At 41.8% G+C, this 72,089-nt stretch overlaps 3 protein-coding genes across 3 annotated transcripts in view; 1 reads left to right on the top strand and 2 right to left on the bottom strand.

The window, feature by feature from the left end:
• Window positions 1-380, bottom strand: part of cdkn1d (cyclin-dependent kinase inhibitor 1D) — a 12,781-nt gene extending 12,401 nt beyond the window's left edge. The window contains exon 1 of the mRNA XM_072673228.1: window positions 162-380. The gene's annotated coding sequence lies outside the window, so the exon portion shown is untranslated. The remainder of the gene's footprint in view (window positions 1-161) is intronic.
• Window positions 381-16,314: 15,934 nt separating this feature from the next.
• Window positions 16,315-21,222, top strand: LOC140550167 (suppressor APC domain-containing protein 1). The gene is made up of 4 exons (XM_072674005.1): window positions 16,315-16,401; window positions 17,486-17,635; window positions 19,654-19,809; window positions 20,954-21,222. The coding sequence occupies exons 1-4, from the start codon at window positions 16,315-16,317 to the stop codon at window positions 21,041-21,043; spliced, it is 483 nt and encodes a 160-aa protein (XP_072530106.1). The 3' UTR covers window positions 21,044-21,222.
• A 14,057-nt stretch (window positions 21,223-35,279) lies between these two features.
• On the bottom strand, window positions 35,280-37,505 carry LOC140550169 (achaete-scute homolog 4-like). The gene is made up of 2 exons (XM_072674007.1): window positions 37,451-37,505; window positions 35,280-35,809 (listed from the first exon to the last, which is right to left on the bottom strand). Exons 1-2 carry the CDS (start codon window positions 37,503-37,505, stop codon window positions 35,280-35,282), a joined length of 585 nt encoding a protein of 194 aa, XP_072530108.1.
• Window positions 37,506-72,089: the final 34,584 nt, after the last annotated feature.

Raw genomic sequence — 72,089 nt, forward strand, 5'->3', positions numbered from 1 at the left:
GCTCCTCTGTGTTTATTTACCTGTTTTGGTTGAGACTGCGTGCTCGCGCGCGCGCGCGCTTTAGACCAAGCGCGTGTCTTATCAGTGGAGGAGATACGAGGTAAACAGACAGAGTGAATCTTCTCAGAGGTGAAAAGGCCGGGAGAAAAGCCATCACTTACCTCCTCAGAGTGTTTGTGCTGTAGTTTGGGCTGAGTCTGAGCTGCGGGGCTGGACACTGGCTGGACACTGGCTGGACACTGGCGGCGCTGTGGCTCTCCCTCCGCTGATCTGCAGAAAACTAGGTCAAATATGTTGGCAAACGGTCCCCATTTCCTCTGTGTGTGTGTGTGTGTGTCTCTCTCTCTCTCTGTCTCTCTCTCTCTGTCTCTCTCTCTGTCTCTCTCTCTCTCTCTCTCTCTGTCTCTCTCTCTCTCTCTCTCTCTCTCTCTGCTCTGCTGAATGTGACACAGTTTCTCGTGTTTTGCTCGCGTCACGTTTCTTGCTGGCTCTTCGCCAAACGACCCGAGTCACGTTGACATGCAACGTGACTCCGAGAACCCACCAAGAAGGAAAACAGAGAGGTGGGGGTGGTGGAGAGGGGTAGGGCACTCTGGTGCTAGACATGGCTTTTTATTCAGTCTATGAAGCTATGAGAGAGAGAGAGAGAGAGAGAGAGAGAGAGATGAGGTAGGTGGGTGGTGTTGGGGGTAAAGTTGAGCTGGGGTGAGGTGGGGTGGGTGGTGTTGGGGTGAGGTTGAGCTGGGGTGGTGTTAGGGGTAAAGTTGAGCTGGGGTGGTGTTGGGGGTAAAGTTGAGCTGGGGTGAGGTGAGTGGGTGGTGGTGGGGTGAAGTTGAGGTGGGTGGTGTTTGGGATGAAGTTGAGCTGGAATGAGGTGGGTGGGTGGTGTTGGAGTGAAGTTGAGCTGGGGTGAGGTGGGTGGATGTTGTTGGAGTGAAGTTGAGGTGGGGGTGTTTGGGGTGAAGTTGAGCTGGAGTGAGGTGGGTGGGTGGTGTTGGAGTGAAGTTGAGCTGGAGTGAGGTGGGTGGGTGGTGTTGGAGTGAAGTTGAGCTGGAATGAGGTGGGTGGGTGGTGTTAGGGGTAAAGTTGTGCTGGAATGAGGTGGGTGGGTGGTGGTGGGGTGACGTTGAGGTGGAATGAGGTGGGTGGGTGGTGTTGGGGTAAAGTTGAGCCGGGGTGAGGTGGGTGGTGTTGGAGTAAAGTTGAGCTGGAATGAGGTGGGTGGGTGGTGTTGGAGTGAAGTTGAGCTGGGGTGAAGTGGGTGGTGTTGGAGTAAAGTTGAGCTGGAATGAGGTGGGTGGGTGGTGTTGGGGTAAAGTTGAGCTGGGGTGAGGTGGGTGGTGTTGGAGTAAAGTTGAGCTGGAATGAGGTGGGTGGGTGGTGTTGGAGTGAAGTTGAGCTGGGGTGAGGTGTGTGGGTGGTGTTAGGGGTAAAGTTGAGCTGGGGTGAGGTGGGTGGGTGGTGTTGGAGTAGAGTTGAGCTGGGGTGAGGTGTGTGGGTGGTGTTGGAGTGAAGTTGAGGTGGGTGGTGCTTTGGGTTAGGTTGAGCTGGAGTGAGGTGGGTAGGTGGTTTGGGGGGTAAAGTTGAGCTGGAATGAGGTGGGTGGGTGGTGTTGGAGTGAAGTTGAGCTGGAATGAGGTGGGTGGGTGGTGTTAGGGGTAAAGTTGTGCTGGAATGAGGTGGGTGGGTGGTGGTGGGGTGACGTTGAGGTGGAATGAGGTGGGTGGGTGGTGTTGGGGTAAAGTTGAGCTGGGGTGAGGTGGGTGGTGTTGGAGTAAAGTTGAGCTGGAATGAGGTGGGTGGGTGGTGTTGGAGTGAAGTTGAGCTGGGGTGATGTGGGTGGGTGGTGTTGGAGTGAAGTTGAGCTGGGGTGAGGTGGGTGGGTGGTGTTGGGGGTAAAGTTGAGCTGGGGTGAGGTGGGTGGGTGGTGTTCGAGTGAAGTTGAGGTGGGTGGTGTTGGGGGTAAAGTTGAGCTGGGGTGAGGTGGGTGGGTGGTGTTAGGGGTAAAGTTGAGCTGGGGTGAGGTGGGTGGGTGGTGTTGGAGTAGAGTTGAGCTGGGGTGAGGTGTGTGGGTGGTGTTGGAGTGAAGTTGAGGTGGGTGGTGCTTTGGGTTAGGTTGAGCTGGAGTGAGGTGGGTAGGTGGTTTGGGGGGTAAAGTTGAGCTGGGGTGAGGTGGGTGGGTGGTGTTGGGGTGACGTTGAGGTGGGTGGATTTAGGGGTGAAATTGAGCTGGGGTGAGGTGGGTAGGTGGGTGGGTGGTTTTGGGGGTGAGGGTGTGGTGGGTGGGGGTTCTTGTGTTTCACTTGGAATACAGGTTTCCTGTCTGAGTGTTGTGGGCGGGGCTGAGCTGAACCTGCAGCATGAGAAGGATCATCCAGGTGTTTAAACCACAGACTCCTAACAGAGCTGAGCCCCCAAAACATCCAGGTAGAAAAATTATATTTAAAGGCTTAAACCATTTCCCCAGATAAATATTCACAGATTTAAGTAATCATTCCCTCAACTTAATACACTGTTCCTTCAATTTAATAAATCATTAATATTAATAAATAATACATTCATTTAAAGAAACATTCCTTAAGTTTTTTTTGCCTAATTTTAATCAATTATTCTCCTGGTGTAATAATTCCCTTATTTAATTAATCAGTCCCTTGGTTTAATAAATGGTTCCCTCACTTTAATAACTAATTCCCTCAACTAAATAATTCCCTCCATTTAATAAATCATTATTAATAAATTATCCCCTTAATAAAAAAAACCCATCCCTTCAGTTTAAATATTTCCCCTTAATTTAATAAATAATTGCTTAAATTTAATAAATCATTCTATCAATTTAATAAATAATTATCTCAGTTTAATAAATAATTCCTTAAATGTAATAAATAATTTCCTCATTTTAATTAATAGCTCCCTATTCTTTTTTATTTAATAAATAATTCCTTTAATTTAAATAAAGTTTCCTCAATTTTAATAAATCATTCCCTCAATTTGATTAATTATTCTATCAATTTAATAACTTGTTTCCTTAGTTTAATAAATTATTCCCTCAATTTAATAAACAGTTCCCGTGTACTTTGAGTTTAGTAAATGATTTCCTCCAATTAATAAATTGTACCCTCACTTTAAATGAATAATTCCTTCAATTTAGTAATTAATTCCCTTCATTTAATAAATTGTTCCCTTAGTTTAGTCAATTGTTCCTTAAATTTAATAAAAAAAAGTTTCTCCACTTAATAAATCATTCCTTTATTCATTTTATTAAATTTATAAAACTAAGGGGATGGCTTAAGTCCAGATTTTTCCACCTTGATATTTTAGGGGCTCCGTACAACTTTATAATTTGTGTAACTTTTGATTTTAATAATTAATAAAGTTCTTGATCTAAGATCTAACAGGATCTAACAGCCGTTGCCCAGTGATAAGCAAAGAGAAATTTATATAATTAAACTGTGACCTTACTGTTGAGGAACACAGCCTCATTAAATTTAAACTATGTGTAATTATATAGTAAACATATCTCGTTATCAGCTGTATTGATTATTATTATTGTTATTATATCACTATAATGAGAGTTATCATAGTAATCCTCTCAGTCTGGTCCAGTTTAGTGCAGGCTGTGAAGGCCTTAAAAGCTATTACACTTTGTGACGTTATTGTTGATATTGCTTATTACTGATTGTGTTTTAGTAATTACTGCATAATTACACATAGTCTTCAATTAAGGATCTGTTTGATCTTGTATATTTTGTTATTTTCTTTTCAGGCTTTTTTACACTGTAAGTCTGAAGGTGCATCAGTTGCAATGAGCCACCAGGTCAACATGCCCAATGCCACAAATCGGCTAGAGGTTTGGGCAGTGGAGCTGTGTTCTCTAGACTGTTTTTCTAGACTTTACTTTAACTCTTGTGGTGGAATACAATCAAATGTAGTGTAATCTAGATTTTGGAACTAGTAGAGACTCTTATTGCTCCCAATAAAACTTGATTAAGTCAAGTCAAGTCAAGTGGGGTTTTATTGTCATTTCAGCTACATACAGAGTACACAAGTGCAACACAGTACAACACAGTGCAGACAGAGAATAATAAATAATTAGGGGTAGTGTGCAAATTATGCAGTGTGCAATAAATATTGACTCCAGTGAGGTAGAATTAGTGCAAAATGCTTCCCATACCATCAGTTCAGTCTCTGGAGTTGAGAAGTCTGATGGCTTGGGGGAAGAAGCTGTTGCAGAGTCTGGTCGTGTTGGACCGGCTGCTGCGGTACCTTCTTCCTGATATCAGGAGGGAGAACAGACCGTGTGAAGGAAGAAACACTAGATGAGAACGTGTCTACAAACTTTTGGACACATAGTTTGAGTTCTAAAATGTCAAAGCCAGAGATCGTATTGTGTTGGCTACACACACAAGGCTAGTTTATTCTCTGGAGGGTTTAGTGTAACTGTATATCGAGGCCTTCTGGACAGCAGAGATGTCCTGAGGAGATACAGGTCTTGTTCACAGTGCTGATGGAATCACAGTGTTATTGGTGGCTTAGAAAGCTGCAGGAACTAGCCTGGAGTTGACAGCCTCGTGACCTTGGCTCTTGCAGCACTGCAGTCTGAGATAAGGTGTACTGTCTGAGCCGCAGTACACGTGTGTCTGAGCTCACTTTCTGGAAATGGGTCTAGATAAAGCAGTGATTTGATCAGGCCGAGCTGCTGCTTATCAGTCTGTGTAGTGTAAAGGAGCTACCTGTAAAGAAGCTTCGTCAGCATCATTTCCGGGCTTTAACTTTGTCTGATACACACCTGAAGCCTGCATGTTTTGTGTACAGGTGTGTTTTCTGCATGCTGACAGGACAGGTCAACTTAAATAGACGAAATTGGAACTTGGACATTTTTACACAACAGAAAACAGAACTGATGTAAAATATGATGTAAAGTATCAAGAAACAATTTTGGAAAAATATATTAGTATGAAAGCAAGCAAACAAATAAAATCCACAAATATAGAGCATGAATAATGAATAATGTAGCTTTATATGGTATGAAACAATAATTAAACTAAAGGAAAATAAAGAAAATAAACAGGCATCAAAAACCTCTGAAAAACAACCATTAAACAGTAGAAAAGTGCATTTTCTATGGTTGCTATGGGATCCCAAGTGGTTGCTATTGGATGCCTGTTGGTTGCTAAGGCATTGCAAAGTGGTTCCTAAGGTGTTGCTATGGTATAGGTGTTGGCTGCTAAGGTGTTGCTAAGTGGTTGCTAAGGTGTTGCTATGGTGAAGGTGTGTGGTAAAATGTGGGGTGCCAAAATGTGCAATAATTTTATTAAAAAAAAAAAAAGAAGTTTACAGACACATTTCAATGCATTCCTATGGGAGAGTTTTGGCCACAATGTGTTTTTATTCAGATGCTTACTGTACGAATCTGCATAAAAGCTAGAATCACAAACATACTACTATTTTAAAAATATTATTAATAATTACATTTTAAATAAAGGTTTCTTTAAAAGTCTTTATTAAAAGATAACGTCCATCTGCCCATCTTCTTCTTTCTGGATCATGGTGGGTCCTGCCCGGAATCAGTGAGCGCATGGCAGGAATATCATGGCATTATAGCAAGGCATCAGTCCATCGCACACTCATGCACTCACAGTTAGGGGCAATCTGACATAGCTAATTTACCTACCATGTGTTTCTGGGAGGTATAAGGAAGTGGAAGCACCTGGAGGAAACCCGGGAACAACAAGACCCCTGGAGCTGTGTGGCACACACACTACCTGCTGCTCCACACATTTGAGCTTATGTCTATATGTCCAAATGTTTGTGGACACCCCTTCTAATAAATGCATTCAGCTACTTTGAGCTACACCCGTTGCTGACACAGATGTGCAAACACACACACAGCTTTCCTAGTCCCTGTAGAAAAATACTGCCAATAGAATAGGACTCTCTGGAGCAGATAAATATAAACCCATTGGCACCATGCTGCTGCCTAATGCCAGGCATGGGCTGTAGAGGGGTATAAAGCCCCCCAGCATTGAGCTGTGGAGCAGTGGAAGAACTGTGTTCTCTGGAATGATGGATGGTGGGGCTCCATCCAGTGCTTTTGGGATAACTTGGATAGTTGAGGATGGTGTGGTGGGGTGGTGATTATCATCCAACATCCTGACCTCACTAACGCTCTTGTCACTGATGCAATCAAATCCTCACTGCAGTGCTCCTCCAAAATCTCGTAGGAAGTCTTCTTCCCTGAACAGTAGATACAGTTACTCCAACAAAAGTAAGATCAGCTGTTTTTAATTGCCTTGATTTCAGAAGACACAATGAATGAGCAGGTGTCCCAATACTTTTGTCCATATAGTGTATGTTAATCGCAGTGCATTGTACAGTTGCAATGGAAATGATTCAGCCCACACTGCAAATTAGGTTCATTAGGATAATTACAAACTATCATCTGTCTGCAACGAATCTCTCCACATGCAGCACAGAATACCACTTTTAATAACGACCACAGTTTCAGACGAGCTGCTTTAGTAGTTAGTAAAGCTCCCATAGACGTTTTGGGATTCTGTTCTGTGGAGCAATGAAACAAAACCGGACCTTTTTGGGCCAATGAATCAGTGTTATGTCTGGCTGTGAAGATCACCCTGCCCACAGTGAAGCATGGCGGTGGCTCGGTGGTGCTCTGGGGCTGCTTTGCTTCCTTTGGAAACCTGCAGAGTGTGGAGGGAGGGCAAGATGGATTCAATCAAGTATTAAGAGAAAACATCAGGCCTGCTGTGAGGAAGCTGAAGCTTGGGCATCACTGGACCTTGCAACAGGACAATGATCCTGAGAATACCTCAAAGTCCACCAAGGCTTGGTTTTAGAAGAAGTCCTGGAAGATTCTGGAGTGGCCGTCACAGTCGCCTGAATTGAACCCCATAGTAAATCTTTGGTGGGGTTGGAAGAAGGTGGTTGCAGCAGCAAACCCAAGGCTATTAGTGAACTGGAGGACACTGCTCATGAGGAATGGGTTTCTCAAAAGTTTCCGCTGCCAGTAAGGCTGTGCATCACATTTGCAGCAGGTCAGAACAGCAGAAGGGTTCTACTAAGTCCTAAAGAGGCTCGTCATGAAGAGGTTGAGTAATTCTGACACTGCAGTCGTCATTAAAAGTGGTATTCTGTTCTGCACTTGTTCTATTAGTTATGTTGAGATATTTAAATTAGTCTGGTTTGATTGGTTTATTGCAGACAGCTGAAGGTTTGTAATGAGGGTTGATTCATTGCAGATACAACTGCAATCAAAGGGGGCATCTGCAAATCAGCCATAGTTAATGCATGCATTTCTCAGTGTGTAATGATTGAAGGCCTGTGGCTTTCCTCCCTTCAAACTCCACTACAGGCTTTCATCCAGACTGAGCCGCTAATCAAAAAGCTGAAGTTGTGGAACCTATATAGCCGTATTGCCACACAGTTGTAACTGAAGTCTCCAATTTGCGGTAGTGGTATTTCAGTGACTGGCGTCTAGCTCGCAGGACGTGTCGTGGGGCTGCTGGAACTGCTTTTACACCTCAGTGAGGGGCGGTTCACATGCCTGACCGCAGCGAGAAGGAGAAGGGTTTGTGCTGGTGGAGGAAGTTTTCTGTCTGTGAGGAAGGGCAGTGATGTCAAGAAGAAGAAGACGAAGGAGAAGAAGGACCCAGGTGCACTGGTGCAGAAACACACACACACAGACACACACCACCCTCAACCCTCACACATACACACACTCTACTGCACGTGTGCACGCAATGTAGGCTTGTTTGTTAAATGACAACATGCTAAACCAAATATCTACGGCTCCAATAAAAAATGCACTGTCCAAAAGTTTGTGGACACTAATTAATGCGTTCTAATAAATGCATTCAGCTACTTTATGTTGCACCCACTGCTGACCCAAATGTGCAAATGCACACACACAGCTTGTCTAGTCCCTGCAGAGCCATAATTCATAAATATTGATATTATTATTTATTATTAAAACAGACCCAATGCTTTGTAGGTCAATACGTCAGCTGTGAATGAACATCCCCTGTGCCTGGTTGTTTATTGTGGTGGTCACATCTGGGTTTGACCGTTACTAACCTCTCTGGTTTTACAGGCTCCCCCTGCCCTCAGTCATGGGGCTTAAGAACCGAATTACACAACAAGTCAAGTCAGCTACAGTACAGAACAAGTATAACAGTTAGTTCCAACCAAGCAATCTGATTGGTTGAAAAGCGTTCAGGCTATGCTGTAATATCTGATAATACTGTTGTTCTCACCATGCCTGTATCATTCTGCTTTTCTCTAAACTGGTGGGACTACTTTTTTGGCGTAAGAAAACGCTTTCAAAAATGCAGATTTCTGGAAATATTCAGGATTTCTTTGTTGTTCTTTACAAAATAAAAATATTAGGACATTCGAAGTCAAACAAGCCCTTGAGGACAGCAGGTTATACGCTATACAGACAAAAGTATTGGGACACATTCCCATTAAATCAAGGGTATTAAAAAGAGTTTATCCTTATCTATTTCATAAGAGTAACTGTCTCTACTGCCGAGGGAACAAGGCTTGCTACTACGATTTTGAAGGAGAATTGCTGTGAGGATTTGATTGCATTTAGCGACAAGAGAATGAATGAGGTCCGGGTGTTGGATGATCACCACCCCACCTCATCATCCCCAACTCCCAATCCCAAAAGTACAAGTAGGTAGTCCACGTCTGGTATTAGGCAACATGGTGCCAATAGGTTCATGTTTATCTGCTCCAGAGAGTCCTTATATTCTATTGGCAGACCTTCTCTACAGGGACTAGACAAGCTGTGTGTGCATTTGCACAACTTAAAGTGGCCAAATACATTCATTAGAAGGGGTGTCCACAAACATTTGGACACACTTTGTGTGATTTTAATGTTGCCTCTGTTGCTCTCTGCCAAACGTGAGAAGCTCTGGCCATGACCTTTCATAAAAGGCCTGGCGTAAGGGCAGTCCCACAGGACACTTGGGGCCTGAGGAGAGCCTGCAGTAGGAAGAAAACAAATTCTTCCATTGGTGGAGGCACAGGTGGGGGGATACGGAGGGTCCGGTTACAGCGCAGCTGGGTATTGTCAGCCCGGCATTGAGAGGGTAAGAGCTAGAGCCCCTGAGTAAATGAGTTTAGATGAAATGAACCTGAGGGAGTAGGAGGGGTTTGGTTGTAGGAGGGCAAGAGGGGTATGACTGTTTGTTTTTTGGGGGGGATGTAGAGGAGGGGGCTTTAGGGTAAACAGAGGAGGGGGTATTTTTCTCCTTCAGTCGTTAGCCTTCTCTCTGAGAGAAAGAGAGCGAGAGTGAGCTTGTGTATGCTGGGACGGCCAAGACTGTAAACTGATCTCTTGTTTTGTCGTTTGTGTGTGAGGGTCTCGCTGTACTGCTGTGTAAATGAACCCGTGAGCAAAACCTAAATAACTGTGCTCCAGCATTTTCCTGCTGATCTTCTTTTTGGGATCTCAGAGAACTCAGCTATGCTTAGATTCTCTAAATGTGTCGAGGACTCTAAATAAAGCACAAAAATGACTTGATCACACACACGCATGTGAACACACACTGGTCTTAGCAGCCCGGCTCTCTCTTGCTTAATTAAAGCTCATGTTTACTCTATTAGTTGTAGTTTTAGTTGCGGTTGTAGTAGACGCAGTAGTAGTAATTGTGGTTGTAGTAGTAGTATGTGTAGTAGTAGTAGTTTTTGTAGTAGTAGTAGTAGTGGTAGGTGAAGTTGTTGTAACTGTTGTAGTAGTGGAAACTTACGTAGAGGTAGTATGTGCAGTAGTAGGTGTAGTATTTTTTATTGTAGCAGTAGTATTAATAGTAGTAGTAGTTACAGTAGTAATAGTAGCAGTAGTAGAAATAGTATTAATAGTAGTAGTAGTTACAGTAGTAATAGTAGCAGTAGTAGAAATAGTATTAATAGTAGTAGTAGTTACAGTAGTAATATTAGTAGCAATAGTAGCAGTAGTAATATTAGTAGCAATAGTAGTAGCAGTGCCAGTAGTAGTTACAGTAGTAGCAGTAGTAGTATTAATAGTAGTAGTAGTTACAGTAGTAATAGTAGTAGTGGTAGTAGTATTAATAGTAGTAGCAGTAGCAGTAGTAACAGCAGTAGTAGTAGCAGTAGTAGCAACAGTAGTAGTATTAGTAGTAGTTTTAATAGTAGTAGTAGTGATAACAGTAGTAATAACAGTAGTAATAACAGTAGTAGTAACAGTAGTAGTAGTAGTAGTAGTGATAACAGTAGTAATAACAGTAGTAATAACAGTAGTAGTAACAGTAGTAGTATTAGTAGTAGTATTAATAGTAGTAGTAGTGATAACAGTAGTAATAACAGTAGTAGCAACAGTAGTAATAACAGTAGTAGTAACAGTAGTAGCAACAGTAGTAATAACAGTAGTAATAACAGTAGTAGTTACCGTAGTAATATTAGTAGTTATTGTAGATCAGATTATGAAGGTGGGAGTAGCAGTTTTATCAAAACGCATTTCTTTACAAGAACAAGAACTTTACAACTTTACAAGACTACTACGTCAAGACCCAGATCCTAACCTACAGTCTCAGTGAAAAGATGTGGCTGGATGGTGACTGGTGTTGTTGTAGAGGGGCTTCATGGCCAGCAGAACAGAGATTGGGGGGCCACCAGATGTATAAGGTTGGGGGAGCAGTGTGGAGTTGTGTGGAGCTTTGGGGGTCTGTGGTCTACATGGTGCATGGGCCTGGGGCTTCCACACATTCTCCTCTGTCTTCTCTCCCTGTGCACTCATCCCCTTTAAGAGTCACACTGAGGAAACATCAGGATCCCCCAGCAAGTTCAGAAGAAAACAACCCACTGGAGATTAAATCGATGATTTGATTAAAACCAATCAGCAAAACAAAACAGTTTAAAGAAGGAAAGAATGAAAAAATTTGGACCTTTGTCTTTTTAACATATTTAATTAAGTGGAAATTTAATCTTCATATGGAGCAATATTGAGTGATGGAGGTCGTTTAACTAAGCACATCCCAGACAGCAGTCAGTCATTAAACAGATGTTAAAGCAATTAAATCACAAACTGTTGAACTGTCAGCATTAACTTCATTGAATCAATGCTCCAGTTGAAATTGCCTGAGGGAGCTGGCGTGTCCTCTATCACATGATCTGCCGGTCAGCTATAAGTCAGTGCATATTCAGTGTGGGTGCTGCCAGGATTAGGAACCAGCAGCTTTCATCAATACTTACCTGTCGATCCAACACAGCACTGATATCACACTTTCAACCTCAATTAAAATGATAATTCTGATCAGAAATCAATGATGTATCAGTGATCACCTGCTAAGATACCCCCACATTTACCCCTCCTTTAAATGTGTAGAATCAGACTCAGCTGCAGAACATCAGCTGCAGATGATCAGAACATGGTTGGAGAGGATTATTCTGGAGGAATCTGGAGTCTGATTTAAACCTGAGTCTGCTCTGGATTGATGGTTGAAGTGAGCGGTGAAGAAGATCACCATCATGGCCAGATCCAGAGAGCTCTCTGAGGCCTTCAGAAAGAAAGTTGGAGATGCAGAGTCTGGGAAGGGGGTTAAAAAGATCTTAGAACAGTTAGAAATCTCTCATTATTGTGTTCAAATGCACATCAAATATCCAGATGTTTAATAATAATAATAATAATAATAATAATAATAAAACGGGGTGTGCTAATTTTTCACATGACTGTATGTTTATTTTGGGGTATGAATGGCTGGTGGCATCTTTAGGCTACTTGTGGTCAGAACGGAGCGCACCTATATGTACTTATGAAGAGCTGTGTGTGTATGTGTGTGTGTGTGTGTGCTGTATGTGGGCTGATGTAAAGGCGTGCGCGTGTTTCCGTTGTGAATGCATCTTTTTTTCTCCTTCTTCTTTTTGGTATACAGAATTTCTGTTTTGCGTGAGTTGGGCAGGAAGTTGGGGCCCCCTTTGAGTCTCAGAGTATGTGTGTTTGTATGTCATCTGAAGGGGTAGTGTTTTCAGAGAGTAAAGCATGCATAACTACACTACATTCAAGTGGAATACAGTGTAGAGTGTTTTGTGTATATATATATATATACACACATACACATATATACTGAAATATATATATATATATAATGTATACATTTTTAGAGCACAATATATTAATTATTATATTTAGTATACTTCATTTATGCTAAGAATGTGCCATATATACATATATGCAATATATATATATATATATATATATATATATATATATATATATATATATATATATATATATGTCTAATGCATTTTATCTGATTGTGAGAGAGGCCCTAAACAGAGGTAAGGCAGTAGAGCCGTGTGCTGTACTGTAATTGGTGTACAGTTATTATCCCAGAATGCAGCTAAACAAACTTAACCAGCTCACTAAAGCTATTTGCCCCAAAAGCCATCTGCTGTTTTGCTGCTGTGTGTACTCAATTACATTTCAGTAATTACATTAGTAATCTAGTAATTCCATGAACTACATGTTTTTTTGTTTTGTTTGTGTAGCAGTTTATTTTATGTATATTTAATATCATTTTGCCATGCTGGTGACATGGCATATCTGATCACCCCTCCTGCTTTTTAATCTAGACCACAAAGATCTCAACACCAGTCTAACACACATCAGTTCCTGTGCTAATATATGCTGGATGGATGAAGAAGTTCCACAGCAGTCAGCTTTGAGCTGCTATTATTTTTGGTGCTAATATTTTACTTTAAGTTTTTTTTATTTAATTAACCAAAACAGGGCTTTTACCAGACTGTGGGATTTAGGCTATTCTACGCACACCACTGCTTAAGAGCATAATGAAAGAATTTAATATAAGAGAGCCAGTATTAAAAAAACATGACTGTCTTGGTGTGTATGTGTGTGTGTATGTGTGTGTATATATATATATATATATATATATATATATATATATATATATATATATATGTTGAGAGGAGGGGTCACATGATCATATTTCACAAAACATCACAATCAACACCCTGGACCCACTTTAAAAACCCTACACCGCCCTCTGGTGGTGGGTTCTGATCAACAAGGGTTTTACTTTTAACCCCTCTGAACCCTAAAGGATTTGTAAACAGACACTGTATGTCCAAATATTTGTGGACACCCCTTCTAATGAATGCATTCAGCTACTTTGAAGAACAATGCCAGGTGTGGGCTAGAGGGGTATATATAAAGCCCCCCAGCATTGAGCTGTGGAGCAGTGGAAGAGCTGTGTTCTCTGGAATGATGGATGGTGGAGCTCCATCCAGTACATTTGTGATCACCACTTAACATCCTGACTTTACTAATGCTCTTGATGCTAAATGCAATCCAATCCTCACAGCAGTCTAGTAGAAAGTCTTCCTCTCTGGACAGTAGAGACAGTTACTCCAGCAAAAGCAGGATAAACTCTTTTTATACCCTTGATTTCAGAAGAAATGACGAACAAGCAGGTGTCCAAATACTTTTAACTGGATTTGTCTGTTCAATGTGATAACTTTTTGTGGAAAACACAAAACTAAGATCGAGCCCAGGGCTGAGAACCGGAGTTGGGCCGCTCTGGATGGGCCTTGTTTAGTTTCTAAACAGTTACATCCCTGCAGTTTGACAGTTGCTTCCCCTGCAGGCTTGAGGCCTACTGTTGAAGCAGAGCTCTCAATGTGTTTGTTCAGGCATTTGTGACTGCGCCTAAAACAGCCCACCCCTCTTCCATCAGTGTTATTATTTCAGTCCAGGTTGAGTCACATTCCATTACAAGTTGGGACAGAAATAGGCAAGAAAGAGTGCCAGTATAGAGTGAGAGAGAGAGAGAGAGAGAGAGAGAGAGAGAGAGAGAGGGTGTGAGACTGTCTGCGTCATGCTGTCACACTGTACACTGCGTTACTATCTAGTGCCTGGAGATGTTTTGGAGAGTAGCGTTGTCTGAAATCAAGAACTAACTGTTAAGGTTAACTGATGCTACTGAGCTAAAGTTAGCTACAGGACAAGTTAGCTACATGCTTAATGTGAAATGCACTACATCAGTGACCTAGAGCATATGTCTGGCCACTGGCCTCTCTAGTTCTGACAGTATAAAAGTACATTAATAATACTTATGTGATAAGCATTAAGCATTTTCCATAAGGGTGTATTATAATGGAATAGCTTAATGTGGCTTAACATGCTAAAATAACAGTCTAGGAATGTCTAATTTGTCTTACATGCTGTGTTACTGGTGGTGCTGGAGCTTATATAGTAAATATTGATAAATGCAAATGTATTTTAACCAGGATTATATAAAAAAATGAACATATTTCTCACATATCTGCACATATCTCCAAAAAGAATGTGCAAGAGCTGCTGTGCATCCCTGGAACAGCTGGACTTTACAATAATCTTGCCATGTCCTTTGAGAACACACCGGTCACTCCATCTACCCAATCACATCTACATCTATGCTATTTATCTGACCCTCGAGGTTACTTGTATTACCAAGGTGGACCAATGTAGCGTTCAGAGTCTTGCCCATGGACTCTTATTAGTGTAGCGCAGGATAGTCACCCAGCACAAAGCCTTAGTGTTCTCCATCGTTCTCACCTCACCTTCCTCTCTAGAGGGTCGCCCAGTTGCTCCTTCAGTCTCTCATCACTTCAGGATCTGATTACTGCAGCTCTCTTCTGGCTGGTCTTCCTTTGCGCAACATCAGGCCCTGGCAACTTATCCAGAATGCAGCGGCACGGGTCGGGTCGTCTTCAACGTTCCTAAACTCAGCCATGTTCAGCTCCTCCACTGCTCCGTTCTCTCTTCACTGGCTTCCTGTAGCAGCTGCCCAGGTCATCAGATTCAAAACCCTGATGCTGGTCTACAAAGCCAAGACTGGAACAGCAGCCCCTCTGTGCTTGATGGCGATGGTCAAAAGCTGATCTGCACCAAGAGCCCTTCCAGCTTCAAGTACGGCTCGGCTCGACCCGCCATCCTTTAAGATCCACTGAAGACGAGCGTCCAGACTTTTTTCTGTCCTGTACTGAAGTGGTGGAATGAACTTCCCCTGGGTGTCTGAACAGCAGAGTCCAACGCCCGCTGTCCTCAAACCCAGACTGAAGACCCTCCTCTTCTGAGAGTACTCAGGCGAAGAGAAGAGTACTATGGTCTCCATATTGACTTGTGTTTAGTAGAGTCTAAGATTAGAGAATCTTTCAATTATTAGTCTATTTAAACTAGCTGAGGTTTTTCTTGGGTAAACAGCAAAGCACTTTTTCCTCAAGGATCTCACACTTTACACAGTGTGTAAATACTGGATACTACTTCAGGGCACACGTGGTTTTCAGTGTAAATACAGCAGTATTTAATATCCTGCTAAAACCTGGTTGAGGTACCAGGACTGTCCGTGCACTGTTTACTCTCAGTGGCCTCAGGCGTTTTTGACATGGTAAATATGAATAAGCCTTCTTCTTGTCAAAGTTGGGAATATGGACGTAGTAGTACATGTATTGATCTTGAACCGTCCTTAAAATTTGATTTCAAATAAAAAGCAATACATCGTCCTCCTTACAGTATCAGCATATATCACAAAACCACAGGATTGTAACCCCTGTAATCGTGATACAGACCATATCTGGCATGTCTGGAAATAGGCCTGACTCAGACTTCCCTATAGGGGCTTATATAAGCCGTGATCCAATGAGCTAGATAGTGAGATCCATAATATACTGTGTAGCGCATGCTGCCCGAGGCAGAGTGAGTGGGTAACCCTCCACTGTTCAGTTTAACAGTGCTCATTCAAATGTGACTATCGTGCACTAGCCACCTTCACTAAAAGGGGCTAGTGCACTACAGAAGCCCTTGAATTGAGACACAGCCAGTCTCTTTTTCTTACTTTTGAAGCATGTTACTGAAAACTACCAAGCTGTTTTATCATTTTCACACTCTCCTCTCATCCCATCTCTAGCCTGCCCCCTCCACAGACCGCCACCCCCCCTTTCCTGTTTTTGCCCCCAATGCTGGCCCGCTCTCATGGGGTCAATAAAGCGCCCGTCACTCTGACATGTGGAATTCTCCGACAGCTTTTCGCTCCAGGCTGCCTGAGCCTCATCCACTCCCAGCTTGTCACTCCCTCCACCATAAACCAAACACACACACACACACACACACACACACACACACTCAGACACACACTCTGAGCTGCTCTTCCTGTCACACAGCTCTTTCACTCCCTCGATCTCTCTATCTATCTCTCTCTCTCCGGTTGCCTCTTCTGTTCTCTGTGCTCCTGCATACTGAGTGTGTGTGGAAGTGTGTGTTAAGTGTGTGTCCTCATGGCGTGTGATGGCTCCTACACTGTGGTTATCGTCCCCCTACAGAACAGTCTGTACAGCCTGGACGCGCTGCGGTTCTTCCATTGGGTGAGACGCTGGGTTTACTGTGTGTGTGTGTGTGTGTGTGTGTGTGAGATATAGTGCATATGAGTAAGGCAGAGTGTATTCAAAACTGAAGAAGTTGGTGATTGCCCGTTGTAAGTATGCTCTGATTTAGTGGGTTTTTGGTCTGTAGTCTAAGTGCAGGGAAACTCTACAGGGTACCGTATGATAGGAAAGTGGCTGAGGTTGATATAAGGTTATTACATTTTTGGCTATTTCTGGAATATGTCAGTTAAGTCTGTCCTAAAACCACTGAAAAACTCAGAATCTGCTCCAGGGAGTTCATTCATTTGTGACCATCATGCCCATTCATGCCCACAAGCCTTCAAATGGGTTCCTCAACGATCCAATGAAGATATACAACCATGACAGCTCAAAGAACCGGTCTTTCTCTGGTCATGCAGTTCTTGTCTATGCAAACAATGGTTCTGTATACACTATATGTACAAATGTTTGTAGACACCCCCTCTAATGAATGCATTCAGCTGCTTCAGAATGTAGAGAAATATGAATAGGATCTCGGATAAACAGCAACCTATTGGCACCATGCTGCCCTAATGCCAGGCGTGGGCTAGAGGGGTATATACAGTATAAAGCCCCCCAGCATTGAGGAGCTGTGGAGCAGTGGAAGAACTGTGTTCTCTGGAATGCTGGTTTGTACCCCATCCAGTACTTTTGGGATGAGTTGGGAATGATGAGATAGGATGGTGATCATCATCCAACATCCTGACCTCACTAACGCTCTTGCCACTGAATACAATCAAATCCTCACAGCAATGTTGCTTCCTAAATCTAGTAGAAATCCCTATTCTGTATTCCCTATCCTGGAGAGTAGAGACAGTTACTCCAACAAAAACAGGAGAAACTCTTTTTAATAGCCTTGATTTCAGAAGAAACAATGAATGATGTGAATGGATGAAGGTGTCCCAATACTTTTGTCCATATAATGTAGCATCAAAATGTTTGTAATATTACACTATTGTAACAAGTCAAAGAACCCTGTTTTCTAGGGGGCTCCAAGTGGTCCTGCAGACTAAGAACCCATTGGGTTTTGGTGTTTCTCTGCCAGCTAAAGCGACTGAGGGCTCTGGAGCGGGAGAAGGACAGCCTATGGATGGGCCTGCAGGTTCTGGAACAGACTCGGCTCTGGTATCAGCATCAGCTGGAGACCGTCTCAGACAGGCATACCAGGATTGGCACAAGAGACCAAGATGAGGAGGTTGGTTCTCTACAGTTACTGTTATTAGAAACTTCAAGCCAAGCCAAACATCCTATATACTCACTTATCCCACTTACCCTAGTTAGGGTCCAAATATGTCCAAAAGTTTGTAGACACCCGATCTATCAGAGCTTGTTTTAAATTCACAGGAAATAATATGGAGTTTGTCCACATTGCTGTATTTGCAGCCTCTACTCTTCTGCAAAAAGGCCTTACGCTTGATTTTGGAACATGGCTGTGAGGGTTTGATGGCATTCGGCCATGAGAGTATTCGTGAGGTCAGGTCCTGATAATGGATGAGATCAGAAATGCCACTCAGGCTTGTCCCAGAGGTATTGGCTGGCCAGGCCTGTCCCGGACGGCACTGGGCATGGTGACTTTAGACTGGTGCGTGGTTGCTCCAGAGCCTCCAGAGCCTGTGCCAGGAATCGGTGCACCTTAGTAACTTAATTCGCTCATTAAAAGTAGTGTCCAGATACTTTTGCATCTATATTGTACTTGGGATCTAGTTTGCTACTTCAAGTTCACACTGTAGCTTTAAGCTAACAGGGCTATGCTAGTAACGGGAGGTTAAAAATAATACTGTGTGTCCTGCCCTTTGATTTAATAAGACACCTGTCGTAAGTTACACCTGGATTGCAGCATTTCTCCGTGAACACATCTTGGATCACACCTGTGTTTATGCTGGATGCTAAGCAACCACACTGACGCTGTATTGCGTGTGTGAATCTGGGTGGTATCATTGTCATAAAAAGGAGTATCGTCGCTCTCACGCAGGAACCTCGTATCTTCAAAAGGACAACTCTACCGGAGAATTAAATTATGTCCAAAAGTAAAAAACAATAGTTATATATATGGACACACTACGTGGACAAAAGTATTGGGACACCTGCTCATTCACTGTTTCTTCCAAAGTCAAGGGTATTAAAATGAGTCTCTTGCTTTTGCTGGAGTAACTGAAGAAGGCTTCCTACTAGATTCTGGAGGAGAACTGCTGTGAGGATTTGATTGCGTTCGGTGCCAAGAGCTATACTCAGGTCAGGATGCTAAATGATGATCAATACTCTATCTCGTCCCCAAGTCACCCAACTCATTCCAAAAGTACTGGATGGGGCTCCACCATCCATCATTCCAGAGAACACAGTTCTTCCACTGCTCCACAGCTCAATACTGGGGGCTTTATTACCCTCTATAGCCCACGCCTGGCATTAGGCAGCATGGTGCCAATAGGTTCATGATGTTTATCTGCTCCAGAGAGTCCTATTCTATTGCCAGTGCTTCTTCTCTACAGGGACTAGACAAGCTGTGTGCATTCCGTAAAAGGGGTGTCCACAAACATTTGGACATATATTGTAACACTGATGAAGTTAGAATAGATCTTTTTGGCTGCAGTGAGCAAAGAACATCTCTCCAACTGTTAAGCATGAAGGTGGGTCAGTCATGCTTAGGGCTTGTATTGCAGCCAGTGTTCGAGGAACATTTCACAGGTCGGTATTTTGACCAAGGTGCCCCAAAACTTCTAAAACTTACCAAATAACTGACCAATAAATGTTAGAGCTATTCTTATTTTTTTTTCTTTTGCATTTAACTGACATTTATTTATTTATAAATAAATAAATAATTAAATGAATATTCAGAATTTGAATATTTTTAGATTTTTTTTAAAAATGGAGAATTCTAGAAATATTAAAATTCAGAATATTCATTTTATTATTTATTTATTTATTTAGATCTATTCTTAGATTTATTTTTTATTTATTTTGCATTTAACTGACATTTATGTATTTATTTATAAATAAATAAATAATAAAATGAATATTCAGAATTTTTTTTAAATGGAGAATTCTAGAAATATTCAAATTCTGAATATTCATTTTATTATCGCTTCTTTTGTGCTGATAAAGTGAATTTTTAATAATTTTGGAATCATCTATGGCTTCATTCTTCAAGTTTCCCATGTCCTACTTATTATTTCAGCCTTCACCCTGTATATGTGTGTGTGTGGGGTGTATGTGTAGGAGGGCTGGTCGCGTGCTCTTCGTTCCCGGGTGCAGCGTGTGAATGGCAGTCTGGGCAGTCTGCTGAATGATGCGGGTGTGTGGAGTAGTTTTGCTCCTGATGAGAGAGGGGGCTCAGACTGGGATCTCCGCTGGAACAATGCCACACTCACACAGGTGAGGACACACAGCATACTAGACACTGCAGGACATACCCCCACTGACCAGAAGCTCAGCAGAGCTTTGGGAATTAGGTGTACTGAGCTTTAAGTAAAACGTCCAGACTCAAAGAAGACTACGGATCCTTTCCGGCCTTGACGGGCCATCGCTACATGCAGCAGTTATCAGCTCTGTCCTTGGAGTTCCACTGCCCTGTATGTTGCTCAGCAGGAGGATCGCGAGGATCGATTCCTGGCTCATGCTGCTTCGTCATCAGCAGCCGGAGCCTGAGAAGGCACAACTGGCCATGCTCTCTCCGGGTGGGTAGGTGGTGCTCTCTCCCCTCATTACTCCCACTGTCATGCTGGCTGGCACAGGCTGGTGCAGTCTGTTGGCTGATGTATCAGAGCTAGGGAGTCGTGAATTTCCTCCGAGCAGGCTGCATTGGCAGCATTTGGAAAAGAGGTGGAGACATCACATGTTTTAGAGGAGACATGTGCTTGTCCTCATTCTCCTGAGATCGGGAGCGATGGGGGAGTCCTAGTGAGTGGCTACATGAGTGGCCTCACCCCACAACTTGTAACCTGCTGCTAATGTCTTGGTCCCACAGGATACCTTGTCCCAGAGGGACTCACCCTGCCCACTGCAGCCTCAGCTTTCTGTTCTTGGCTGAAAAAAGAGGAACCTGGCTTAGCCTTCTGCTCGCCACAATAGTACAGAGTGGTTGTCTGGGTTACTGTAGCCTTTCTGTCAGCTCCAACCAGTCTCTGCTGACCTCTCATCGTCAAGGTGTTTCTTTCTCACCGTCTCTCACCATCTCCATGATTTTATACACACATGTGCTCTAGGGGGAAGTGAGCACACACGCACCCGGAGCAGCGGGCAGCCAATCTTCAGCGCCCGGGGAGCAGCTAAGGGGTTAAGTGCCTTACTCAAGGGCACTTCAGCCATGGATTGAGGGAGGAGACAGCCTCCAACCCCTCATCCCATATTCTTACCTACCTGCTGGTAGGATTCAAACCAGTGACCTTCTGGTCTCAAGCCCACTTCTCTAACCATTAGACTGCCTCTAGGATCTCAGTTTCTAATACAGTGCTTGGTGATTGGATATTGATATGGTCCTAATGTGTGTGTGATACCTCGTCTCTGTTTTCACATGCAGGAGGTGAGCAAAAGGAATCGTCAGATCTCGCTGTTGGAGCTTCAGAAAGAGAGTCTTACTCCAGATCCCTGTGACATGTACTATGTCTGACTGAGACGTTCCAATACACACACACACACACACACACTGACATATCAATATTCCATCAGTACTCCATACTGTAATTTATCTAAAGCCTGAGATTCCACTTAAAAGTCTTACTTTGATTTACACTATATGTCCAAAAGTATATGGACACTCCTTCAAATGAATGCTTTCAACTACTTTGAATGGGTGCAAGTTGCACATGCAGCTTGCCTAGTCCCTAGAGAAGTACTGCCAGTAGAATAGGACTCTTCCCTGGCCAGCAGACGGGTTAACATTTTAAATACCCTTGATTTCTGAAGAAACAATGAATGAACAAGTGTCCAAATACTTTTGTCTGTATTGTGTACAGGCACATAATAGGATTCTAGCCTGTTCCCACTAGCTAGTGGACAGCGATGCACTTCTGTATAAGAGATTGTGCCAGAAATGTAAATGTAAATGTACAATTCTACTGATCCTGAATGTGCAAATGCACGTAAACATGCAGGGGCCACAGGTTTGCATATAAACAAAATATAGGAACTTTTTTTGTAAATATGTTTTAAAAACTGTACATAAGAGGGATTTATCATATTGTAATATTATAGTTGGACTTGTTGGGGACTTGGTATCACTTTAGCACAAATGTGATACTTTTTGGAAGCTTCCTTACCTTACTACACTAAGAAACGACATGCTAAAGCTCTTAGTTGAGTCTGTGGACGCTGCAGCTGTACAGAAGTAGACAGACGAAGAAGGCCCACGTGGGGCCTAAAAACTTAGGCTGCAACTGATCAGTTCACCACTAGAGAGCAGTAGAGGACAACATGAAAAAAAGCTGTAATGCCATGCCATTTGGAGTAGGTTGGCATAACTATGTACAGTGTGGGCCTACATTTTGCTATGTCCATACACACTGCTGCAAAACTCCACCGATTAAAGAGTGTATCACTGTTTACATTGTGACGATCATTTATGAGCACATACTACCCTATTTCCTGCAAGAACCAACTGTACTGTTGCAATACAGTATAAACATTTATATTTGTGCTTGTGTGTGTTTTTAACTACAGTACTTTTTATCTGGGCTGCTATTGTTATATAAACCAGCCAAAACATTAATAATTAACATTAATAAACGCCTAATATTGTGCATGCCCCCCTCGTGCCGCCAAAACAGATCTGACCCATCATAGCATGGACTCCACGAGACCTCTGAAGGCGTCCTGCTGTGGTATCTGTGGCACCAAGACTAACTAACGTTAGCAGCAGATTTTAATACGTCCTGTAAGTTGTGAGGTGGGCGGAGCCTCCATCGGTTCTGCGGTTCTCCCGCTGGTAAAACAGAGCGTTTCAGTGAGAGTTTTATAAAGGGTCAGATATTATGGTCTGATTTCAGGTTCCACTATAAAATAGCTCCACACTGCAGAACCTCAACTCCTTTATTTACCTTCTGAGAACGTCCGCACTGCTGCTGCAGCCGGCTGGGCGATAATGTCCATTAATAAAGCATTGAGGACACCAGAGGGCACCAAAACAAAGATTCGGAACTGGATCAGGATTAAAATAGCCCATACCCGATCCAACAAAATATGCCTGGATTGGCCCTGATCCTAAACCACTGGATTGAATCAGGACATCCCTAGTATGTACAGTCCACTGCATACCAGGAACACCTCACAACACCTGCCTGATCTGTTCTGACCCGGTCGTCTAGAACATCACAGTTTGGTTCTTGTCAAAGTGACAAGATACTCAGATACTTAAGCTTGATTATTTTTCCTGCTTTTCAAGAACACCTTCAAGAACTGACTGACTAATATGTTAAGATCCCACCTCTTGACAGATGCCAGATAATGTAACCAGATAATCAATCATGTCAGTGGTTTTAATGTTATGGCTGACTGGTGTATGGTTAGAAAAGGTGTGAATGTCACATCCATAAACACAGTAAAATGAACAAACCATTTATCCTACAGCAGTTTAGCCTGCCTTTTCATACTGAAGGAGTGACGAGGAGGGTTGTCTGGTTAAGGCCATGTGGTTTGGCCACAACTATACAATGACAGCCCATCCTTACATGTTTTTACAGAGCTTTTCAGGTCCAGTTAGGTGAGTTAGTTCAGAAAAAGAGCAGAACTGTGAATCACAGTTCTGGAACAAAGTTCCAGCAGTGGAGCTTCTGGTGTATTCTGGGCTTTTCCTGCACTGCCCACTTCTCATTTGTGTTTGCTGACGGAGGGAAGCCTGTCACAACACGCTACAGTTCCTACCCTGGTGGTCCCCCATTGATCTCAGTGCAGTTGATAAGAACTATCTTCACATCACATCTTGTGAGCACACACACACACACTTTCCTCTGTAAAAAACATAAACACACTTAGGCTAGCGATGGCCTGTGGCACTGCCATTCTTGTGCAGATACACTGAGACTAAACATGACTTCACCCTGCAGCATGTGGCTACAAGCTGCCGAGACAAAGTCACAGCTCATCAGTGGTAAAGCTCCAGTCAGGGAACATGCACCTTTAAATGGAGCCCTGCGGGGCTTATTAGGAACGACTTGTACCTAAGAGGCCGTATTATTAGAAACATCCACCACCTTTGTAGGTTTAGATGGTTCTCCTGTTGCTGCTGTTCTCAACACAACAGTGACACCAACATGGTGGAGGTCAATGTCACTGCTGGGAGGAGAACAACAACAAAATCCATCCAAATGTTTGTGGACACCCTTTCTACCCCTTTAGCTTGCACCTATCTTGTCTAGCCCCTGTAGAGAAGCACTGCCAATAGAATAGGACTCTCTGGAGCAGATAAACAGCATGAACCTATTGGCACCATGCTGCTGCCTAATGCCAGGCGTGGGCTATAGAGGGGTATAAAGCCCCCCAGCATTAAAGCTGTGAAAGAACTGTCTTCTGTGGAATGATGGATGGTGGAGCTTCAAACAATACTTTTGGGATGCGTTGGGGGGTTAAGGATGAGGTGGGGTGGAGATCATCATCCAACATTCTGACCTCACTAACGCTCTTGTCGCTGAATGCAATCAAATCCTCACAGAATTGCTCCTCCAAAATCTAGTAGAAAGCCTCTTCTCGGTACAGTAGAGACAGTTACTCCAACAAAATCAGGAGAAACTCTTTTAATACCCTTGATTTCAGAATATACGATGAATGAGCAGATGTCTCAATACTTTTGTCCATGTAGTGTATCTGCTGAACTGGCATATGGATCCCCACTAGGGTCAGTGATGGGACCAGGAGAGGTCAAAACCTGGGCCCCATCTGGGTTGCACACTGCATTTGGGGCCTAGATGGGACCAATGTGAGATTAAGGTGGGCAGTAATGATGGGGCCTATTTGGGAAGCCTCAACTAGGTCCCACTCAGAGCCTATGCCCACCTGAGTGTGTTGGCTGGGATATCTCCCTGTCCACCTTACCTTCTCTTATAGTATGAATCGGGACACCACTACCTGAAGGTCATTCATTTAAGTTCTGGTAAAATTGAAGCGTCAGTTAGAAGCATAGTCCCATCTTTTCCATTGGTGTGAAATCCCTGTCTACCTTTAAATGTCCCATAGGGAAGTGCCACTATGTCCTTTTGGTGTGACTGTGTGAGACTTAGGACTTAAATCTTTTAACTGGAGACCAAGGTCAAGTTCTTCAACACTTTATACACTTCAGTCGACTAATAATAAAATAGACTGGACACAGAATCAATGACCACATTTTCTAACAGCCTTATTTGATTAGTAATAGCACAGCGATGACCCAAAGTGCCTAAAAGGACTTTTATTATAGAAACTTTGCCTTGAACTGTACATATAGTGAACAGAACTGTAATGCTCCTTTGAAACCTGAACAAATTGATTTGGGATCAGGGCAGAATCAGGTATTTCTTAATAGATCAAGTATCTGCTTCTAAAGCCTGATCCGCTGCCGATCCTTGGTTTTGTTGTAGCAGATCGCCATCAGACGCCCTTTAGGAGCCATTTCTCAGCATTCTCAGCTGCTTCCTGCAGCAGTGAGGACCTCTGAAACTACCCTAAACATTCCTCATATGTGACCTTACTACAGTGAACAAATGAAAAAATAGCATTATTTGAACTGGTAAGCATGGCCACGCTAGCAGTTACTCAAACTTTCCGTTCCACCTTAAATGATGCAGCTGTTGAAATGTACACAGTAATAACTGCTACTATTTAAGATGGAATGGAGAGTTAGCATTAGAGGCCTTGTTTTGGCACATCTACACACACTAGAGAAGCTAATCATAGTTCATTAATTCTTACCCATGAGTAATCGACTAACATCAACAGCTATCAGTTCAAAGCACGTACCTCTATCTATCTATCTATCTATATATATATATATATATATATATATATATATATACGCAAATAGATTTCACAGCAGTGTTTTAATTTATTATTAAAATATTGTGAGTGAGAGTATTGAGAGTGAGATATTAAACACACTATTATATTAAAAACAATATTATTAAAAACAGTAATAAAATAATCGCTACTTAATAAAATGACTTAAGTCTGATTATTATATAAGAAAAAAGTATATATACACACACGCACATATATATATTACATTTTATATTGTTAATTTTAATTGTGTTTTTATTTTTTATATGTATATATATTTAATTTAATTTTATATATAATATATATATATATTATATATATAATATTATATATATATATTATAATATATATAATATTATATTTATATATATATATATATATTTTATTATTATTTTTTATATTTCATTTTATTATATATATATATATATAAAATATATGATAAAATGTTTCGATTTTCCTGGTATTTACTAGTGTTAGCTAATTGACAGCACGTCTTACTTACATTGTGGGGCTGTATTATTTACAGAAACACTAAAATCAGATCAGATCAGATCAATATCAGACGACAGTCAGCATTAGGGCACTCGGATCGGAACTAGATTTGGACATCCCTACAAATTAGCCTAGACTTTAGAATGTCCCCCTATTTTAACGTGTTACCAAAAAATAACCAAGAGCCACTCAGCATCCCTGCATGTACAAATGCACTCCATTGCCCAACAGTCCCTATAGCCACCCATTCAGCCGGCTGCAAATTAGCCCACCTTTTCACACTGAAGTGACAGCAGAGTGCAGCACAGTGACTGGAGCAAGGAGAATGATTGAACTTTGCTCTGCTCCTGGCTGTCGGGAAGGACATCATTACAGCCTTTCAAAGGATCCGCACATCTGAAGGGGGACGTGAACAAAGCGTCCTGCACATAAAAGTAACCAACATGGCCTGTTTATTATCAAGGGATTATTCCAAGAATTCCGTCTGCTATACTTCGTTTACTATACACCGATCAGCCACATTACATACATTAGTACCACTGATTATCTGTCCATGGGTGGATCTACATATTAGGCAGCAGGTAAACAGTGATCAGGTCTTGAAGATGATGTTCAGAAGAAATGGACGAGCATAGGAATCTGAGACACTTTGACAAGAAGAACCAAACTGTGAGGTTCTAGACAATGACTGGATCATCAGAACATCTCCAAAACATCAGGCATCAGGTCTTGTGGGTTTTTTTGGTATGCAGTATCTACTAAAAGTGCTCCAAGGAAGGACAACCGGTGAACCAGTGACAGGGTCATGGGCACCTAAGGCTCACTGATGCTCATGGAGGCCCCGCCCACCTCACACTTACAGGACTTCTTAAAGGATCTGCTGCTAATGCTAGTTAGTTCTTGGTGCCACAGATACCACAGCAGGACGCCATCAGAGGTCTTGTGGAGTCCATGCCTCGAATGGTCAGATCTGTTGTGGTGGCACAAAGGGGATCTACTCAATATTAGGCAGCTGGTGCTAATGTTATGGCTGATTGGCGTATAAATACAATCCAACGAACACGAGGCCTTTAAACATTGATACGAGAGAAAGAGCAAACAGCATTCAGCCAGAGTTACGGCCTGCAGTAGCTCTGGTGATGAACGTCTTTGCGCTCATTGTTTATTAATCCACTTCATCCATTTGCATAAATGATTGTAAGTCGTGTGATTGCAAATGAGATACACAATTATTTCTTGTGATCTTATTTGCAGGGCGTTAATTACCCTTGATTTAATTTCGCCACAAATTAAAGACATTTTCATTTCCTATTATTCTTTTTCATTCATGAGCATTCGTTCTGCTGTGGCTCCAGCGTCGAACCCACCGTTTGACATAATTGCTGTTTACTCTATTACTGTTTATCATGAGCAGACTGAATTTTATGGATGTTCTTAATATACAGCGAGCGGCATGTACCCAACTAAGAGTCTTTCAGTTCTTGGTTGGGGGATTTTTGGCCCGTCTTGCAGACACTGTACTTTTAGAGGCCTTTCCAATGATTTTTGATGATGAAGCAATGGCAAAACCTTCAGCTTTTAGTTAATTGTCATTGATTTTGAGGTGCGTTTGGGACCAGTATCCTGCTGTTGAAGCTCTTCAGCTTTTTAAAAGATGGTGTGATGTCTACTTCTAGAATTTGCTCGTTTTACTGGATCCATTCTCCCCTCTACCATTGAAACGCTTACAGTGCCACTGGCTGCAACACAACCTAAACCACCATCGATCCATCCACCACCGTCAAAGGTTCAGTTCCTAGAGAGCATCCCATCTTTTCATTAAGTTCTGCACCCTTTTTTTCAGACATATCGTTGCTCATTGCATCCAGAAAGTTAAATGCATTAAATGCATCACTTCACAGGACTTCTTGAACACTTGTGAATTTGGATGGGTGGTGAGAATACTATACTGGACAGGTTTGCTTCTAAAGACTTATGTTGGTCATGTTGATGCAGCAGTCGCTGCACAGTAGAACAGTGCACCACCAGTCCAGAGTCTAAATCTTCCGGAAGGTATTTTGCAGTCAATCAGGAGCTTTGATTTACCTTTCTACCTTCTTAAAAGGACAAGATCTTAGATAAACCTGTGGAGGAACTCCAAGAAGGTGCTTTAAGGAACCTTCAAGAAAAGGCTTGCAAAGTGCCTTTGTAAAAATCGCTAAAGTTTAAAGAAGATCCTCATCGTTGGATCCAAATACAGTAGCCCACAGGTCCTCTAGGAATCTTACTTAAAAGGAGTTCTGTAAAGAACAAGATTTCATAGCGAGAAATCCCAAAAGTTCTGACAGCTACTTCTGAGAGCATTGATGAAGGTTGGAGTTCTTGAAGGAACCTAGAGGTTCTTGAAGGAATTACTGTGTAGCAATTCTTTTAGCAGTTCTCTCTGGAAGTTTTCTTGCCTTTGAAGACCTCAACTTGACCGCTACCATTACTGCTAACAGTCATTTCTTAAATACATTATGATCTAAAGAAATGACCTTCTTACAGTCGTCTCCTGATCTGTGGGCCTCAGTTATTTTAATGTATAGAGTGCTAGGCAGCTGCTTAGAAGAGCTCATGACTGCTGATTGATTGTTGGGACAAGGTGTGAGGAGAGTATGAGGTAGTAGTATGTCATATAGAGAGATGTATAGTAAGGAAGTAGAAGTACTCCACTACTGTACTTAAGTACTAAAGGACTGAATCTGTATCTACTGGAGGATTATTATTCTCCTACTTCCACTTTTACTTTACTTCACTGCATATTCTGGATAAGTTTAATACTTTTACTCCGTTACATTGTTTACATGCTGCATCGTTACTCATTACATTTAAAATAAAAACGCTACAAATAATTTTAAACCCACATTTTCACCTCTAGAGCACTAGATGGCGCTGTCACCGGGTTCGATTAAGCCGCCTCAACACTGGTCAGACCAGGCGATGGAGCCGTGAGCGAGCATGCTGCCGTTCTTCCTCTCTCTCACTCCGCTGCTGCAGTGAGGACACTAACACTAGAGCTCTGTTAGTTTATCTCCAGATGAAAGAAGAAGAAGAACCACCAGAAGAACCTCCTCCATCTTCACCTCCTGCAAATACTCGTATGTGCCGAACGGCCTAAGATCTTTCAGCGGTAGTTGAGTTTACAGAGAGTGAAGCTCAGGGGTTTGAGCTGCTCTCCTCTCTGGTTTTACAGATGAAGCTCTTGTATGTGGCGGGTCGAGTCAGGTCTGCTCAGCTCTCTCTCTCTTTTGGGCGAGAGAGTTTGTTTAGAGAGTGAACTGAAGACTCGTGTTCATGAGCTCTGTCTTCTACAGTCCTGTCCTTCTCCAACAGCCAGAGGAACTGAGACAGGCCTTAAGTCTGAGCATCTGAAATCAGATAAACACTGATACCCAAACTTTTGACTGCTTTCTGTAAGAACTACAGAACAGTACTGTACTTTTACTTTCAGTACTTAAGTAGTGAATTTTAGAATACTAAACTACTTGTAGTACTTAAGTACCAAAAGTTTGAGTACTTTAGTACTTCTACTTCAGTACGGAGCTTAAAGACACTTCTACTTCTACTAAAGTCACGTCTTTGATAGAGCACCTGTACTTTTACTCAAGTCTCAGTCTCTAGTACTTCATTCATCTCTGGTAGTATAGATATAAGTGTGAAAGCTGAGTACACTCACATTCTCAGAACCGGTCGGTTTTTGAGTATGGTCACGATGGACACTATTATCTCACAACCTGCAGTGATAGCTGTTGGTATAGGAACACTTTAGTTCCTGTTAGTACGAAATGGGTTAGTGTGCTCATATACCTGCCAGTCCTGCACTATTGAGATTAGCATATGGCCGATACCATATGCAATTGGGACACAGCCTAGAGTATTTATCAGGCTTCTGCTCACCTAACTATTCACACTAACAGCGATTCTGGCCGCTTGCATGCTACTGTAAGTATCTGGGTGTCTATAGTGCTCTTTGCTCTGTGAAAAAGACCCCCTGATTTATTGATGTCTCTTTCAGTTTGCAGTTGAAAACTGCCTCACCTTGTAGCTCTCATGCATGCGTGGTGTTCCATGAATTTACTCTGCGAAAAGAAACCACGGTTATAGATCTGCTACTGAGGAATTCGGAGGCTGATAAACATCTTTGCGGGTGCGTATAGGCATCCTAATGCAGGCTTTAATGTGCGTAACTCCCGGCAGCCTGCCACTGAACCATCAAGGCCAGGGTACCAGCAACTTAGGCTAATTACCGCCTCTTATTCGCAAGGACGCCGTAAACACCTTTTGTTGGACCTGTCATGCTCCTGTGATGGTGAAAATCGTTCTTCCGTCTCTCTACGGTTCACTTGGCCTGCACTCTGCTGGTGCACCCTCCTCTCCTCCCATGATCCCCCAGTCGGCCTGGGTGTTTAGCGGATTGGGTGTTAAGATTGGCAATAGGAAATGCAAACCACTTCCATGCAGGTTTGCTAAAGCGTGAAGGATAAATAGGGAATGGGCTTGTTTTTTTTTTGTTTCACCACTTCCTCTCCATGCTTAATAATAAGCATTTCAGGAGCTATTAACCAGGCCCTTCTTTGAAGAGCACTTACTGGAGAATGAGGAAGAGATGGTGAATGTGATACAGGCTGATCAAAAATGTTGCAGAGAAGGTCTACTGCCAGATCTTTGCTTTAATCAAAATGTTGCACCTAGCTACGAAAGATGCTTGAATGATGCCCCTATATCACACTGAAATCCCAGACCGACACATCCCAGGGTGTATTTTGGGTCATGCACTATGCTGGTATGGCAATACTAGAAGTTTGACTATCAAAATGGATTTATCTTAATACTTAATCTCCAAGGCTGAGGCCTTTAAATCGTGGAGTTTGTTTATTCGTGAGTTTGCTTCGGTACGTTCAGCTTATTTAGATTTATGATCCGTCCAAACTCACTGACACACATTAATCAGTGAGTTGACAACATCTCTAACGTAAAGTTGCATCATCCAAAGTTCCTGAAGGTCACTGGAGGCTAAAAAAAACAACCCGCCCCCCAAAAAACCCACAAAAACACTCAACCCTGTTATTTACAACCCCGTAACGCTGTTTTTTTTTAATAGTTTGGACAGTCTGCTGTTGCAATACTAATCATTTTTTAGTAGTTAAGTTACTAAACCTCCCATTTTCCTTCTTATTTTTGCATTTTCACACCTACAGTTGGTCCGCTCTGGTCCGAATCAGTTAGCGAGTTTGTAAACTTGGAGCGTTTCCTCCTTTGTTTGGTTTGTTTTCACACAGGGAAAAATCCAAACTCACCAAATTGTGTCTAGACGAACCATGTGAGAACGCTCCCTCTGCTTATTGGTCAGGCCTGTCTGGGCCAGGGTCCTGTGTTCTGGACTAGTGCTGTAGATTTCTGTGCAGTTTAATGAGCTGGCGTCTGCTCATTGCTGTGGTAAGTATTGTATCTGGGCCGTGTGCAGGGTTAGCACCTGGCTACGGGAGCCGTTTAGCTCAAACTTGCGGAGTACTCCTGAAAGTTGGGTCGGCTGGAGGTCACTCCACAAACTAGCCGCTCCAGGGTCTGTTTGGGACCGGACTGAGACTTGAGTTTTGATCTGCATCCAAGTGTGATTACCGGATTCACACCTGCCCAAACGAATCACGCCAAGGGTGAAAACCGTCTGATTTAACTGGACTAAAAAGTGCGGGTGTGAAAATACCCTTAGAAACGTCAATAACCCTTGTACTGGAACGTTCACTTATGGCTGCAATGACGCTTGGATTGCTCAGTGCTCAGGTACCCTGTGCCAGTACAGGAAACGAAATTGCATTGATCTTTTCCTTTAAGACTGAGCTGCCATATATTAGTGGTGTTAGATCGGGTCAGGATTAGGAACACACATAGATAGATAACTGCCAATATTTCCTAGCACACCTGCTCCCAGGAATGGAGTAGCCTATTCTCTGAGAACTGACTGTACAGCGCAAACTTCTTGAGTACACCTGATAGTTGGGTCGCATTGAGGTCAGATCACGCTCTCAGAAAGAAAAAGCTCCAGGGTTTGTTTGGGACCGGACTGAGACCACCTCTTCTTCGGGGTCTGAGTGCATCCGAGTGCAATTACTGTATTCACACCTGCCCAAACACCTGCTCCCAGGAATAGAGTGGCCTACATCATATATAACTGACTGTACAGCTGGAACTTCTACACAAGTAAAGAAAAATTTTAATAGCTTCACATATGTACAAAAACACCCAAGAACATGATGCAGTAGAAGACTCTGGTGTTCCTGACATTAATAAGGGCACTCATGTTGAGGTCTGGAGTGGCTTTGTGACTTTGATAAGAGACTGATTGGGAATTACTAGGCCTGAAAGCCTAACATGGTCTACATCAGTACTGCAGTTGCTACATTTACACCTTTTCTCTGTAAGATTTACTAGTTGGCATCTGGGTTCATATTGTTTGCATATATTGTACTAATTTCCAAAAGATCCAGTGTCCACATCCAGATCTAATATTTAAACAAAGATTCCCAATTAGTTTTTCAGCTTTTTTTTTTTAAATCTTCCCCCTAATCCCTAGGTAGAAGTGAGTGGAGATACTAGGGTTTAAAAGACTTCTATAGAAGCTGAAGTATCAACTGAAGCTTTTTACTCCAGTAAAAGTGTAAAAGTACTGGTTTCAGAACCACTTCAAGTAGAAAAGTAAAAGTAATGGAAGGAAAACAAAGACTGAAAGCTTAGGCAGGGGTCTATAGTGCTCTACCCCCCCCCCCCTCCCCAAAACCCCATTTCTCTAAAAGTCATAATGAGGAGAATGATCTATTAAAATGTTGATGTTAAAAATGTTGGGCTGCACTAGGCTCCTGTTTCAGCTGCAGATCTGCCCATTGAAAATGAAGCATTTCAGTAATATCAGCTCTATTAAAGGAGCGTCTCTGTGCTCTACTGAGCATCAACATGAGCTTCATGGAGGAAAATATGAGGAGTCGTTGTCTAGAAGTTTTGTAAAGCTGCAGAAAGTCAGACTTCAGAGGCGTGTGATCAATAAGCTTTATTGGAATGTAAATGTGGGGCTCAGTCGGGACGTTTCACTGCAGCTCTCTTGAGTCTCTGCCACGGACACAGTCTTCATACTAGACTACAGACGTCTGCTGTGAGCTCGCTGGAGAGTGACGGGACGTGTGCAGGTGTGATGGATCTCTTATAAACCAATAGGGAGTCAGAATGGTGTCTGTTTATACTTCTCATCCAATCAGGATCAGACTCACACTTTCCGGATGGAGAGATTTATCTGGAGAGGGTTGCTATTGATGACGAGCCTGAATGAAAACAAACGGAGTAAGGAGGCTGTTTTTAAAATGTAAGCAGTAGAAAGTTCAGATAATTGGGTGAAAATATAAGAAGAAGAAGTAAAAAGTCTGAAAAATAATAAAATAATTAATCCAGTAAAGTTTAGATAGAATTTCTACTTAAGTAAGATACCGAAGTATTTGACACCTCTGAGTTCTTGGTCCCCTTAATTGCCAGACCTGATCTGATAGACTTAACGTTGTGTGTTTTTCCATTTTTCACCAACAACCTCAGTAAATAATATATATAAAAAAGCTAATCCTGTCTTAATGGAACGTCGATGCCGGTAATAATTACACACGTCAGTAATAATTACCGGAGACAGCAGTGATTTAATCCTGTGTGAATAGAGCTTTGGGTAAGAGCTCATTAATTGAGTTCATGAGCAGCAGAACAAACAAAGCACCACAACCTTTTCCACCCTCATCGCAACAATTTCACCTTTATTCACCAGCCTTGAGTTTTTTTCAGGAATTCACTCAAGACCTTGTCTCCTGTCTGGGTTTTTGATTGGGGATTAAATGATCACGCAACCAAGTGAGCCTAAACTAATACAGCTCTAATGTCTTCCCAAGCTGCAGCGTTAAAAGATCTTGCCCTGCTTAGGTCCTGTTTAATGACACAGGAATCTATTTATGAAATGTTTTACAATTTATCGTAATAAGTGACACAGGAGACATGATACATATAACACTTTCTTTTATTTTATTGCAGTCCCAGTTGCACTCACATGCTGCAGAAAAATAAATTGCATGTTAGGAAATTGTTTTTTTGAATTGTGTGGACATCACATTTGTCTTGCTTATGCCAAAAAGGCTGATTTTGCACCCTCAGAGGTCCAGTCTAACAGTATAAATATGAAACACTTTATCAGAAACTCCTTGCAGGTCCACTTTGCTGTTTTGAACAGCCACTGAATGGACACTACCTGACCACAGAAACATCCGCAATCTATTCAGCCTACTTGCTGTGTTGGCAAAATAACATGATTTTAATGAAATGTAGTAAACATGGTCTCTATGGCATAAAACACAATATTTGCCCCTGTGACTTAAAGATTCAAGGTTCGCAGGTTCGAAAGCCATCAGCAGCCTGAGCCAGAGAGAGCACAACTGGCCTTGCTCTTTCTGGGTGGGTAAATCGGGGCTCCCTTTCTTTCCCCTCATCGCTTCCGTGTGATGATAGCCGGCATGGGTGTCTGCTATCCTTTGCATCAGAGCTGGGTATCCGGTGAGGTTTCATCGGCAGCTTTTCGAAAAGAGGTGGTGGCTGGTTGCGCATGTGCCAGAAGAGGCATCGGTCAGTCCTCAGCGTTCCAGTATCGGGGAATCAGCGATCTAATATTGGGAGGGAAATTAGTACAACTACTGCTGTCTTTCATTACATAAAAAAATACATAATTCTAATCATAAGTGTGGGCTCTGCAAAAGTTTGGACACATTAGTCATGGCCAAGGATCAGATATTACAGGGCATTTTCACAACTGTCTGTATGGACACCGATGTTCTTGTGGCAGCTTTGGCGATTTCTGGCCTTTCTAGGTGATGTGCCGAATTCTGCCTATCGACCAGAATTCTACTTTCTTCGAGTGCATTATTAATAAATAAGGGTTACTCTACAGTGACAGTAGATACAGGAATCGCTAGCACAATCTGTTGTGCCCATACTGCTACACGCCGGGGAATCCGCCTCAACTTTGTAGGATAGATTCTACAAAATATCAGCAAATACTGGATGCAAATGTCAAACAATCTGAAAAAGGCTAAATCTGAAAGGTGGATGGCTTCTACAACCGGACAATGAGCTAAAACACCTCCAGATCCACTACATCCTATTTTGGAACAGCCTAAACAGTCCTAAACTGACCCAAACATCATAGACTTTCAACAAGCTGACCCAAGGATGCTGCCCCCTTCTGCCCCTGTTAGCACGCTCAGTCCCTGTGGTTAACAGTGCATAAGCCCGACTCATTATAGAGCATACTACTATCATTACTAGGCCACTTCCACCCTCTACACGGCATTGTCCGTTCAGTAGCACGCTTCCCCATGGTCACTCAGGCTGTGTTTGGACTCCCCATCACTGCTGCAGTCTGAAAGCTGTGGGCTGACCACAGTCCCTCTCTCGCTCCCAGATGAAATCTTCGCAATGGCTTCAGGCAAACGGAGCTCCAGCAGGTTCTGCAGGTGTTTGATGTAGCTGATGGCGGCTCGTAGCGTCTCCACCTTGCTGAGTCTTTTATCCTCGAACTCTTGGGGCAGGTGCTCTCGGAGTCTGGCATATCCCTCGTTCACACACCTCACCCTCTGCCTCTCGCGTTCATTGCGCTTGCGAATGAAGGCCGGCTCGAAGGAGTAGTCGTACATGGCCAGGTGGCCGGGGAAGGGCAGGTAGGTGAAGCGTCCGTTGTACCTGTGGCTGTAGGCTGGCTCTAGGTACGTCTGCTCGAAGTGGAGAGGTAGGTTTAAAGTGTCTCTGAACGGGGAGCACTGGTGGTCCATCGCTAAGCTGAATGCTAAAGGGCGCGTGTAGGAGCCTGGCGAGTGGTCAGCAGCCATTTCTCTGGAATACACGTGCAGAGAGACATTGGACTCGATGAAATTAAGACGGAAAGGGAAATTTCACTGATTTTTTATAATTAATACATAACTCAATGGTTGAGATGTAAATAATTGTGTGTGTTTGGTGTGTAATGGTTCAATGTAGAGAAAATTAGCAGTGTCGGCAATGAGTCAGTGATAGTAAATGCAACCAGGGGTCATGCGATCTCTACAAGAGAACTTTATTTGCTACCAAAATGACCAGGGAGACCTGCATCCTTTCTGAGTTTTATATTTACAGTCATGTGAAGAAGGTAAAATGGTGGTTAATCAAAAAAAAAAAGACCTATATACCTAAAACTATAATAAAAAAATATTTAATAATAAAAAACATGTTACCATTTTATGTAATAATGTTGTGGCGTGAAGTTTTTAGAGGCATTAAACATGAAAAGTTGAGAATCATTGAGAATCAAACATTTTAGAATAATATTTTATATTATATATATTTTTATGTTTTAATATTTACCACATTTACCACCATTTGGACACACCTGCTTGAATGTGTGATGATTATTATCTTAAAGCATTTGATCCAAATGCTAGGGTGATTTATTTATTTATTTATTAATTTACATAAGAGGACATTGGGGGCACATGGGTATCCACCTTAGTTAGGATATCGTGGCCGGGTGGGTTTAGGTATGCCTAATGTGTAAGTCGACCTGATGTGGTCATCTATGCTATTAAGGCTGTTTACTGGTCTTTTTGGCCAGTGGTCTGCTACCCATGTGTCCCCAGTCCAAACTTTTGCCTGCTACTGTATTTATTACTGCATATACTGCATATACTATTTCTGTATCCCTAACACTGTTTACCACAGTGCTCACAATCCCACAGCAATGTTAACAGGTTTACTAAGTGCTAAGTATAAGTGCTACCCACTTATGCCTACCTCTGGGTATGGCTATAGTTTTATTTGTACTTATATCCTTAGTTTTGAATTATGTCTGAAGTCTTTAAATGATGTTGTATTGTTTTACTTTGGGTTTAATAGCTTGTGTGTTAGGGGAGCTTTCTGCCAGCTTACTGTGCGTAACAGTCTTATAAGAACTTATAATGAGTATATATACCATGGACATTTCAATGTATGAATGTCCCGACATGCTGAGCAAAAGATGAATAGACCTTGACTTGCCTTTTTACTTTCATTTTATTTTACTATTTAAATATAATTCCATACACAAATATACAATCTACCAATGCAACTATAATTACAATATTTAATTATTATAATATTTTATTTAGTATATATAATAAACACATATTAAATTTCACTGCAAATCATGTCGTATCTTTTCCCATAACAAAGCTGTTCAAGAAATCCTGTTCAATCTATAAAATGTCAATAAAAATGAAACATCTCTTGTAGTCATAAATGTAAATGTGCTGAAATTTGAGCAACACTTAAAATTACAGCATGTTTTTGTCACCATCAGTGATGCCTATGAGGCCCAGCTCACTCAGCAGGTTTACAGTATTTACCTATGAGTAATTTTAGGTACTTGCTGTATAATAAGCTTAACGTTAATAACTGCAGTCTAAGGAATAATCCTTTTCAACCCCAGACAAACAAAATATATGAAGATGCGTTTCCTTACTTGGCAGATCGCTGTTATCCAGGCCCGGTGTATTCCTGCAGTTGACGTAAATCATAGATAGCACTTGATCCGGAGGCTCTTTTCTGCAGTGTGCAGCTTAAGTCAACAAGTCCTTCCTCTCTCTCCAGTAATTCTTACATGTCTGGAGGCTATGTAGCAGTGGGTGTGATCTGATGTATAAAAAAGAGACACAACCTTCTGTGGACAACCCCCTTCCCCCTATCTTCTAAGTGAGGATGAAATGATAAGGTGTGATACCTGCACAACTGAGGGAGGGGATCAGCTCAGCACCCTCCCCCTTCCACTTTTCTCCATTCTCCATTCTCACATGGCTAAAGAGGTACAGTGAGTGGAGGCTTCTGGCCGAGTCTTCACAAACAAACAAGCAGATTCATATTCATATTCATAGAATGAGTTCATAGAGTGAGCTGTTAATATCTTTGGCCTAAATTGCATGGTTCTAGTCAACCTTCAGCTGGTATAGAACCTTTAGATTCATGCAAGAAACAGTTGTTTCACTAGAGAGCCAATTGTGGACCTTCTTACTGTGACTCAGGCTCTGTTGTCAGTAGATAACTGTGCTTCCAGTGGAGCCATCTGCAGGCAGAAGAAGATCTGAACACAGTAGAATCACTATCAATCCCCATAGGAACGATACTGCCCCCTGCTGACAGGTTCAGGGCACTCAGCATCACTCAGTCCTACTGGTGAGCCACCAACAGGCCAAACGCCCAAAGCCTGGCAAGACTGTACCTTCTGAAATGAAGCAATTTAAGGAGGAAGTCCATACTTTATCCAGAACTGCTGCAGAATTCAGAGGCTGAGGTGTAAAACGAAGTCAGTCAGAGTGGTTTGCTGTGTAATGGTTCATTGTAAAGAAATGTAATGACTCAGAACCAGGGGTCAATCTTTCCCAGGTAATGTCAATGATGGGAAAATAGTGGCAAATCTAAAAGATGAGCTTTTCCTATTTAACAACATGTGCCTGATCAGACTGTAACTGTACAGTGAACTGTCCAGGATCCGGACTGGGAACCTCTGGGGTGCACTGCTGGCCTATGGTTGTTTATACTGTGTTTTAACTGGTCTTATATTTATAATAATTATAATAACTACTCATATCTTATAAACATCATCTCCATACTGTATTAAGAAAAAAGTATGGGTCAGTATCCTAAATGTGATATTTTAAATAATTGCTTTGATGTTAATGATGTGTCAATGACAATACTTTTTTATATATATTCTTTTTTCCACTGCTGTCCAATTAAAAAACATGTATTTCCATTTTGGTCCATTTTTAGTTTTAACTTTAAACATTTGACTCTAGTTTTTACTCTTTTACACTGAGTAAATATCTCTGGATGAATGGGCCAATAGAAATGCTCCAAACTTACTTGGAATAAAATTATTTTACACTGATTTCCAGTAAAAGTTAAGAAGGTTTTTGCTTCACCTGTAAAATTATTTAATATTTAATTGCTTTGATGTTAATATTGTGTCGATGATTTACTTTTAGGACATTTTATTTATTTATTAATTTATTTTACTTTTTAATAAGAGATAAACAGCTTTATTTTCTGGAATCCTGTATGTTTTAATAAGCATTATGTCATTGGTGTCCCCTAGACATGTTACCTCTAGACTGACATAAAAAAAGAAAGCTCTAGAAACCATGAGCTCGTACCATGAGCTGTTAAATATCAGTACATACACTATATGGACAAAAGTACTGGGACACCTGCTTGTTCATAGCTTCTTCCAAAATTGCTTCTGTTGGAGTAACTGTCTCTACTGTCCAGGGAAGAATCGGAAAGAATTTTGGAGGATTTGATTGCATTCAGTAATTTCGAGCGGTCAGTGACGTCAGAATGTTGGATGATCACCACCCTACCTCATCCCCCAACTCCCCAGCTCATCCCAGAGGTATTGGATGGAGAGCACTGTTCTTCCACTACTCCACAGCTCAATGCTGCTGGGGAGGTGTTATAACCCTCTTGCCCACGCCTGGCATTAGGCAGCATGGTGCCAACTGGATCATGCTTCTGATCTGCTCCTATTCTCCTATTCTATTGGCAATCCTTTATAGAGACTGAGTTTATTTATTAGAAGGGGTGTCCACAAACATTTGGCCATATGATTTCCAAATACGTACCAGCAACCACACTAACACACTCACCACCACCACCAGGTCAGTCAGTGTCACTGCAGTCCTGAGAATGAATGACCCACCACCCCAATACTACCTACCTGCTGTGTCGTGGTCAGTCAGTCCTGTGGTGGTCCTGAGCCTTGAAGAACAAACAGGGTGAAAGGAGGCTGATACAGATGGATACAGTCTGGAGTTAGAGAACTTCACAGTGCAGAGCCATAGTATATTGTATATGTTATTCATATGGATGTATTTGGTCATATTTCAGCAACTCTGATCCCATCAAACCGATGCAGAAGCTGTTTTACCGAGTACACTCACGCTCGTTGCTGGCGGATCTCCTAACCTTTGGCGAGCCCTGTGTGATTAAAAAGACTTTCTCTGAGAGAGTGTGGAGGAAAAGAGCAATTTTCTCTCTCTGCCTGGACTTTTGCTTGCTTAGCTCCTGAACGACCTCACTCCTGAACTCTCCCTACTCAGCACTAGCATTGCCAAAGAGATTTAAAGACTCAATAAGAGGACCTGCGATGTCCTTCCACTTTATGTAGAGGATGAAAGCATAAATGTCCCGCAGTCTTTGTATTGATCTACATTAGTGTTCTGGCCTCCACAAACCACAGACCTGCACTTTTCAGCTCTTGCCCGGGGGTTATGTAGTATAACCTTACTGGAGACTACATTGTTTAGCTTCTCAATGACCTGAAGACCCTGCGCTTTCAGCTGAGCCCATAGGTTTGCTCGGAAATGTTGGGGCATTTGGAAAACAAGTCGAACTGGCCTCTAAAACAGCTGACTGGTTTTTGCCTCGGGACAATCTCACAATCTCACAGTATTGATGCTTTTATATGATGTACCATACGACCCAATATATACTTTTAGATACTTCTGACATTTCAAACGTTTGTCCAACGTTCTCAAATCAAGGCTATTAATCGAAGTTGACCAAGCTTTGCTTCAGTAAAAGCCTTTACTCTTCTAAGAAGGCTTTACCCTGGATGTTGTAACATCGCTCTCATTGAGTTTCTAAACGTATTCGGCCCCAAGAGCGTAAGTGAGGTCAGGTAACCAATGTGATCCACTGACGGCCACTTCGGCTCATCTCAAAGGCACTCAATGCAGCTCAATCACTTCCCACAGCTCCAACGGCCAATTCTGAGGGGCTTTACAAGCATGGTGACTTGTGGAACTGCTCCAGAGCATCTTGTTCTATAGACCATTCTCAAACGTCTGCATTCATTAAAGCAGAAGCATGAATAGTACTGGAGCTCAGTGGTTAAAGCCCCCGCTATAATATGGATGACAGGGTTGTGGGTTCGATACCCGGGCTTAGCAAGCTGCCACTGTTAGGGCCTTGAGCAAGGCCCACATGGCTGCCCACTGCTCTGGGCATGTGTGTTCACTGTCACTCTGTGTGATGGATGGGTTAACGATGTCCAACGGGAATATACTAACGGTGAATATGATTGCCTTGTCTTGGCTTCCATAAGAACGACACTGGCTGAGGCTATTGGGTGGGTGGGTCTTAAGAGAAGGTGTTCACCTGGAATCTTCCCTAGCCAACTGATTTTGGAGTGACGGGCACTCTGAAACCTTGTCTGAATGCTAGCCACGCCTACGGCCCAATCTTATCTATATAATAATATGATCTTATCTGCAGCCTCCCTCCACACACACACACAGTAAAGTATAGGAAATGGGCAGGTTTGCACTTACTGTCCATACTTTTGAACATATCATTGCTGTTATTAAATAATTGTCTTTTCAAAACAGTAACTTTACAGGAGAAGGAAAAAATGTCTTAGCTTTCAATGAAAGTCAATGTAAAAATATTTTACTCCAAGTCATTTAGGAGCATTTCTATTGGTCCGTTTATCATGAAATTCTGGGACAATATAAAGAACAGCTGTCAGATTCACGTAATGTCAAGAATGAAAAATGGAAAAATTTAATATACAATACTATGTAATTACTGTATCAGAGATCTGAGGCCTGATATGATGACAGCATTTTAAACCAGTTGTGGATCTTCTTACTATGACCTATGCTCTCTTTTCAGTAGACAACTGTGCTTCCAGTGGAGCCAGAAGTATTTTAGCACTGCAGAAGTACACTGACCCCCATAAGAACGACACTGCCTCCTGCTGTCAGGTACATGGCAGGACATGGAACATCACAACCATCACTTAGTCCTGTTCTTGGATGTCTAAAGGTTTGTGGACACCCCTAAAAATGAATACATTCAGCTACTTTAAGCTGCACCCATTGCTAACACAAACAGCTTGTCTATCCCTGTAAAGAAGTAATTCCAATACAATAAGACTGTTGGCAACATGCTGCCTAATGCCAGGCGTGGGCTAGAGGGGTATAAAGCAGTGGAAGAACTGTGTTCTCTGGAATGATGGTGGTGGTGCTCCATCCAATACTTCTGAGATTAGCTGGGGAGTTGGAGATGAGGTAAGCTAGTGATCATCATCCATCATCCTGACATCACTATCGCTCATGTCACTGAATGCAATCAAATCCTCACAGCAATGCTCCTCCAAAATCTAGTAGAAAGCTTTACTTCTTCCCTGGACGGTAGAGACAGTTACTCCAACAAAAGCAGGATCCGCTCTTTTGTTAATACCGTTGATTTCGGAAGAAGCTATGAATGAGCAGGTGTCCCAATACTTTTTTTTTTTTACCATGAGGTTAAAATGAGCCAAATGCTTAGGATCTTGCAAGTGGTCAGCAGGCATTTCTCTGGATAAAACATGCAGAGAGACTTGATGTTGATGTTGATGTGTTTCCTTATATATCCAATATACAGTAAAATGACTGCATCAGAGATCTGAGGTTTTCTTATGACAGTGACAGGAGATTTAGTTTTAACACAGCTGCATTGTTAAAAGGCCTTTCCTAGTCTCCTTTTTTTCACATCTCATCTTTTATTCCCAACAGCATGGACGTATGGACATCAGCACAGTGCTCAACCTGCACAGCTGGACGCTCAACAGCAAAACACTCGGATAAACTGCCAGACTTCAGCATTTGACGGGAAGGCCTACATCAACACATGAGCAGTATATGGCTTTTTGATGTGGATTCACCATGCATGACACTTTGCTGACTGAGCTTGCTGACTGGGTCTGATGGCACTGCTGACAGAGCTTGAAAGCCTCATCTGTAATATAATATTTACAGACAGTTCCGCTGAATTCGCCCTCCCTCATAGCAGGACTCGACCATCTTAGATGGCTAAAGCTAAAGTAGTAGCTGCCTGGTTTCATATAGAGGCTTAATTCCAGCTGTCTTTAGACTATATGTCCAAAATTACACCCCTTTCTAATCGGTGAGTTCATCTACCCCATATGGACAAAAGTATTGGGACACCTCCTCATTCATTGATACTTCCGAAATCAAGATTGATCCTGCTTTTGTTGGAGTAACTGTCTCTACTGTCCAGGGAAGAAGTAAAGCTTTCTACTAGATTTTGGAGGAGCATTGCTGTGAGGATTTGATTGCATTCAGAGACTACAGAAACTCTATACTGGATGAAGCACCACCATCCATCATTCTTCATCATTTCTTCCACTGCTCCACAGCTCAATGATGCTGGAGGCTTTATACCCCTCTAGCCCACACCTGGCATTAGGCACGGTGCCAATAATGAATTATTTCACGTTGAGTTCTGACTGTCCAGTGCAGCACCGTTAGCATGAGCTAGCACCGGACCTTTCTAACGCTCTTGTGGCTGAAAGCAATCAAATCTCAATAGCAATGTTCTAACATCTAGGGTAAGTCTTCCCAAAAGAGTAGAGGCTGTTACTGCAGCACAGGGACACTTCCTAACTTCCTATGGTCTCTCTTGATTTTAGAAGAAACCCTTGTGACATGCACCAATCAGCCATAACATTAGTACCACCTGCCTAATATTGAGTAGGCCCCCCTTGTGCTGCCACACCAGATCTGAGTGATCATGGACTCCACAAGACCTCTGAAGGCGTCCTGCTGTGGTATCTGTGGCACCAAGATCAACATGTTGTGAGGTGGGCGGGGCCTCCATGAGCATCAATGAGCCCTTAGGTGCCCATGACCCTGTTGCTGGTTTGCTGGTTGTCCTTCCCTGGAGAACCTTTGGTAGATACTGACCACTGCACACCAGAATGATGTTTTGGAGATCACAGAAAATCACAGTTTGGTTCCTGTGTCACCTCGTATGTAGAGCCACCACTAGTCAGATGCTGCAGTAGATGGAGATAATCTAATGTTATGGCTGATTGTATCTTCAGAGCATATCTTCAGAAACAGTGTGTGGATCTCCAGCCTTCTGTGGGGTTGTTACTGTCTTAATACCCCCAAAATGAGGGTTTATCAGCTTGGCGATGGTTTTGACACGGAGCATTAGAAAAGGAATAGCTCTCTGCTAGCTTGGGTATTGTCTGCCTTGGCGAATGCGAACAATCAATGGCTAATTGAGTTCTAGTGAACTTTTTATATTGTGTTTGTTCTTTGTTCAGTAAGAAGTGATGTTTCAGCTTATTAGTAGTCAATGGTCTGACTAAGCCAGCTGAATAATTGGATAGGCTCTTAAGAATAGCAATAATAGCCTTTGCTTTATTTTATAGGATTATGAGGATTAAGGAGAGTGTAAATAAGGAGAGGAGACGGCATCCTTGACGGGACTTGATCAACATACATCAGGTAAACATGGACTCATGCTGTGAATTCATTCAACTTAACCTGGAGAGGAGGTGAGTAAATGGAGAGTATGGAGAGGGCCTTGCTAGGCCGTTGCTTAATGGTTGCTATGGTATTCCAGGTGGTTTCTATGGGTTGCTGTGGTATTCCAGGTGGCGGCTAGCAAGGTGGTTGCTTAAGTGTTGCTAGGTGGTTGATATGGTATCCCAGGTGGCTGCTAAGATGTAGCTGAGTGATTGCTAGATAGGTTTTATATAGTGTTAATATGTAGTCGTTAAAGTTTTTGGTGGTTGATAGGACATTGCTTAGTGGTTGATATGGTGGTGCTAGGTGATTGATATGGTATCCTAGGTGCTTGCTATGATGTTGCTGAGTGGTTGCAATGTCATTATCCTTTTCAGGTGACATTGTAACATTGCAACACTATAACAAACCCATTTAGGAACCACATAGCATGCCATAGTATTCCAGGTGGTTTCTATGGTCTTGCTATCTGGTTGCTGTGGTATTGCGATGTGCTTGCTAGATGAGTTTGTTATAGTGTTGCAATGTAATTGTTATCATTTTCAGGTGGTTGCTAGGGCATTGCTTTGCGGTTGCAATGGTATGGTATTTCAGGTGGTTGCTATGATGTTGGTGAGTGGTTAATAGATGGGTTCGCTAAAGTGTTGCAAGGTGATTGTTACAGTTTCCAGGTGGTTGCTAGGGTATTGTTTAGCAGTTGCAATGGTGGTACTAGATGGTTGATATGGTATCCCAAGTGCTTGCTATGTTGTTGGTGAGTGGTTGCTAGATTAGTTTGTTACAGTGTTGCAAAGTAATTGTTATAATTCTCAGGTGGTTGCTAAGGCATTGCTTAGTGGTTGCAATGGTGGTGCTAGGTGGTTGATATAGTATTCCAGGTGGTTGCTATGTGGTTAATAGATGAGTTGGTTATAGTGTTGAAATGTAAATATTATAATTCTCAGGTGGTATTGATTAGTGGTAGCTATAGTGGTGCTAGGTGGTTAATAGGATATCCCAAGTGCTTTCTGTAATGTTGGTGAGTGGTTACTAGATGGGTTTGCTATATTGTTGCAAGTTTTGTTACAGTTACAGTTTTGAGGTGGTTAATAGGCTGTTGCTATGATATTCCAGATGGTTGCCATGGTATGTCAGGTAGTTGTTTGTTACTAGTGTGTTTCCAAAATAGCTGACTATGACTAACTATATGAGATCCGCACTTACAGAGCTAAATCCATATCTTCAGAGCAATCTGGAGTGTGCTGGTCATTGGTACTGAGCTCTGTCCACCAACCCCACACCATGAAGCCGTTTCACACGCTGGTAACCATGTCCAATGTTGTTTTTGCTGATTTGCAATGAACTGTGAGATTCGCTAACGGTGTCCTGGGGATTTAAACATCAGTCAATAAACCTTGTTGATGGTAGACTGTAGAGAACTAGACTCTAATCCAATCAGCAAAGTCTAATACAATTGCCTCCCCCATACTGAGTACTGCTGCTGATGGTAACAGAAGCAGGAGGCCCTGCTTCTGTTAAATGCCCGCGGGCAGAACCATCCTCAGTACATCGATGTCTGAGAAGTTTACAGGCTGTTCTGATGGTTAACCCTTAGAAGACTGATTACTGCTGGTTTTTGGTCGTCCAATAAAAATATCTCCAAAAATGTTCTCAAGTTTGAATGGAAGTCAGTGTAAAATAAGAGTTTAATTGAAGTCATTTAGAGCATTTCTATTGGTCCATTCATCCAGAATTAATTACACAGTGTCCAGAAGCAGCTATTGGCTTTCATTGGACAGCAGCTATTTACATTTGGCTTTGTTAATGGATAGCGTTAAATCTGTACCTTCATCTGTATGCTTTTAATTGGTCAATAAGTCAATAAATGTTATGGATGACAAAACAAGGTTATTTGTCTGTATTTAAGCATTTTGAATTAAATTAATTAATTAAAATGATCTGTTGTATTTGAATAAATGTTTAACTTGATTTATTTTTCTTTTCTTTTCAATTTTGATCAATGTCACAAAAAAGTAGCTAAATTTATTATTATTTTATCTCGCACATTAGCCATATTTCTACTTTATTACTGCACTTTATTTGACGATTATTTCTATTTAATATCCAATTTTTTTCCTGTAACTAGACTAGACTAGAGTCTTACTTGTTCTTTCAGTGACCAGAGGAGGACGGGTTCCACTTTTGAGTCATGGTTCCTTATATAAATAAACGGGGATGAATGGCAGATTGATGCATGGCACTGTGTCTTTATAGGCTCAGTGAGAATTACTGGAGCAGGTAGAGAAGCCTGTGAGTGGTTCTAGTAACTTTTTCTGTAATTAGGCAAGTGCATTGGCATTAGACTGTGCTCCAAGCCTTCAGACTGATAGGGATCTTCTCCTACTTTAGCAGTTTTAATTACATCCATGCGCGATAACTTCCTCCCTAACCTGGTGAAACTCGGCTAGCGTCTGCAAGCGATAGCGCATTGATTCCTGAAAAGAGCTGCTGGAGACACAAGCCTCACACAAGCCTCACAACCTTCTCTCGACTGCTGAAGTATAAAAAAATGTTTTGAAAAAAATCAAGATTAAAATGAGCAATAAAACAACCCAGGACTTTGTGAGGTTTACTAAATTATACAGGCCAGGACAGAATGCGTCAAGTTTAACTTACTACACTACAGGGACAAAAGTATTGGGACACCTACTCAGTCGTTCTTTCTTCTGAACTCAAGGCTATTAAAAAGAGTTGATCCTGCTTTTTTTGGAGTGACTGTCTCTACTGTCCCGAGAAGAAGACTTTCTACAAGATTTTGGAAGAGCATTGAAGTGAGAATTTGATTGCACTCAGCGACGAGAGCGTTAGTGAGGTCAGGATGTTGGATGATGATCACCACCCCACCTCATCTTCCCCAACTCCCCAACTCATCCCAAAAGTTTTGGATGGCGCTTCATCCATCGTTCCAGAGAACACAGTTCTTCCACTGCTCCACAGCTCAATTCTGGTGGGCTTTATATATACCCCTCTACTAGTCCACGACTGGCATTAGGCAACATGGTGCCAATTAAGACTGCACAATATATTGTTTTAGCATCATTGTCGCAATGTGGGCATGCGCAATAGTCATACCATAGGATTGTAATGGTAGAAAAGACAAATAAAAATTAAAAACATACCATCTACCAGAGAATAAACAATATTGCTAATCATATCTGTGCATACATGGAGTGCAATATTAAAATTTCAATATGTTGGATCATTAACGTCTGGTGAAATACGGTGAAAACTGCTGTATTTTAAATATCACTATATATCTATATTTATATATATATGTATATAATTACATATTTATTGCAAACACATGCTTAAAAGCTACATTTAAGATATAAATTTTTAAATACACAGTCATATCAGAATATTATGACCACCCCTGGCTTGGAATGACCTTGGAACTCTGCAGTATGTATAAATAGGCGAGCACACCAGTCAGTTGTTGCAGACTACAAAACCATTATAATGGGCAAACAATGCGATCTGACCAATGTCCAAAAGTATATGATAATAGCACTTTGGAAACCGCTAACTTCGTGGTATGTCCTAAAGCTGCCGTAGTGAAGGTGTACTGAGAAAGGACTTCTCACACATTGAGTTCCTCCCAACGTCATAACAGTGGTGCCCCACAGGTCATTGGTGCCAGAAGGGAATGATGATTCCGGCAAGTGGTCCAGAGCAATTGACCCACCACTGTTGATCAGTTACCCTCTATAATGAATACCTTCCATTGCCCTAATACAGTCCATGCTGTGATGTCTTGCTAGTGTCATTCGATCCAAGGTTGGTTACTGGGCTATTAGGTAGATGGTCATAGTATTCAGTTAGGACGGTGTAGATTTAACAGAATCTTTGGGTCATTTTCATACATCGCAAAGTTGTGTTTACTTCAAAAACCAACAAAATTCTGCATAATCGGACTGTTTGATTAATTCATTTGATTAAATTAAAGTTCTCCGAGAGTTTTCTGCAGTTTTTCAGGTTCGTGAATGTACTTTCTCCACAGATCCGACCCTCAAACTCTATTCCAATTAGAAAATTGAGCTGATCCCCTGATTCATTTAGGAAAGTTCTGGCAGTCTGTTGTGAAGTACTGCAGCAGCACTTCACCTTGAGTGGGATATTTCAGCACTCTTCCCAGCGTGACTGGAGTCGATAGTGTTTTTTAAAAGCCTCTGTTGAGAGCAGATGTGATTCACTTGGACCTCTGCTTCTAATTGTCATGCACGGTTTGTATGCTTTGGGTCAATGTTGTCAGGGTTATTTATTAATTTAATCTGTCTGTTTGGGAAGAAGCGATTGATGCTCAGATACACGCTCATTAATCTAACTCTCAGCCTTCATTAAAGCAGACACTAACACAACCCCTCTCTCCTTCATCCCCTAATTTAGCCAATTACTCCTCTCTTATCTTTACTCTCTTACCTAACCCCTGCTTCACTCTTCCACTTCTCGACAACGCCTCCCTCCTCCTCCTCCTCCTCCTCCTCCTTCTCCAACTACTACTACAGCAGCAAAGCTGCTGCATTGGATGTGTGCATGAAATTTGCCTCGTAAATGTGGCCATTTGCTATAAATGGAAGCCAATGTAGAAAGCTGCAAAGCATTTGTCTATTATCCATGCTAAATAGGAAAACAACAAGCCCCACTGCACAACTTGCAATAGACGGGGTAATAGATGGTGGAACTGATGGGATTCCATTACAACAGCTTACAAATCCCTGCTGTGTTTTCTCATCTAAATCAGTGAATATCTGCGAGGGCTCGAGTGACCCAGCTGTTCTCCCTGAAGGTATGGAGAACAAAGTGAATCCTCAGGCTGATTTTGTTCCCTAGAACTTTGGGGTGTTGTAATATGTGGAACATGGGTTTTTAAAAATGTGGAAAATACATAAAAAATAGTTGAGGCGGTCACTGTCAATTATAATAGTAATGGACTCATCTACAGATTATTTCAAAGAGCAGGGGGAGAAATTAGGTACTGTATGTAAAGTTAGGAGAATTCTAAGGGCCTATAACTGACAGAGGCATTTTGGGAGAATCGTAAGAATTGTTGTAGGGCCCAGTGTAATACCTTTTCAGGGGGCCCACAATCCCTAGCAGCGCCCCTGCCCGGAATCATTGGGTGCAGGACAGGAATTCCCCCTGAACAGAGCATACACTACCTGCAACATATGGACAAAAGTTTTGGGACACCTGCTTATTCATTGTTTCTTCTGAAATCAAGGGAATTAAAACGTTTGTCCTGCTTTGGTTGGAGCAACTGTCTCTACTGTCCAGGGAAGAAGAAGAGCTTTCTACTAGATTTTGGAGGATGTTGGATGTTGGATAGATGATCACCACCCCACCTCATCCTCCCCAACTCATCCTAAAAGTATCATTCCAGAGAACACAGTTCTTCCACTGCTTCACAGCTCAATGCTGGGGGGCTTTATATATATCCCTCCAGCCTACGCCTGGCTTTAGGTAATATGGTGCCAGTAGGTTCATGATGTTTATCTGAAACTAACATACTACACCTACACTTAAACTTAGCCTACTACACCCTAAAATTAAACTTAACCTACTACACCTAAACTCAAACTTTACATACCAAACCTAAACTTAAATTTAAACTTAGCCTACTACATGTAAACTTAAAATGAACCTACTACACCTAAACTTAAACTTAACTTACTACACCTAAGCTTAAACCTAACTTACTACACCTAAACTTAAACTTAACCTACTACACCTAAACTTAAACTTAACCTATTACACCTAAACTTAAACTTAACCTACTACACCTAAACTTAAAAGGAACCTACTACAACTGCACTTAAACTTAACCTATTACACCTAAACTTAAACTTAACCTATTACACCTAAACTTAAAATGAACCTACTACACCTAAACTTAAATTTAACCTACTACACCTAAACTTAAACATAACCTATTACACCTAAACTTAAACTTAACCTACTACACTTAAACATAACCTACTACACCCAAACCTTAACTTTACATACCATACCTAAACCTAAATTTAAACTTAGCCTACTACATCTACTACACCTAAACTTAAACTTAACCTATTACACCTAAACTTAAACTTAACCTACTACACCTAAACTTAAACTTAACCTACTACACCTAAACTTAACCTACTCCACCTAAACGTAAACTTAACCTACTACACCTAAACTTACACCTAACTTACTACACCTAAACTTAACATACTACACCTACACTTAAACTTAACCTACTACACCTACACTTAAAATGAACCTAAATGTAAACATAACATACTACACTTAAACCTGAACTTAAACTTAAACTACCACACCTAAACCTAAATTTAAACTTAACCTACTACACCTAAACCTAAACTTAGCCTACTACATCTAAACCTTAACTTTACATACCACACCTAAACCTAAACTTAAACTTAACCTACTACACCTAAACTTAAAATGAACCTACTACACCTAAAATTAAACTTAAACTACCACACCTAAACCTAAATTTAAACTTAACCCACCACACCTAAACTTAAACTTAACCTTTTACACCTAAACCTAGTCTTGACATACTACACCTAAACCTAAATCTGAACCTACACTTAACCTACTACACCTGAACCTAAGCCTACACTTAAAATACTACACCTAAACCTATTCTGACCTTAACCTAAGCCTCAACCTTAACCTAAGCTAAGCTATTTCACTCAGTGCCAGTGTACAAGCTGCATGTCTGAGCCATCCCACACTCCTCTCAAACAGGGCTAGCAACAGTGATACATAACCAAGATACATACAGAGACATGATGCAGTACTCAGATTAAAGATACATTATTAAATAGGCTGATTAGTAGCAGGATGACAATAAACATTAAAAATGGCATTAATATGTGCCATCAGTGTGATGAGTAGTAATATGCATTTTCCCCTGATATTAATTATGTAGGCTGGCAGAGAATTCTGAAGAAGATTCAGTGCACCAAAGTTCATTTCGTTTTTGCATATATGTAGATTTATTCCTTTAATAATGAATATTCTTTTTTGAAAAATGGGTGCAAAAATATTTTATCACTATATATCACACTTATGATAATTAACCAATAAGTCTTATGTGAAGTTAATGCTTTAAAAAATTGTAGTTAGTGACCTGCACTGGAGAGCTAAGGAAGAGTCTATACATTACACATTGCCTGGTTTCTAAAATCTGTCCTATTTCACTGCTCACGAATACGCCAGAATGTCTGATTTCTCACATCTCACTCTACAGCTATCATCTCTATGTTTAACATACTGTCCAATACTGTGCAATATTGCTCCACTTAGATTCTTCCACTAAATGTGAGATCAGATACTACTTAAGCTTTCTTTTGTTTATTCAAAACTAGATGTGAACTAAACTATATGTCCAAAAGTTTGCGGACACCCCTACTACCTAACAATAGTACTGTCATTAGAATAGGACTCCCTGAAACAGATAAGCATGAACCTACTTGTGCCATGACTAATACCAGGTGTGGGCTAGAGGGGTATAAAGCCCCCCAGCAGCATTGAGCTGTGGAGCAGTTGAAGAACTGTGTTCTCTGTAATGATGGATGGTGGAGCTCCATCCAGTACTTTTAGGACTTTTTTTGTCACTGAATGCAATCAAGCAGTGCTCCAAATTATAGTGTGAAACTTTTTACTCTCTGGACAGTAGAGGCAGTTATTCCAACAAAAGCAGGATAAATGTCCCAATACTTTTGTCCATATACACATTTGTGTATTTTTAACTAAAATATCTCATGAAATTAAATTATTTTTAATTATATGACTTAATATGTCATATAATCCCAAGGTAATCGAATGCAATTCAATTACTTACATACTTTGTTATTAAAATCCATTTGATCTGGTCACACACTTATTTTTTTTAACAGGAAATCAGTAGTCTGTGCTGTAATGGATTTTTAAAGTAAACTTCCCAATACCCTTTCCCCCGCTGATCCCTTCACACCTCATCGCAGGGTCAGCAGTGCTCCTCCCTCTAATCTGCTGCTGGTCTGCAGGGCGCTGCTGGGTACCGTCAGGGATCAGTGCACTTGGTTTCCACACATTTCCTCTCCCTCAGCTCTGAGAACTACCACTCTTCCACAGAGGAGTACCAGGTTGACCACGACGTGAGCCGAGCCGAGCCGAGCCTCTTTTCCTCTCCGCTAGCGAGGCCTGCCTACAACGGCCTCTAGTAGATGCTGCACTGGGATTTGTCGAGCCTGCTTAGCCAGTTTCCATTCTGCATGTTCAGTGTAGTTGGGCTTCAGTCTAGAAGTACACAGTTTGAACAATACGGCGATGAACGGAGCTTGAATTTACATGTGGAACAACCGCTTGTAGGAGATGCAACACTGTACGTGATTCAGGGGGTCCATTTAGTGTTTTAGGCCCAAATGTGGCCCTGGGTAGAAACATAAATGCTTTATAGTTATATATAACTTATATAACTTAATAGTTTTCTTGCTAATGACTTTCTTGCTAATTCCAGCTGGCATCAAAAGAAACACACTAAGGTGTATTACTCTGTAACTGGCGGGGCTTGGCGTGACGCAACAGATAACACCTCTACCTGCCAGTGAGCAATTACACCATGTGGGAGACTGGGGTTCGATTCCCGGTCTGGGTGACTATACTGTGCTACACCAATAAGAGTCCTTGGGTGAGACTCCTAACACTACATTGGCCCTCCTCTGTCATACAGGTAACCTTGTACGTTGCTCTGGATATGATAAAATCTAAATAATGTAAATGCTTATCTTTAGTAATAGAAGTTATATAGTTAAGTGTAATAATACTTTTGGTCCACAGGCGGACCATAGGCCATTTAAGGGGTTAATGAAAGTCCAATTTCTATTGGTCATTTATCTACATATATATATACAGTACAGGCCAAAAGTTTGGACACACCTTCTCATTGAATGCGTTTTCTGTATTTTTATGACTATTTACATTGTAGATTCTCACTGAAGGCATCAAAACTATGAATGAACACATGTGGAGTTATGTACTTAACAAAAAAAGGTGAAATAACTGAAAACATGTTTTATATTCTAATGTCTTCAAAATAGCCACCCTTTGCTCTGATTACTGCTTTGCACACTCTTGGCATTCTCTCAATGAGCTTCAAGAGGTAGGAATGATGGGTGTCCTTGTAGAACACAGTGGAACAATAAGTTCCTGTTCTTGCATTGAAGCACCATGTTGCCTAATGCCAGGCGTGGGCTATAGAGGGGTATAAAGCCCCCCAGCAGCATTGAGCTGTGGAGCAGTGGAAGAACTGTGTTCTGGAATGGTAGATGGTGCTCCCTCCAATACCTTTGGGATGAGTTGGAGGTTCAATATCTTGACCTCACTAATTCTCTTGACGTTGAATGCCATCAAATTCTCAATGCAGCAATGCTGCATACTAAATCTAGTAGAAAGCTTTACTTCTTCCCTGGACAGTAGAGACAGTTACTCCAACAAAAGCAGTCTCAGCTCTTTTTAATTCCCTTTAATTTCAGAAGAAACAATGAATAAGCAGGTGTCCCAATACTTTTGTCCACATAGTGCATGTTACTCATGTGTGAAAGGCCTGGGCACTGAGGATTCAGCTCTCTATTTCTTTCTCTCTCAGCAGGATGCGCAGCCCACACACCAGCCCACACAGCTCACACACATAGCAGCACACCGGGGATCGTTCCGGCTCTACTGATGCCCGGTCCATCCCTGCCGGCTGTCAGTAATTTGCTCCTCTTTTAGTAAATCTTCCTTTAAGGGTGCAAACAAGATGTGTGAACTTACTAGAGCTGTTAAAGTACAACATGTCCACATGTTTTAAAGGATTGTAAAGGGAAAAGTGGCTGGTTGAGAAGGGCGATCACCATGATTGTAGCTGTACTGTTTACCTAAAGAAATAATTTCATAATTTGCTTGTATTGTCCACCGTACTCGTAGAGTACTACGGAATTCTTCTCTTTGCATTTCCCAGCTTAGAAAGCCAGGGTCAGAGCACAGGCTCAGCCATGCTGCAGCATCCCCGGAGCAGAGAGCGCTGAGGGCCCTGCTCAAAGCCTCAACTGTGGCAGCTTTGTGAACCTGGGTATGAAACCCACAACCCTGTGATCAATAACCCAGTGCTCTAACCACTGAGTCACCACTGCCTGAAAACACAGCCAGCAAAAGCAGTTTTCTGCAGTCTGAGCTTTGAATGGGAGGAGGCTGAGCTGAATCAACAACGTCTGCCAGGCGTGGGCTATAGAGGGGTGTATATAAAGCCCCCCAGCATTGAGCTGTGGAGCAGTGGAAGAACTGTATTTTCTGGAATGATGGATGGTGGAGCTCCATCCAGTACTTTTGGAATGAGCTAGGGAGTTGGGGATGGGCTGAGGACGTGATCATCCAACACCCTGACCTAACTGATGCTTTTGTCGCTGCATGCAATCAAATCCTCACAGCAATGCTCCATTTTTTTTACTGGAGAGTAGAGACCCTAACAAGAGCAGGATCAACTCTATTTAGTACCCTTGATTTCAGAAGAATCAAGGAATGAGCAGGCGTCCCAAAACTTTTGTCCATATTGTGGATGTTAAATCCTTCATTTTAAAAGGATGTGTGTTTGTCCTGTTAAAACATGCAGTGGTTTAAGGTATGCTGCTTCTTTATTCATGATTCCATCCACTATGGGCAGTGTACCAGCAGCACTGGCAGCAAGACAACCCCAGAGCATGATGCTACCACCACCATGCTTAACAGCTGGTACAGTCGTCTTGGGGTTGAATCCTTCAGTTTTGCTTCTTCAAACATCTGTGTCTTGTGTGACAATCAAACCCTCCTCCAGATAGCTTTTTTTTTTTTTTTTTAAAAAGCCTTAATATTAATGTCTTAAATAAATTAATCTTTATTATAATGAACTATAATTAGAAGAAACAATAAATGTGCAGGTGTCCCAATACTTTTGTCCATATAGTGTATTTTGTCATAAACAAACTTCTATGCAATACCAGTAGGGGGAGCATCTCCTACATTATAGGATGGAAAGCGAAACGCTCTAATTTGTGTGTTCTGAGGCCGCAGTCACCCCATCCTGTATCTGGATATTATTAAGAAACAGGACAGTCGTCTGTGTTTTGACCCTCATGTCCGGACGAATTCACAGTGTGAATTCTCAAAAAAAACACTGACGCATGCATGTTTCTGGCTGAATCTCAAACACCTCCTTACTCCCTAAATAGTGAACTACACACTCAGCAGACTACAGCGTCTGCACACAGATGCTGCTACTGCTTTAGGATTATTAACAAAGACAGGGAGCGAAGAAAACCGAGAGGTAGATTAAACTAGCTACAGTTATGTTAGAGAGGTATCTCTAACTAGAGAGCTAGTGTTACTATCCATACTTCAGCCATGGAGTGCCCTTGAGCAAGGCACCTAACCCCCATCTGCTCTCCGGGGTGTGTGTGCTCACTGCCCCTAGTACACTAGTGAGTGTGTGTTCACTGCCACAGATGGCACAAATACAAAGGACACATTTTGCTTTGTACACTGTACAGCGACAAATACTTGCACTTACTATCCTAGCCCTGTTCAGCTTCTCTCTTTCAGCTCAAAAACAGACAGTTTACAGTTGGGGAAAGATGCCATGTGTATAAATGTTGGGTATGCCACCACTGCTGGAAAGTAGTGTATAGACCCCTATAGACCCCTGTGGCGCGGCCTAAGCTTTCGGCCTTTGTTTTCCTTCCATTACTTTAACTTTTCTACTTGAAGTCGTTCTGAAACCAGTACTTTTACACTTTTACTGGAGTAAAAAGCTTCAGTTGATACTTCAGCTTCTATAGAAGTCTTTTAAACCCTAGTATCTCCACTCACTTCTACCTAAGTAGGAATGAGTGTGAAGACACACCTTTGTACACGGGCGAATGAGCCACTTAGTGTGACAAAATAATAAGCAAACCTGTGGCACTCACCTGTGTCATTAACTCATGTTGTCAACAACAATGTATGAATGTAATGTATAATGCCATCATGATATTTACCCACAGGCTAGCCTAACAGCAGTGCTACCTCCTCAATCTTTAATTTCACTCTCTCGGCTGCTTTCAGGCCTATCAGCGCATGGTACATCTATCTCCCGCTGTCAGAGTGTTAATAGCAGACGGAGTTTAATATTCTCAGCACTGAGGCACATGCGTAGGCCTACTGTACTCAGGGCTTGAGTGCATGGTATTAAGAGCTAATGTAATATGATTTTTAGTGTTTTGCAATTTCACACAATTTGCATGTTTTCCTCTTCAGAGAGCAGACTGGCAAGAGCTACAGTAGCACAGAATTTCCCCCACAACCATGACGAGCACCTAACTAAGCAAATAACACGGGACATCTTCAGATTGCTGTAAATCAGAGGTGGAGAGTAGGAAATCCTTCAGGGACGACCGACTCAATCTGGACCATTTTATGAATGAAATCACTATGGGACAGCAGCAGCAGGAATAGCGGCTTTTGATGCTTGCCAACACTCTTCTTCAAAGGAATTACACACATATATATATATATATTCAGCCTTCCTCGCTCTCTCCCGCAATCTATCTCTTTCTCTATGTCTCTCTCTCTTTCTCTGTTTCTCCCTCTCTCTCCTTCAGACGATGTCAAGAGCTAAGATAATCCTCAAAGAACCCTGTGTCAGCTCCGTGTCTGTTTGAAGCTCCTCTCTGGTCTCCCTGGAGTCCAGTATTAAAAGGTGGGTGAGGTGTGGGCTGGGTTTGCACACTGCTCACCTGAGACTCAGTAGAGCCCAGGAGCTGCTCTGAATATGAAGGAGAGACATTGAGCTGGTCCTGTCGACTTATAAGCCGTAATTAGTGAAAATGACAAACATGGATTATCTTCATCCATCACAGTGGCATCTGTCAAGGATTGGGATCTACATGTAAGACTGCAAGTGAAAAGCAGGAACATAGGAAACATAGGAGTGATTTGGGCAAGGGCCGAAGTGTGATGTTGTAGACGACTGGGTCTTGTGGGGTGTTCCCGTTATGCAGTGGTCAGTACCTACCACATGGTAACAGTCTCATGGGCCAAAAAAAAAAAAGCTCATGGAGGCCTCATCTCACAATGTACAGGACTTGTAAGGATCTGCTGCTAATGTCCTGGTGGCAGATACCACAGGACACCTTTAGAGGTATTGTGGAGTCCATGGCTCAAGGGGTCAGAGCTGTTTTGGCTGCAAGAGGGATATCTACCCCATATTAGGCAGGTAGTTTGAATGGCTAATCAAAGTAAATGATATCCTGCATCCTATCACCAGTCAACATTAATGGAAATGTTCACTTGGGAATGAACCTAGACCAGAGTCTTAAGATCCATGCAGTTCAGAAGAAAGGCCAGCGCCGTCTGTACTTTCGGAAGCTCTTCAGTCTGAGCACAATAGAACCTCCTATAGAGGTTCTGTCTGTTGTAAAGTGTGAAGTGCAATCTTCTTGGCTGCTGTGTGCTGAGGGCAACACCATCAAAATTGCTGCGAACTAACTGAATAAGAAGGCTGGATCTGTTGTAGGAGTGAAGCAGGGCTCTCTGGATGCTGAGGCAGAACAAAGGACTCTCAATAAGCTGCTGTCCATTCTGGACAATACCCTGGATACTCAGTCAGTTCACCAGTGTGGAATCAACACCACTGATAGTGTTAAATGAACACTGTGAGTGTTAAAATTGAGAGACACCCTCGCCATGTGAGATTATCCTTACCCACTGTAATAGGGCTCTATGATGAGTGTCCCTACAGTAGAGTCAGTACTGACCCCCTGCTGACTGACCAGCTGACTGACTCAGTACAGCATATCTCTCTCTCTCTCTTTCTCTGTATATATATATATATATATATATATATATATATATATACATACATACATCTGTCTATCTGTATCTCTCTCTCTCTCTCTCTATCTATTTAGCTATCTATCTGTCTGTCTGTCTGTCTGTCTCTCTCTGTCTATCTATCTATCTATCTATCTATCTATCTATCTATCTATCAGTCTGTCTACCTGTATCTCTATCTATCTATCTATCTATCTGTCTGTCTGTCTGTCTATCTGTCTATCTGTCTATCTGTATCTATCTCTCTTTATCTGTCTATCTAGCTATCTATTTGTCTGTCTGTCTGTCTGTCTGTCTGTCTCTCTCTCTCTCTCTCTCTCTCTCTCTCTCGCTCTCTCTCTCTCTCTCTGTATGCATGTCAGTCTACCAAGCTTAATTAAACTACCTCCTGCTTCTGCTACATCCAGTTCAACACCAACTGCTGCTCTCATGCATCTGTCTTTCTGTCTGTCTACCCATCTTGTCTATCCGATTCCAAACTTCTGAACAGTAATCTACATATGGAGCACGAATGAAACCTGTGTGTGTGTGTGTGTGTTTGGTCTACATAACTACTGGTTGTATCACTGCTGGTAGACTTCACATCCTACAGGTTGAACAGGGATACTCTGAATGCTAATCAAATGCAGCAGCACTCAGCAGGGAGATCATTTAAACATTGTGATGAAAAATCAATACTGAATCAGCGGCTCTGAGCTATCTGAGCAAGATCTGAAAGTATTGTCAGCTCCAGTCTGGCTGTGCTGTGCTCTGCAGCTCTTAGCGATGTGTTAATCCACATTTCAGTGGCTGGACCGAATGTAGTACAAGGTTAGGTGTTAAATTTGGGTGGAAATGAGTCCTTTTCATTTCTAGCTTCATGTTAGTGGTTTTCAGTTTGAATTAGTTCTGAATATTACCTTGAACGAAGCGTGCGACGCTAATAAGCTGTGAAACCATTAGGCTAATTTATGCTCAATTCAGTCTTTTCTAGCTTCATGCTAGTTGTTTTAGCATGTATAAGAACATTTCCTTTCATCTTAAATGAGCATGTGACTATTATAAGGTTGGAAACCATTGTTGGTTCCATCTTGGCTATGCTGTGCTGCGCAGCTTGATAACCGCAGCTCTAAACATTTTAGCTAGTAGCTCTTAACCCACATTTTAATGACTGAAATGTCTTTTCTGGATTCCAGCCTGATGGATTCACCCTTTCCCAGAAATGCTCATGGTTATTTATGGCTGCTCCACTGAGAGCGGCATGTTCTTCTTGACTGACATGCCGGGTGTCTGCTCGTCTAAAGGAGCAGATCCAAGGTTCAGGCTATTAGAGCAGGCCTCTGTCTGCAAGGGAACGCCCCAAGCTTTTATGCCCCTTCTCTCCATGGAGTGAAAATTGGTAGCTTTTGCTGGAGGCATTAAGGAAAGGACACTGAACACTGACCTTGTCTCTCTTTGCTGTTGCGTGGCATGACAGGGCAGGGCTGAACATCTAACCTGTAGGTATTGCCAGGCGCAATGCTCAAGGCTGGGAAAGATGTGGAATACAAAGAAATTTCAAGAAGATGTAGGGCCAAGGTAGGGAATCCAAGCCTAACTTCAGGACATCCACAGCTACTTTAAATTGCACCCTTTGCTGACACAGATGTGCAAATGCACACATATACACAGCTTGTCTAGTCTCTATTAAGAAGTGCTGCCAATAGACTTTCTGGAGCTAATGGGACCATGCTGCCTAATGCCAGGCGACTACTGGGCTAGAGGAGTCTGAAGCCCACCCAGCATCATTGGGCTGTGGAACAGTGGAAGAACTGTGTTCTCTGGAATGATGATGGATGGTGCTCCATCCAGTACTTTTAAGATCTTTGTGCAATGCCATAGAAGAACCACATTTACGTTAGTAAAGAACCAGCCTGCGTACATATGTGACTAAAATCCATGCCAGGATTCAAAGCCTTGGTCTGTCTTACTAAAAGTAAAGTGCAACTGGGACGTCCTATCCTCATGTAACCTCCTCCATCCTTATCTAGCGAATATTTTGCATGCTTTTCATTGGATTTAATAGTACTACTGTTAATTATAATTATAAGCAAAGAATTCAGCATTTATCATCGCCTCCCCAATTATGTTCTGTGATCTGTGATGCCTTAACTTCAAAGTCCCCTATAATACAGTATTGATAAAAGAGAAACCTTCCTTTTTGTCAGGCTGTTAGTCTTTCGCTGAGTCATCTGAAGAGCAGACAATCTGAAAAATTGTATTAAAGGCAATTCTCCCTCTCTCTCCCTCTCTAACTCTCTCCCTCTATCTCTCTCTCTCTCACTCTCTGGCTCTGTCTCCTGCTGTCTGAGCCCTAGCTTAAATCCTTTAGCTGGTGAAAGGCTCTCAGATCTGACATGAACTGATGGCTCCTAAATCATGGCCGGGTCTGCGGCTAAATGAAGCGCAGAGCGGCTTGCTGCCTCCCTTGCTACATCCACTTTAGTGGCAGTGAGGAGGAGGAGGAGGGGAAGAGAGCGCCCCATGGAGCGTCTCTGAACGCAGGACCGGCTTTAAAGATGTCCCGTGGCTAAATTACTGGGGACCATGTAGTGTAAACAGAAGTTGACTCAGATGTTAATGAGAATATTTCTTCAGAGATGGAATTAGACTTAAAGTCACAGTCTCGTAATGTAATGCTCAGGGGGTTGGAGGCCTGTTCCGTGCCTGAACGTTCGTAAGCAGCGTTTAACCACTAATGACCCAAAGGGGAACATTTTAAGGCTCTTAATGGGTTGCTTATTTTTTTATTGTTTAGAAGCAGTACAATCAAAAACCCTCTGATTTTTGGTTCACCGAGGAGGTTGCTGGCTGTTCTTGACATATTAGGTGTTTGAACAAATGAAGCAATACAAAAAAAAAACCATCAGATGCCCCTAAATAATTAAAAACCTTTTAATAATGAACGAACCAACAGAAGGGGAATAGTGAGAGTTTGGTACATGAAATTAGCATACAATGATTCGAGAAGGCCAAGCCAAAGCTGGGGAAGCTATCTGTCCACAATCTCTTCAGCTTGCTACCACATATCATGCTAAGGGGACACAATGAGAGGACAGCAACACTATCCAGAAAGAATAGTGAGTCTAAAATCTAATAATATGTGGGATTATTACCCAGCCAGCTAAAGCTGGTTTAATCCATGACCCCCAATAAAAGAAATATCTGCCTTTTTTTTTCATTATGAGGCAAAATTACAGGGTTGTAAATAAGCTTGTAACCGCTTGTACACTGACCAGCCACTTAATTAACCACATTCATGTTTCTACACTCATTGACCGACGTATCAGCACTCTGTGTTTTTATAATTTCAGACTGTAGTCCATTTGTTTCTCTGCATACATGGACAGGACCTCCACAGAGCAGGTAGCATTCCTGTATCTAGTTTGAGGCAGGCAGCAGTAGCTGGGTCATGAGTATCTGGTCTGAGGTGGGTAGCAGAAGAGCCCAATAGTGACTGATGTGTGGTGGATGACTCCAGCAAGCCTGACTATAACAGCCTAACTGAAAGAGGAGAGCCAGAAGGTAACACAGACATGGGAGCACTCTGAAATACTGGTATCCATCTGCTCCACTGACACAAACTTGAATGATTGCATCTGAACAACTGTACCAACATCTCGGTTTATTTCCATGAACCCCTGGATCTGCAACCTTTATCTAAAGGGACCATTGATTACCAAAAGGTAAACAAAACAAATGAGTTTCCAGTCTAGACTCTAGTCCCAAACATTATCTGGACGGTTATTCCAGAGTTGGAGGGCTGAAGTCTTCTAAATTTTGGAAACAGGTCAATAAACCTTGCAATTAACAAGTTACATAAGGTGTACTTAAGCAAAAATAGCACAAAACTAGCAAAATATCACTTCCAACACCCTTCAGTTCTCCAACTCTGCTGTGCGTTCTGCTGCTGGTGCTGTGTACTACATTTACATTTACATTTAAGGCATTTAGCAGACGCTCTTCTCCAGAGCGACTTACAAAAGTATTTTTGCTATTTACCCAAGAAGAACCTCAGTTAGTTTGAATAGGCTAAAATTCAAAGATACCTCCAAGTTTAGACTCTACTAAACACAAGTCAATATGGAGATCAATCTGCTATCGCCCAAGTACTCTCAGAAGAGGAGGGTCTTCAGTCTGGGTTTGAAGACAGTGAGCGTTGGACTCTGATGTTCAGACACCCAGGGGAAGCTCGTTCCACCACTTCGGTGCAGGACAGAAAAAAGTCTGGATGCTCGTCTTCCGTGGATCTTAAAGGATGGCGGGTCGAGCCGAGCCGTACTTGAAGCTGGAAGGGCTCTCGGTGCAGATCGGCTTTTGACCATCGCCATCAAGTACGGAGGGGCTGCTGGTCCGTTCTTGGCTTTGTAGGCCAAGGCAGAGGAGGAACTGAACATGGCTGAGTTTAGAAGCGTTGAAGACGACCCGTGCCTCTGCATTCTGGATGAGTTGCAGGGGCCTGATGGTGCGAAAAGGGAGACCAGCCAGAAGAGAGTTCGAGTTTCGAAGTGACGAGAGACTGAACAAGCACCTGGGCGACACTCTAGAGAGGAAGGGTCGAATTCTCCAAATGTTGTACAGGAGAAATCTGCATGACCAGGTTACGTTTGCAACATGACTTGAGAACAATAACGATAACGATATCATCCATGATAGTACCATAACATTGGTGTACTATAGCATTGGTGTACAATAGCATTGGTGTACTATAGCATTGGTGTACTATAGCACTGGTGTACTATAGCATTGGTGTACAATAGCATTGGTGTACTATAGCATTGGTGTACAATAGCATTGGTGTACTATAGCATTGGTGTACAATAGCATTGGTGTACTATATGGTGTACTATTGGTGTACTATAGCATTGGTGTACTATAGCATTGGTGTGAAATAGCATTGGTGTTTTTAACATCAAATAAGGCAGAATTTGCTGGCTTGTAAACCTTCCAGCTTGAAATACCTCGCTTCCATTTGCCACAGTGACCAAGACCACCATAAAAGACTCATAAGCAAAACTCAACAATCGGATTACACAACAGAGTGGCATTTTGAGTCAAAATGCTAAATGACATGCTAATTCATGCTAATCACATAAAGTATTGCATGCAGATGAATAAATCTGCATTAGAGTGGCATAAATATGCATCGTGCCGAGGCCTTTGAAAGCACATGGGCATTTATTTGGCTGTCTGTCTGACTTTGCTTTTGGCAAATATTGCGTTGGTCAGTGCAATGGGTTCTGTGACAATGGAATGTGTAATGAAAGAATATTCAATTGTGGAAGGATCATGAAGTATTAGACTGACTGTTCGAATGAGACAGGAACAAAAAGGCTGTTGGGTATGAAATTAGACAGTTAAGAGATGTCCCAGACAATGTGTACAGACGTGTGTCCACTACAGAGCCGGACACGTGTCTGAAAAGAAGAGCCATTTATAGCATCCATTAGAGAGGCGATGAAGCCACAGCTCTGACATTTGTTATGCTGCTTCTCTATTAAGCTATGGCACTTACAAAGTGTCTATCGCATTATTAAGTTAAATTTGGGAGAGACGAACTACACTATATGGACAAAAGTATTGGGACATCTGCTTATTCAGTTTTTCTTCTAAAATCAAAGGTGTTAAAAAGAGTTTATCCTGCTTTTTGTTGGAGTAAATGTCTATATTGTACAGTGAGGAAGGCTTTCTTATAGACTTTGAAGAAGCATTGCCATGATAATTTGATTGCATTCAGCCGCAAGTGTGTTAGTGAGGTCAGGATGTCGAATGATCAGCACCCCACATCATCCACAACTCCCCAACTCATCCCAAAGGCATTGGATGGAGCACCATCCATCATTACAGTGAACACAGTTCTTCCACTGCTCCACAGCTAAATGCTGGGGGGGCTTTATACCCCTCTAGACCACATTAGGCAGCATGGTGCAAATAGGTTTGTGTTTATCTGCTCCAGAGATTCTTATTGTACTGGCAGTTCTTCTAGACTAGACAAGCTGTGTCAGCAATGGCTGCACCTTCAAGTAGCTGAATGCATTTAATAGAAGGAGTGTCCACAAACATTAGGACACATAGTGTAGAGAACTCAGATTAATCACACTTGGTATGTGTTCTACAATGGTGTAATCTCCATAGAAAAGCACTGTCAAATAATGGGACGCTCTAAATTAGGCCGACATGAGCCTATGGTAACCATGGCCAATGCTGCTAAGCGTAATCTACAGGGATATGATTCCGTGCTCTGATTGGTCAGTACATTGCCAATGGAAATTGACAGCTAGTCTTAGCTTAGATAGTTCGTACTGTTTAAATGGCACTACTGGGACTTGAACTGAGCTCCATACTGAGCAGTAGAAAACGTGGCTTATCTGGCTGAGCTGCCCAGGAGCTGCTCACTGACACTTGTTAGGTGCAAAGAGGACAGGCTGTGATTCTCCATGCTTGTGTGTAATCTTCAATGAACTTTAGTCTCCTCGTCTTTAGAATCTCTGGTCAGCCTGTTGTGCCCGATCTGGCCAATGGGAATATGTGCAGAATAAGAGAAATATACTATAATTAAAAACCACACTTTTAACCCCTAATACTCTAGGCTTGTTTTTAAGTTTAAGTTAATATTATTCAGTATCAACTATACACTATGTAATATCTTCTATGAATAATCAGTAACTACTATGAATTATTCAGTTTATATTATGAATTATTCACTATCCACTATGAAGTATTTAGTAACAACTATGAATTATTCAGTGTCCACTATGAAGTATTTAGTAACAACTATGAATTATTTAGTGTCCACTATAAAGGAATCATTATCTACTATGAATTATTCAGTGTCCACTATGAATTAATCAGTACTATTATGAATTATTCAGTGTCCACTATGAATTAATCAGTAACTACTATGAATTATTCAGTGTCCACTATGAATTATTCAGTGTCCACTATGAAGTATTTAGTAACAACTATGAATTATTTAGTGTCCACTATAAAGGAATCATTATCTACTATGAATTATTCAGTGTCCACTATGAATTAATCAGTACTATTATGAATTATTCAGTGTCCACTATGAATTATTCAGTAACTACTATGAATTATTCAGTGTCCACTATGAATTATTCAGTAACTACTATGAATTATTCAGTGTCCACTATGAATTATTCAGTGTCCACTATGAATTATTCAGTGTCCACTATGAATTATTCAGTGTCCACTATGAATTATTCAGTAACTACTATGAATTAGGCAATGTTAACAATTACTTACCTAAAGCTTCCAGCAGCGTCGCGGCTCTGGGTAGTCCTTTGGCTCGTCTTCTGGATTTGACTGAGGTTTGCCACAGACTTGAGCAACTTGCGGTATCTGTGCCATGCATGACGGACGCATGTTTACATTTATGGCATTTAGCTGACGCTAAATGTAATTTCTCGTATTACAGAAGTGGGCCAATGTAGTGTTAGGAGCCTTTCCCAAGGACTCCTTATTGGTGTAGTGCACCAGACTGGGAATTGAACCCCAGTATTCCACGTGGTGGGGTTTCTCACTGGCAGAGAGTGGTGTTATTTGTTGCACCACACCAAACACACTGTTGATTCACACAAAATTAATATAACCTGAGGTTATTTTTACAGCTCACCTATCAGATGGGACTAAAATCCCTGAGAAACTCCTGTAAAAATCATATTACCGCACCTCCCTGTGTTCAACATAGTTCACAGTTTTGAGTTAGTAAGAAAAGGGAGAGGACTGGTGGTTGGTGTGGCAGAACAGATACCACCACTACCTGCCAGTGAGCTACCACACCATGTGGGAGACTGGGATTCAATTCCTATTCTGATTCCTGGGGTGGCTATGCTGTGCTGCACCAATAAGAGTCCTTGGGCAAGACTCCTTACACCACATTGGCCCTCCTCTGTAATACCACTAAGCTTGTAAGTCGCTCTGGATAAGAGCATCAGCTAAATGCCCCAAATGTAAATTTAACTAATGCTCCTTTAAGAGTGCGGCAGTAAGGCGAGAGACGACAGCTGAGGCATTGACAGTAGGGTGAACACAGTTGTGTAAGTCACCGAACTCCGAACAGTTCAGTCCAGACCCTTCAAGCTTAAGGTTTAGTTGTCACAGGAATACTTTGAACTTTAAACAAAAAGTCAGTTTAAGCCCTTGCAAATGTCGCCGTTGCAATAAGCGGCTGTAATGACGTGCCTTTTTGTAGGGTAAGAGCTCCTGAAAGGCTTCTTGTCGTGGCAGTACTGCTTTGGTGCCCAATCTAGGCCGTTTCTCCTCTACAATAGTCAGGCTATTGTGGCAAGTGCACAATGAAGGAGAGTGCAGTATTCAGCTTTTCTATGGCGGAATCTCCATAACGGAGAGCAACACTTACTTTAAGCCGGCCTGAGCGGCATGACCAGCGGTGCCTAATAGAGGAGTCAAAGAGAGAAGGCCGCAGTTGGGAATAGAGAGATATTTTAAGACTTCATGTTTCTTGCTGAACTGGAATTACGATTCTCATCTTTGTGTTAGCGCAGCACTACTTAATTGATTTCATTACACAGTGAATTTAACATTTCCTTCTATGGTCTTTTTTTTTTTTTTTTGCTTGACTGGATTCATAGACTACCTCAATACAATAAAAACGTTTCATATGATTATCTGCTCATCTGTCCCACTCTATCAGTTTAAAATGACTACAATTAGGAGTACAATGTGTGCTTTCCTTGGAGTTTCAATCATTTTCAGCTGATTCCCCTCCTTGAGTCTTTCCAAGCATGCTCCTAAATTGCCTATTCATAATCACTCATATGTGCACGGACAACACGACAGGCTGAAGCAGCCTTGATCCGCAGCACTTTCCATGAATCTAAAAGATACAGACAGACAAATTCGTTGTGAAACCACGGCCGCGAGCGATAACGATTTTCCATCAGACATCATATCACAAATTTGATGATGATAAACAACCGATAATGAAAAGCCAACAGCAGCCGCGACAAGCCGAAGAGAAACCTGCGAGTGGAACGAGAGCATCATCGATCTCGGAGAGCAACTCATCGCGGATTTCTCTCCATTTCACACATGATACATGAACACAGAGTCCCTTTCTATTTCACGCACGTAGCAAACACAGATTGACATGGCAATGCACAAATAAAAGTGTCCCTGTGCACAGCAGGGCAACAGATGCAGTAATTCCACACTACAAAGTCACCTTCTCAGTGATAACCATAAAATGGAAAAACAAATTGTGCTCTGTTCTGCTCTGCAGGTGAGAGTACGTTTTGCTTTCAGGCTCAAAAGGAGGGAAATAAATAATATTTGCTTATGAAATGGATTCAAAACCCCAAGGCATGTTGATTAAAACTTAATTATACTTCCAAAAATAAAGGTTCCTCTATCTTGCCTTGGTTTTCGGAAAACTGATAACTACACAAAAAGATTAAAAGCCAGGCCAACTTACAATGAAAAAGTAATTGATTACAGAGCACTTCTGGACTTCACCTAACTTAGTTTAGTCGAAAGTTCTCCTAACTTACTGAGCTGCAGCTGAAACTGCTTAAAAAATGATGTTGGCATGCCTCCTATCATTTGGAGAAAAGGCCTTCCTGTTCTCAGACTCCTGACCATGAAGGGCTGTGGTGTTGAAAAGATTTGCACTTATGATCTCCTAAGTTCTTGCCAAGCAGGCAGTTAGACAGTTGCTCCACCTTAGAGCTGTGAAGCTGTGTGCATTTGTATCCAAGAAAGAACGTAAAAGTAAATTACTCAGAAATGTGTTTTTATGTAGTGCAATTTCACAGCTCTAGACCGGCCCTACGATCTAACTGCTGCTCCTCAAGTGTGAGGAGGTCATCAGGTCCAATCCCAGCAAGGTCTCAACCAGTGCTCCATTGCCAAAAACCTGCCAGATCTAACCTGCAGACGGTAAACAAATTGAGAGGGAGGAGCCACAGTGTAGGGTGAGTACAGTGTATCTTAACAATAAGGTAATAATTAAAGCTTATTTAGGAAGCCCAGCATAGTTCTTCAACAGCATGTTCCTAAATAACTGTTTTATTGAGAAAAAATTAGTTGTCAGGCCTCTGGTTCGATCCTCAGGTCTAGCACCCACAGCTTTGGTGGCCTTGAGCAATGCTTGATGCAACTGCTCCCTGGGTTAGGTTGGCTGCCCATTGCTCTGGGTGTGTGTTCACTGCCATGGATGGGTAAGTTCAGGTCTGTTGTACTGCTCTGCAATGGTGGTGGCAAAGATTTTAATCTTCATCTTAATCTTAATCCTTATCTCAAATGTCTTTAGGAGGGTCTGTTGGGGAGTATTAACCTATGTCAACTTTGTATTGGTTGGTTAGAACCCTTATTGTTGCAAATAATAACAATTTTGTCTAATAAAGGACAGTATCTTTGAGTTTCAGTGGGAGAGAGACTCTCGCTGTGTCCAGAAAGAACCATAACACTCATAATCTTAATGGGGGACAAAATTTGCATTACAATTCACACAGATTATCTATTATAGACAATCATATCTCTCCATTGCAGCCATTCACTTATCCTCTTTAGCCTGACCAGCCCTTTTTACATATGATGCTTTGGCCATTATGGTCTAGCCGTTGATCTTAATACATATTTAATAGATATATCAGTCATTTAAATATATTTAGATGTACTAAATAACTAAATCACATGCCACATATATGTGCAATGACCAAAAGATTACGAGACATGCATCCAAAGCACTTTGTGAGCTGTCGCGGTAGGAGCCGATTAGGAATGCAGCCAGAACAGTGAAAGGCATGTGAATTAGCCTTTGTGTTTCAGCTGCCATGTGGGTGGCACTTACAGTGTGCCTCCTGCTGAATTTCTGTAAGCCTCCAGGGAAAGTGTTGCACGCAGCGAGATACAGTGTACAACACATGATGCTTTCCATGTTGATTAAATGAAACAAGAAGATGCAGATATTGAGAATACGCTAAAATATTCTTAATCCTCATTGTTTAAATGCCTATTCACAGGCCAGACCTCACACAGCGCAACCAGTAGGTCGCAGTTAGGTCACACCTAATTAAATGAGCTATTTTGAGCTCCATAGCCTACCTTAGGGTCTCTGCAAGTGTTCACCATAATTAGGTTATTCTAACTTTGCTGTGTTTGTTTTACATGAAGAACAAATCAACTAATACAGTCCAGAAAAGTCCAAGTTTAATATTTAGCAGTGGATCATCACTTTTCAGAACTCAGAATTATTGTAAATCAGCTCTGCTGCTCCTTCAGGTCTGTAGTAAGGGGCAGTATATGTTAATGGCATGTTGGTTGTGCTCAGACAGATGTCAGAGAACAGTGGGTCTCACATTTCTTCTTTGTGGTCTGACCATACAGTATGTTGTAATAGCAGCAACTGGGCCATGCACCCGATGCCATGAATTTATTGTCATTCATTACATCAAGGTCCAGCTAAACTAAGCTTGCTTAGTCTTATTTTTTCACTTCATCCCCCACATTAGTGACAAGAATGATCCTACCATCTTCACTATGCAGAGAGAGAACACAGCACAGTGCCTGAGCACCCAGCCAAGAACAGCTCTACTGGGATCCAAGAAAAGCTTTGTTTTATCACGGGAAATTCAGTGGAATCTCATTTCTTTACTATTTGGACACACAAATTTCACACACATTTCAATTCATTCACAGGTACCAATAAGCAATCTGATGCTGGTAGGTAGTGGCTTGAGGGTGTTTTGAAAATGAGCTGAGAGATAAGCTGATAAGCTTAGAGAACCAGCAGGAATCAGGTCCATGTTCTAGAACAATGTGACGAGGTCAAAACATTTGACCATTTGACAGACTATTCTAAAAACAACATAAATGGGAAAATAACAGTGTGGACGAAAAAGGGCATTCTAGATTAGTGTAGATGGGGACAACATTGGGGAAATGTACAAATGGGGACAGCATTTTAGAACAGTGTGAATGGGAAGACATTCTAGATTAGTGTAGATGGGGACACTTTTCTAGAAATGTACAAATGGAGACAGCATTCTAGTGTGGATAGAAAAAGACTCTCTAGATTATTGTAGATGGGGGACATCATTCTAGAATAGCATGAATGGGAGATAACCGTGTGGACAAAAAAGACATTCTAGATAAGTGTGGATGAGGACAACATTGTAGAACAGTCTGGATTGGAATTGATTTAAAGCGATGGCAATAATTTTCTAGAAATGGGGAAGCATTCTAGAACAGTGTGGGTAAAAAGGATATAGATTAACGTAAATGGGGACAGATTCTGGAAAAGCACAAATAGGACACCATTGTAGAACAATGTGAAGATGGGGACAGTTTGGATAAGTGTAGATGGGGGACATCATTCTAGAATAGTATGAATGGTGAGAGAACATTGTAGAACTGTGTGGACTGGAAGAACATTTAGATTAGTATAGATGGGGACAATTTTCTAGAAATGAACAAATGAAGACAGCATTCTAGAACAGTGTGGATGAAAATAGATTTACACATATATATTAGTGTAGATGGGGACAACATTCTAGAGCAGTATGAATGGGAAAGAACAGCATGGATAAAAAATGACATTCAAGATTAGTGTAGATGGGGACAACATTCTAGAGTAGTATGAATGGGAGAGAACAGCATGGATGAAAAGGGACAAATGGAGACAGCATTTTAGAACAGTGTGAATGGGAAAATATAAAAAGGACAAAAAGAATAAAAAATACATTCCAGATTAATGTAAATGGGGACAGATTCTGGAAAATCTCAAATGGGACAGCATCGTAGAACAATGTGAATAGAAAACATTCTAGATTAGTGTAGATGGGCACAATTTTCTAGAAATGAACAAATGGAGACAGCATTCTAGAACAGTGTGGATGAAAATAGATTTACACATATATATTAGTGTAGATGGGGACAACATTCTAGAGCAGTATGAATTGAAAAGGACAAATGGGGACAGCATTTTAGAACAGTGTGAATGGAAAAATATTCTAGATTAATATAGATGGAGACAATTTTCTAGAAATGAACAGCATTCTAGAACAGTATGGATGAAAAAGGACATTTTAGATTAGTGTAAAAGGGGGACAAATATTCTAGAAAGTATAAAAATGGTTGGAGTTCTAGAACAGTATGGATGAGAAGAACATTCTAGGTTTGTCATGCTTCCTAGCTCTGCCAATTATGAACTGATTACCCACACTTGCTCACCTGTGTATATTTACCTGTAACATACCTGTAATATCTGTAATATTTATCTGTATGTTGCACTGCTGTGTTTTGACCTACATCTGCCTTTCGTTCTTGCCCTCTCACTCTAATTGCCGTTTTCAAACCCTCTGGTTTTAACCTTTGCTTGTTTTGAACCTGAATATTTCTGATATTGCTCTTTTGGATTGCCATTTTTTAAGGTTTTTTAAGGTTTATTTTAAATCTGCGATCGAAGACTCCCAACAATCGCTCAAACATTAAGTGTGCTCTGGCCTTTAGAAGTGATTGCTGCAGGAAAAGACAGCAGTATCTTGCAGTGATAATTAGCTACAGTATAAAATATAATACAGACCAGAGTGGATGAGAATGGAGAGAATGTCTGGTGTTTAATGCTCCTGGACAGGAAATAGGCCCTATAAATGACAAAAACACTTCTCCAGCATGCTGCAAAATCTCTGCTAGCAGCACTCCAGCTCTCTTGGCCACCTCAGACAATTGTCTGGCACCTTTGATGTTCAGGCCCGGTGGTTTGGCATCTTTAGGATTCAGGATTGTCTGGCATTGTTGATGTGAAGAGTGATGGTCTGGCACAGTCAAAGCTCAGAACCATGAAGTGGTAAAATTTCATTTCAGAGT

Source organism: Salminus brasiliensis, chromosome 2 (genome assembly GCF_030463535.1).
Source record: "Salminus brasiliensis chromosome 2, fSalBra1.hap2, whole genome shotgun sequence".
NCBI classification, from domain to species: Eukaryota; Metazoa; Chordata; class Actinopteri; order Characiformes; family Bryconidae; genus Salminus; species Salminus brasiliensis.

What these genes read in the sequence shown, in the direction of transcription:
- LOC140550167 (XM_072674005.1), top strand. Translation starts at nt 16,315, where the DNA reads ATGGCGTGTGATGGCTCCTACACTGTGGTTATCGTCCCCCTACAGAAC. An exon ending in CGCTGCGGTTCTTCCATTGG is followed by an intron (nt 16,402 to 17,485) that starts GTGAGACGCTGG and finishes TTTCTCTGCCAG; the next exon opens with CTAAAGCGACTGAGGGCTCT. An exon ending in CAAGAGACCAAGATGAGGAG is followed by an intron (nt 17,636 to 19,653) that starts GTTGGTTCTCTA and finishes GTGTATGTGTAG; the next exon opens with GAGGGCTGGTCGCGTGCTCT.
- LOC140550169 (XM_072674007.1), bottom strand. Translation starts at nt 37,505, where the DNA reads ATGATTTACGTCAACTGCAGGAATACACCGGGCCTGGATAACAGCGAT. An exon ending in GGATAACAGCGATCTGCCAA is followed by an intron (nt 35,810 to 37,450) that starts GTAAGGAAACGC and finishes TGTATTCCAGAG; the next exon opens with AAATGGCTGCTGACCACTCG.